A 69,363-nucleotide genomic window follows, 5' to 3' on the forward strand; every position below is an offset into this window, starting at 1 on the left:
GATCAGGCTTCAGTTAAGAATAATTTTTCATCGTTGTTACCTTCAGGTTTATTTACTTTCCTTTTTAAAACTTTAAGCGAAAGTCCACTTGTTTTAATTTGACTGGAACTAAGCGTAAAGCCTGCTGCTGATCTCTTGAAATGCATGGCATAATCCGTCTATTTAGGGTGATTTCAGTATTTAAATGACATGCGTTATTTTTAAAGATCATGCTATTTTAGTCCCTTCATTATTAATTATCAATCAAATAAATAATTATATGCTTGCAATGCTTCTTGAAGAAGAAATGGTCTGCTCAAGGGCTGATAGTGTCTATAAGCAAGATGAGATTAACAGCTCCATAGAATTGGACTTTACACTAGAACATGATAATACTGTGACTGAATTGGAGCAGCATATTATAAGAGCATACACAACAATAGGGAGTGAGGTCGTAATGTTCACGAGGATCATAACTACGTGGTATTTGAATTAGTTTTTAAAACGTAATTTTATGATATACGAAGAAGTAATTTGATAATATACAAGATAAGTCAGAGTTACCAAGCTCTCATTACATCTCTCAACTCACCTTTGCCTATTAACAGGTGGAGGGGGTAAAAAAAAAAAGGTAATAACCCCTGCTTTGATTGAAGCTAGATTCAGGATTTTTCTAGACCACGATAAGGGGTTGGATTTAGTAAGAGAGGTTAGTCTATAATAATATGACAAAACAAAGTCTCGCATATAGTGTCCGACAATATCTTAAATAGGTTTACCTCAAATAATAAGATACTTTTGCTTTAAAAAAAAAAAACCACTCTGTATACAAAGATTTTTTTTTTTGGTGATATTATCTGTTGAAGTGGATCTATAATTTTAAGTTGATCATTGCCTCTGAATTTAAACTTACACTATTCATTTTGCTCGTGGTCACCCAGGCATGGCAGGGTCTATTATAATAACATAAAATATAATAAACATTTATATTATCATCCTGGATTTTGTTGCTACTGGTTTTACAGGGTTCATTGTCGGAAATGTTAGCGAAATCTTGCAAATCATTTTAGGGCCTGTCTGGATCAATGTTGCAAAAGTGTTTATAAGCACTTTCATATAAACTGAGACAAAACTCCTCCACATATTTATCTCGTATTCTGTAAATTATGTTTAAAAGCTATTTATAAGTCATTCCAAACAAATCCTTAATTGTTATTAGGTGATGCTTTGTATAGTATATAGGAAGCAGCAGGAAAATGAAAATCGGTTGGCGTCTCTCCCATCTCCTTTCCATTCTCTTCCTCTTCTAATCATAAAATTAGATTTGAAGAGCCCAAATTTAATTTTATATAAAATATATTTTTATTTTTTATTATAATATTGCATTATTCATATCAAAATTTAGCCATTTAAATTTAATTATTTATTTTTTAAATTTATATTCTAACATTTTGATAACAATTTTATAAAAGATTAAATTTAAGCCATTCAAATATTGATGTTATGGTTATAAAAAAAGCAGAGGATGAAAAAAATGGGAAGGGAATACAAGAGGTTCCGATGAGGTTCCGATTCGGTGGTAAAATAATACTCCTCCGGTCCTTATTATAAGACCCAATTTGACTTTTTATTTGGTCCTAATTATAAGACCCAATCCATTTTGTTTCTTATATTTATGCATTTTTTTCCAAGATAATCCTTTTAATAATGATAGTTTTAACCAATATACTTAATTAGCAAGGATATTTTAGGAATGACAACACTTATTTATTATAAATAACCAACTTAACTTACTTCCTTAATCTCCTCAAATAAGTCAATTGGGTCTTATAATTAGGACCGGAGGAGTATGAAAACAAAGGATAAGCACAAAAATAGGTGTTGATAAAGCTACATTTTTTTTTTTGGGTAGTGGTTAGCAGGTGACAATAAACTACACCCATAAGAAAAATAATTTTATAGCTGATCATCTTTTCAAGTTATCACATAAGATAAAAGGAAATTATTGCATTTTTGATCAAATCTGTTTTCTTCGTAACTTTGATTTTGTCATCTTGTGATAAATGGATATTCAGTTTCCATTTAAAAACAAAATCATCCCCCAAAAAAACCAAAAAGGTAGTCACCGCCATTTGTTGATACTACCATATAAGGTTTTCACGGTCTTCCAGTATCTTCGAGAATGTTTGGCTGTACTTTTGCTTTTATTTGTGCTTAAAAACTCACCTAATTTTAGATTATATGTAGAAAATTTTCGCAGTGCTTAAGATTTATGCGCAAGTCCTTTCCGACTTCTAAATGTATGCAAATAAGCTCTCCTAATAAATGTTCTTAACGTACACAAATTAGTTTATTGAAGTTCATAAAAAGAAATCTAAAAGGTAATTCGATGCTTTATTGACAAAGCACAGTTAATCATGGCATACCATCTAAATAACACTTTATTTCGTGCAAGCATCCATTAAATTACTTTTTAACTAGCTACAAACACCTTTTTTTTTTTACTTAGGAGGTGTTTAGATAAATGAAAAAGTACTTTTAAAAATATTTTTATATAAATTGAGATAAATTTATTTTACATATTTATTTCCTATGTCATAAAATTATTTTTAGAATTATAATGCGAATTACATCCAAACACTTATAAGTACTATAAACCCCTCATCTCCTAAGAAAGAGGACCTACGCACCTACTCAATTTAGAGGATGTTTAGTATTTAAGAAAAATACTTTTAAAAATTATTTTTTAGTAAATTGAAATAAATTTCTTTACATATTTGCTTCGTATATCGTAAAATCACGTTTTGGATTTCATTTTTAGATAGAAACTAAATTATAGTTTTAAAAACATTTTTACGGTATACAAAATAACTATATGGAGAAGTTTTTCTCGTTTTATAAAAACATATTTTTCAAAAATACTTTTTTGTGTTACCAAATACCTCTTTAGTCTTTGTAACTTATCGACATGAAACTCAAGTGCCTCCTCTATAAAAGAAGGTGTGAGCACCATTGAACCGAAATGTTTTTAGCTCAAGTAACTCCTTTGAATTAATGCCTCATTTGATACAATGGAAGAGTTTTTGACATAAGTGGAAGTGGAAATAACAGTAGAGGTAAAAGTGGAACTGGGAATGGAAGTGGGTTGTAAAACATGTTTGGTATGACGGTGGAAGTGGGGTATAATTTTTAGTTAAAATATATATATTGTAAAAATACTAAAATACCCTCAATAGGGAAAAAAAATCCACTACGCATGACCCCCGGCGTTCACTGGAAAGAAATCGTCCACTGCTGGTGATAGTTCATCAACCATTAAACAATTAATCCAAACTCAATCATCAATCCAAGCAATATATAAATCAAATCCAAATACAGATATTAGCCATCAACACAAAAGGGGAAAAAAAGCAAAGAAAGAGAGTGAGAGAAGAGATATTGCAGGGTCTATGAATCAAGAAAATCAAAAGTTGTGAGGGAAAGGAAGGGAGATGAGGACGATGGCACCGATGCTTCTCAGACATGACGCCGCCACCCCTGTCTGACAGTCTATGAATCACGATGTCTCCCCTCCCGCTCTTAGATCTGAAGTTGACAGAGAAAAAGATGGAGATTAAAGAGGGAGAAAGCTGCAGAGGAAGAAGATGGGACCTGCTACTCTCAGATTTGAAGTCGACGAAGAAGAAGATAATGGAGATTGAGGGAGGGTGCAACAGAGCAAGATGAGGAGTTTGGGCTACGAAGTTGAGTGAGATGGACGTTGGGATCATAGAGAAAGGCGATGAAGATTGCAGATCGCGTCCTCACCGCCCGTCGTCTTCCTCTATCATTGCCGTCGTCACCGCAGTGGAGCTGAATGGGAGTGCTGTCACTGGAGGTTGCTGAAAGGGAAGGAAAGAGGGTCATGATATGAGGGGCAAACTTGTCAATAGGTAAAAAAAAACTGAGGGTATAACCATGAGAAATTCTCACTTCCTGGGAACTCAAACCGGTTCCTTGGGGTAGGCCATGGAACCCGATTCCATCAATTTGATGGAAGTGAGTTCCATGTAGAAGTGGATTCCATTGCACCAAACATGTCAATTTTATGATTCCACTTCCACTTTCACTTCTCCACCCTCAATTCCAATGCACCAAACAGGGCATAAAGGTAACGTGTGGATTCTCACCGGCGTATCACATTATTTTGGTAAAAAAAAAAAACGTATCATATTGTTTATAATATTTAATCAAATCTAATTATCATCTGGTAAAAAAAAAATGTTTTTAATCATATCCTATGCTTTGTATTTAGCAGGCACTTTTAATTTTATTTGATTTTTAATCGAGTCTTTGTAATTTTAGGTAACAGATAAAAATAGAAAACTATACAAATGGCAAAATCATAAAGATTTGATAAAACAATTTACTAAAAAAAAAAAATTGAGACAGGTAAAACTGTACTCAACTGATAATAAACTATAAAAATCTGATCATAGGTTAAGTGAATTATAAGGGCTTACCTAGTAATGATATAATGCTTGTTTGGAGTCCCGTTTGAGCTTTAAAGAGCTTTTAAGGGTTAAAACTACTTTTGACATGTTTGATGGTGTTTGGAATAGTTTAAAAAAGTAAGAGCTTATATCAAAATGGTAAGATTAAGTTAAAATTGGAGAGGGAAGAAAAAAATGTGATTCTACTTTAAAAAATTTACTAGTATAGAGAGAGAAGTTAAACAGAACGATTAAATTAATTGCTACTCGTTAGATTCTATTTACAAGACAGAAAAAGACAAAATTTTTTTGTCTTATTTATAAGACGGAAAGAGAATTTTTTTCTCTAAATGTATAATTTTACATTTCATTTATTATTTGTTAACTTTGTTTTCCTAATATGTAATTTACATTAAATAATAATAAATTTAAAAACTTATTGAATTTTAAATAAAAATTAATAAAGTTTAAAATTTTTCTTAATTTGTTTGAAATATATTAGAAGTGACTTATAAGTCAAACAATAGGAGTAGTCCTTCTAATGCATAATATAAGATGTTACTTAAACTTTTTTACAAAACAGGGACTATTAATTAAATTATTAAATATGTTTTAATTTTTTAGTTGCATGATTTAGTTATTTGATGCTCATATTTTGAACTAAAAAGAGTATTATTTAATAAAATTTATATATTTTTTTAAATTTTACGACTAAAGTTGCATTTTTAATAATTATTCAAACAACTTTATTTTTACAAACTGACTTATTTATGAAGCTAATCTAAATAACTTTTATACTTTTACAGGCAAATTTTCATAAAATCTAATTCAAATATAATTATATTACCTAATCTATTTTTTATTTAATTTAATTTTTTTAAAAAATCAAATTAAAAATAAATTACTTATTCTCTCCTCAATTCAAACGGGCTCAGAGAGGCCGAACATTTCCGTTGCCTGTGTCTTCACAACAGCACGTTTGGCATCCGATTTCACACACATTCCGGCGACAGGCGCCTATTTTACCCGCTACTTCTTGTTAGTCTGGAATTGCAATAGGAGTTTTTAATATGGAATTTAAAAGATAAGCATGTAGTAAGAGGAATCTTGAGACTTGCATAAAAGTATTTATAAATATTTAAGATAAAAAATAATTAAAAAAATACTTATTAAATTTTAAAATAACAAATAAATAATAATAACTATTATTGTAAATGCGTTAGTTATCATTATACTCCTCCGGTCCTTAATATAGGACCCAATTCTTGAGTTGGTTTTGGTCCTAAATGTAAGACCCATTTCTCATATTTATCAATTTTCTCTAAATTACCCCTATGGATACTCCCTCAACTATAATCAAATAGAAGAGGGAGAGGGGGTATTAAGAAAGATGATCATGGTATTTTAGAAAAAATATATCACTTTTCTTATAATTAACTAACTTACCTAACTTCTTTAATCTAATCAAATTAGTTAAATGGGTCTTATATTAAAGACCGGAGGAGTAAATATCTTGACATGTCAAAATTCACTTTTTATCATTTTAAGATTTGACAGGCATTTTTTGTTGTTGTGTATTAATGGCTTCCAACATACTCCTCCAATCCTTAATGTAGGATCCAATTCTTGAATTGGTTTTGGTTCTAAATATAAGACCCATTTCTCATATTTATCAATTTTCTCTAAATTACCCCTATAGATACTCTCTCACCCATAATCAAGTTGAAGTGGGAGAAGGGGTATTAAGAAAGATGATTATGGTATTTTGAGAAAAATGTGTGACTTTTCTTATAATTAACTAACTTACCTAACTTCCTTAATCTAATCAAATTAGTTAAATGGGTCTTATATTAAGGACCGGAAGAGTATTACCAGTATTATCCTGGCGGGTGATGAGCTCAGTTTTACACGCCTGGCGGCAATGTATGAGAGCATGAACATTTAAATCACTTATACTCCTCTTGTCCTTAATATAATACCCAACTGTTGAGTTGATTCTGGTCCTAAATATAATATCTATTTCTCATATTTATTAATTTTCTCTAAATTACCCCTACGTATACTCCCTCAGCCATAATCAAGTAGGAGAGGAAAATGAGGCATTAAAAAAGATGATTGTGGTATTTTAGAAAAAATGTGTCATATTTTGTATAATTAACTAACTTATCTAACCTTTTTAATCTAATCAAATTAGTTAAATGGGTTTCGTATTAAGAAACGGAGGAGTATCTCATTTTGACACACGAATGAATGCATTAAATGGACAAAAATTTTAATTTTATTCTTATTAAAGCTTGCTATTTCTTTTTATATTTACAAATAATTCGCATACAAATGATAATTAAATTAAATAAGAATAAAATTAGAAAACAATCATTAAATATATTACCTTTGATCCTTGATATAAGACATTGTTTGACTTTTATTTTTGTCCTAGATATAAGATCTTAATCCATTTTATCTCTCCTATTTATTTATTTTTTTTAAAATGGTCCTTATAATAATAGTAGTTAACTCTTACCAATAAACTTGATTAACAATGATATTTTAGAAAAGACAATGCATATTTATTACAAAAAACTAACTTAACTTATTTTTTTTAATATACTCAAATTAATCAATTAGTTTTTATATTTAAAACTAGAAATAGTGTACCGTAATGACTTGTATTTAGGACCAATAATTCTCTCTTAAGTGATAAGGAGAGCACATGATTAAATATCAAATACTGATACGTGGACGCCGGATCTGTGCATTGGAATTAAAAAGAAAAGATCTTATCCATGTTATTAACATATTTGGCAAACTTTTTCCGTATGGGGCTTTAAAAAGACTGCAATGAGTGGACGAATTGGCCATTGCTTGCATTTAAAAACACCACAGTTTGCAGCAGCTCCCATATATTAATGCCACCCATCTTCACAGCATATGTGATCAGACTCCCCCAACCAACTGTTAATTATTAGCCTCTAACTACCTTCCTTTAGGTATCCTTCCCCCATCACACACGTCCCCCGACCACCCACTTCACTCCCAATTAAAACAGCCAATTTGCCAATTACTCCTATTGTCCCACGCAGTTGTTGAGTAGTTTACTGCATAGAATTACCACTACTCGTTAATTTTATTGAATCAAGAGAAAATAATTTTGGTAGGCTAGGAATTTTTTTTATTTAGATGCATAAGTCTCGTAAGTTCATAAGTTTTTTTAAATCTGATCATATGGTGCCTGGTATTATTGGGAGCCAGCCCGGTAGACTAATAATTTTCCGGCAAAAGAATATTTTGATTTGGAAGTTTTCTGAAGTTGGCAGATATCGATGATCGTGTTCGCATCTGAAAATTCATGATGAACCTCTCCTTCCTCCTCCCGATTTTTTTTTTAAAATAAAATCTTAATTAACTGTTTTCCTAAAATTAACTAAACTAAAGTTATTATTCAAGTCAGGAAAAAAATAAAGAAAATGTAATTAATATTTCATTAAATTTTGTAGAAACTCTTAAATCAGAGGCCACTAACAAGTAGTGAGATTTTTGGCCAGAGAATAACAAATAAGACTAGGAGAATATTTTTTTTTTTGGCCGATAAGATTGGGAGAATATATTAAATTTTAATTTGATACCAAAGAAGAAATCACCACTCATTGAATTCACATAAAACAAATCATACTACGTATGATCTTAATTGTAAGAGCTAGTTGATTAATTTGATGAGATTAAAAAAAGAAGTTAAGTTAGTTATTTGTAATAAATAGGCGGTTTCTTTCCTAAAATATCCTTACTAATCAAGTGTATTGATTAAAATTACTATTGTTAGAAAGATTACTTTAAAAAAAATACATAAATATAAAAGATAAAGTGAATTGAGATATTATATTTAGAATTAAAATAAAAATATCGGACGGAGATAGTATTTATTCGTAACTTAATCATGTGTCGAAATCTACTGCACCCAATAATTTTCTAGCATGCGTCCATAACAAACGAAGCAACCCAACCAGAAGTCTTCCGGGCTACCAAGACTTCCTGTTTCTGGAATAATCATTCGCTCATGGATCCAAAATGACGCGCTAACAAATCAAATCGTATGATCAGGAGATACGGATTCTATTCTTCTACTGTTCTGCCATCTTTTTGCCTGCTTAAAGAACAAGGTTATAGAAAGTGAGTGGTTTCATTGAAGTTTAGTCACAGGCAAATTACTTATTCCCCTGCTTCGCATCACACGCAACCGGAAAAGAACTTGTCACTTTTACGCCTGCGAACTGGAATATGTGAGGGAGGCAGAGGCAGCATCACTTTCTAATTGAAACTAAAGCTTCCACGCTGCACTCTGCTGATGAATCAAGCGCACTCTTTCTCTCTCTTCCTCTCCATTTTCTAATGTTCTAGAGTCTCGCTTCTTCACTTCTTTATTTCGCTGAGTCACATTCCTTCACATAGTGTGACAATTCACGAGAATCTTGAAACATATTGTTCCTAGCATCGCATCCCAGCATCCTCACAGGCAGCCTGCTTTTTCATCGGGGGTTTTGGATGGCTATTTGGGCGGTAAATTTTCCCGGGAATTTGTTCAAGTGGTGAGGGGAGTTCTCAAGTCTTTAGAGTGAACTACGTTGTTTTTTATTTTTGGATCCCATGGATCTGGGTCCGTATTTGATTCTCACGAGATTCAAGTGAAGTCAAATATTTCATTTCTTACGGTGACTGAACAGCTACTACTGAATTGGTTAGAAATGGGAGAGCAATAGGACTGAAAGGGTTGAACAAGATGAAGCGGAAGGTTTCTCAGCAGAAATCTCAACCCAAATGGAAGAGGAAGCTCTTCGTTCTGTTACTACTAGGAATTTGCTTCGTAAGCTTGTTTTTATGCAGACGCAGTACTCTCGAATTACGGGGCTGACTTCCTTGCAACACCGATTCGTTGATAGGCCGAAGATTGCGTTTCTCTTCATAGCACGGAACCGGCTTCCTTTAGAGATGGTTTGGGATGCATTTTTTCGGGTATGTTATTCAACTAATTTGTCTTTTGTGTGTGTGATCTGTAGGGAGATAAAGCAGGGTGATTAATTAGCTATTTAGCTCTTTTTCCTTTTTTGGAATATCTAACGCTTTTAACTACTTTCGTATGTCTCAAGATTTTATGGATTCGAGTAAATCTTTAGCAAATATCAATTAATGCGCGGGCAATCGCTTTTAGACGGGCAACGGTTTCAAATTTTTAACATTGCGCTAGTATCTGGGGACTTTATGCTTAAATATGTTGCGAACACACAACAGTTCTGAAGCAGTATTCTTACATAGGGCTTAAATGCAGATGTATTCATAGTGCTTTTTTCTTGCGAAGAACGTTTCACGAGCTTTCCGCATTCCATTTTGAGTGTTGGGAAAAGCACGAGTGATATTTTCTAGTTCACATACTTTTCCTTTTTTTCTTTTCCTTGAGAGAGTTTAAAGATATGCATGTGCATCTTTCTCCAGAAACGTGGATCTACTGGAGTCCTCAAAAATAAAATCTGATAAAATAGCTCAATCTACATTGCTATATCGAATCTCTTCTCGGAACATTGACCTAAGCAAGGTCAATTGTTTATCTCAGTTGTCGTAACTACTTTTCACGGAAATGATGTGAATTGCCTCATCTTCTGGAACTAAATTCATCTGGTGCAGTTTGCACACACGCTTTGGTGGTTCTGGCTAAATTGACTGTTGCGTCTCTTTTGATCTTTCTCTTCTCCCTCCATTGCCAAATTGAAAAATATATGATCATTCACAGTTGTTCCCAATGTAAAGTTGTAGAAACTTACCGTATGTGCGTTGAAAAGTTACGAGCAATACAAATATTAGTTAATAATTTGTAATCGTATAGAATTCTTCTAGTTTGCCTATTGAGGTGCCATGCTTAAAAAATTATTTGTGCTGTTTTATCAGGGAGGAGACGGCAAATTTTCGATTTTTGTCCACTCAAGGCCTGGGTTTCTACTCAACAGAGTAACAACTAAATCAGTTTATTTTTTGGATCGTCAAGTTAATGACAGTATACAGGTTTCTTTCACTGGAAGTTAACAGAATTTGTTTTTGCATACATTTTTCATGTCTTACTAGGGCTTTACGCTTTATTCACATTGATTTAGTTGCTACACATGACTTTATGTGCTCATTAATGCTTCCAGCTTCACTGCATTCGATTTTCGTACCCCTCTTCCTGGGGGAAAAAAAGTCTTACAACGTTTTCTCATTAGTTGATAGTTCACCTTTTCTTCTCTGACTGAACTTTGACTTGTTCAATTTTATCATGTTGGCCCAAATTTTTCAGAAATTAATTGTGATCTAAAGCTGTAATTCCACCCTGTCATGTCTGCTGGTCTCTTGATACTCAGTGCATGTTATCTATGTTCAGGTAGATTGGGGAGAAGCAACCATGATAGAAGCAGAACGCATTTTGCTCAGAAATGCACTTACTGATCCTTTAAATGACCGTTTTGTATTTCTCTCAGATAGGTGAGGATTTACAGCTATTAACTTGAATCTTTTCGCAGATGCTTTGCCGGACTCTACTCTGATTGCTTGTTCCTTGCATATACTGTCAATTCATGATTTCCTTCTATTTGTCTTATGGTTATTTTCTGTTTATTTGATGCCAGAAATGACATTGATATCACTAGATTCTGTATGATCTGGGAACCTTACTGTATTTCAGTTGCTTAATCTCTTTTCAGCTGTATACCTTTGTACAACTTCAGCTACATATATGACTACATCATGTGGACATCAACTAGTTTTGTTGACAGGTGAGCATTGTCTTGACTTTTCCGAGCATTAGCTCTGTCATCTCTTTCCCCCTCTCTGTTTTATCACCTATTATATTGAGACCTTAAGTTGTGAGATGTGTAACCCTAGTTCTACTAAGCTATAATGGTCATACGAAAAACTATTTAAGGTCAGGTTAACTGGAAAAGGTAAATTTCTACTTAAATATTGACTTTGTTAGGTTTAGAAAGTCAGCAGCCTCATGACCAGACTGGGAAGAAAAATAGACTATATCCAATGATTGAGTATAAGTTGAATTCGTTGATGATGAATAGCCTGTGGAATGGAGGTGGCATCGAAACTCTATCTTTACTTCCCTTTTTAGATCCTCTCATACCTCCTGACTAAAATGATGCTGACAGACACATCATAGCATGCTAAAACTAGACCAATATGTGTCGCATGGCTGGGAACGCCATGGGGTTGATTATTTACCATGGAGCCTTGACACTAGCATGGGGGTCAATGACCTCCTTGCCTGGGATGCATAGTGTTTTAGTGAATAGTAGGAAACAAACCACTCAATTAGATACAACACATAGGACTCATCTAAAATTTCGCAGTAATGAATTTTGAAGAGCTTTAAGCCTTCAAAAAGACAAAAATAAAATAATAGGATCACTTATTATGGTATCATCAATTATCTGAATTACTTGTTATTAATCATTTATATAATTTAGTTCATTTGTTGATGATCGAATTGTTATGATTTTGGCTACCAAATGTGAGAGTAGCTTTGCTGACACGAAAGAAGGTCGTTACAATCCAAAAATGGCTTCTGTTATTCCTGTTCACAACTGGAGGAAAGGATCCCAGGTAAAGGCTCAAGTCACTCTTAAGTCCTTCTGAAACTTGAAAGCAAAATTCATGAGATATTTTATGATCCACGGCCAAAGACCATCATCTTAATCCTGTCTATTTGTCCTCCTCCAGTGGGCTGTTCTAACCAGAAAGCATGCTGAGGTTGTAGTAAATGATGAAACTGTCTTTCCTATGTTTCAGCGGTATTGCAAGGTAATTGGGGACTGCATTTATTCCAGGCCCCTATTTTTACAAGTGGGATTGCTACTCAATAAATTTTTTCTTGTCTGTATGATTCTAAATTTTCCTATTCTTTTAAATTTATAAAGGCTATGACTTATGACCTTGAAAGATATGCCAACATTTATTCATATTGAAAAGTATAGAGGGTTTTTTCTTTTTTTGTCTCTTGCTTCGGACAACCTCTTTTCTTTATAAGTTTATATCTCCGTTTCTCTGACATGTGGATTTAATTATGCAGAAAAAACCACTACCAGAATTTTGGAGGGATCATCCCATTGTGAGTGCTATCTATGCATGTAAAACTGATGAGGATTCTTTTTTTCTAACCATACTGGTTCCAATCGAGCTTTTTAACTGCACTTCATCTCCTTTTTTTGACCTTTTCACAAATAAATCATGGCGTTATTAAATAATTTTATTTCGAGCTGATGCTGTCATTTTGGTTATTGCAAATGGTAGGAAAGATGAGTACTGATTCAGTTTATTGTTTCATGCAGCCTGCTGATACGTCTAAGGAGCATAACTGCATACCAGATGAGCACTATGTTCAGACCTTACTGGCTGTAAGATTCCTGCTTTTCCTGTGTGTGAAAGACTAGAGGTGGTTAACCTGCTAGCTGAATAGATAGTAACGAAGGGAAGTGTTGCTGGACAGTTACGCTTGAAGTTTTCATTTTTTTCTGGGAATTAACATAAGATGACAAGGCCCTTTTTTATTTCAGGATAACTCCTAATTTTTTCGGCATGCTAGAATGTAGTTTTTTTTTATTCTAAGCAATAAATGGTGAATCTCATCTATGTCAAAAACTTTTACATATGGATCAGTGTATATAAATTGCAAGTAAAGAGGTAGATGCAGCGTTACTTTGGCCCTTACTTTTCCAGCTACCTGTGATAATCCCTATACTCACAAAAAGGCTGCTTATCCAGTTACTTGGAATAGTGACTGATGATGACTAATCAAAATAGTTGCTTTTGGGTTTGTCAGAAGCAGTGGTATGTAAAGGTAATTATGTCCCAGGTCTGCATTCCTTACCTGCTGGTGGGTTTTGACTTAGTATACTGCTCAACACATTTAGTGTTTGGTTCCCTTTTAATGTAATTTACTATGCCACAAAGTTAGGTCATGAGGACTGAAAACTAAGTCCATAATTTCTTTCCAACTCTACTCTATGTTAGCATCGTTAGACATAAACAACTTTGCTGTGAAAAATGTTTTCCATTGCTATTTGATATTTCGATTATGAAGAGAAGTTAAACAAAAGTTGCCCCAAGGCATCATGTTAAAATAGACAGCAGCAGAAACTTTATGCAATGAATTTGTACCAACTATTGTGATGGTGTTGATCCTGATGAATTTCAATTATCAGTTTTGCTCAACATTTTTGGTGCTTGCCTTCTGAAATCTAGTTAAAAGGCCTTGAAGGAGAAATCACACGGAGATCAGTGACACATACCTCCTGGGATCTCTCCTCCTCCAAAGATCGTGAACGTCGAGGATGGCATCCTGTGACATACAAGCTCTCAGATGCTACTCCAATGCTTATAAAGTTTATAAAGGTGCGACCTTTGCTGCTACTGCTAACATTATTTCTGTTGAAGCAACTGTGCTCCCATAATTAACCCACTCCTCTTGCCCTCCTCTCAGAGATGCATATAGATGTAGGAATATATATGTAGTAGTTAGTGACTTCAAACTTGTGCTCTTCATCTTTTATAGTGGTTTTTGTTAAAAAGAAATTGAATTGGGGTGAAACACATGAAGATAGCGCTCAACCCTCAGGAGTCTAAAAATGAAGTCACAGAACTCGGTGAATCACCTGGTACATCTCAACATGTACATGACCTTCAGAAAGAATAAGTGAAATTATGATTTATACGATTTAGCATAACTTACAGAACATTCCCCCATATTTGATCATTGCCCTGATAAAGATGAAACTCTCTTAATTTATGATGAGTATTTACCAACTAATGAACCCAGCATCTTGAGTAATCAGTATAGCATGCGTAAGCCATAATAAGTTCATATATGCAAGTGATAAAGATGTGATAAAGCTCACACGACTGATTGATCTGGCAATCTTCATAAGCATACATAGCACATTAATTCTACTTTGGTTGAATCACATATTTAAAAACTTGACAACGTTTCAGGAAATAGATAATATTTATTACGAGACTGAATACCGGAGAGAATGGTGCAGCAGCAAGGGTAAACCATCCACGTGCTTCCTTTTTGCGAGAAAATTTACTCGACCTGCAGCGCGACGGCTTCTTAACATGGTGAGTTTGTTTATCATGGTAAAAGTGATACAACAAGCTTCGGCTCGTTTACACTAGAACCGTCCTACTCCAAAGTTGAGAGTTCCGAGTTTGAACCCCAGTTGAAGCCAAGATAAACTCCAAATTTATAAAAAAGGATACAATGGGCTTTCAGATATAGACTTAATATAGTTTGCGGAGTAGCTGGACTTGGCTGACTTTTATTGTTTTTATCATTAAGTATTAACAAGTGCAACTTGCTCATTGTTTCCTGCTGCTTTGTTCGCAGTCTGTGCTTGGAGTTAGCGGTTAAATGACAGCAAAATGCTCGTGATAATGCCAATTGAGAGGCTGAATATACAAGCTCAGAAAAAGGACATTTAATATTAAGACTAGATGAATATTATTGACGAGTATGTTGGTATGTACATTGAGATTTAGATTTAGAAAGCTATAAAAGAGTTCATGCGTTGTATATGTGTACAATATTTTGATACCAAACTCACAGAGAGAGTGAAATAAAATTGGAGGTGTTGGTTCCTCAGCTTTAGTCTGGGGTGAGTTTTAGACTCAATTTGTAGTGGAACAAAAGCTCGTGTCTGATTCCAGTTCAACATATTATGTACACAGTCATCAGCATTCAATACATGATTTAAAATTTATAGAAAATCGTATGATTCTTACTTGTGTTATTTCTCTCAGGGATCCAAGCAATTTTCCCCCCGAATTTTTACCCATTAATTTCAACAGGATTTGAATGTTAAAAAAGTGAAGTATAAATTTTAATAATCATTCTATTGCAGAACACTGCCATAATTTTTTGTCTCACTCTTTTCTATTTTTATTATCTCCGGTCTTAATTATAAAATTTTCATTTGTATCTCTGGGGTCTTATAATTAGGATGGAGGTAGTATTTAACAATCTTTTGCTCTGGAGGAAAGAATAGTAAAGGAAATCTGCTGCCTGTCTGTTATTACTTTGTCGCCACATCTAACTTTTTCTTCTTCTTTTTTGCTTGATCGTCACATCTAAGGTTTGTAACATGTAACATAAACAAATCTTTATCCAATATCCATTGACCATTGTGGCCCTGGAAAAAAAAAGAAAGTCGTCAACAACCATGTTTGCTCATTTTCTATTTTGTACAAGTTTCAAATGCATTTAAACAATTCCAAACCATGCCCAGCCGACACAGCTTCTTCCACGAATGAAATAAGAGGATATTTGAGTCAAATGTAAAGGAAGGAGAATTTGAAGACCCTATCCCAGTGATACAAGTGTGGCGTAGTGATTGGTCCACCCCGCAAGTAGTGGAAGCTTCCAAGCAAGGGTTAATTAAAAATTAACAACGGTGTTTACGCGTTAACGCCCCTTGATCTCAGGCAAGGATACTATAATATTGCTAACACTAACACTGCCCTTCGGTTGACAGTTGCACCCATCCATCTATCGCCCCTTATCCGCTCCGCGCTTTACCCACCTAGGCACCGACCATTTCCTTTATTATTTTTAATTTTATTATTATGAGTGTTAATTAATAATATCTCCCCCATCTTTACTTCTTTTCCCTTCTCTCTCGCTTTGCCTTGCCACGTGCTCCCCCCTCGTTTCTTCTTTGACTTTGACTCTTCCTAACTGTTTCCAACTAACTTACTGCTCCTAACCGTTCTCAGTTCCCCGAATCCCACTCACCTTTCTGGGCTCTTTAGCTGCTGCTCATGCTATCATCCTAATGAAGATAAAAATATATTAACTCGTTTCTAATTATAAAATCTTATTTATAGATTATAAATAACGTTTATAGACTGGTGGTAGTATGTATGTATTTCACTCATTAATTAAAAATTAAAGCCCTTCAAATTTTGGTTATATACCACGAGCTTTCACTACAGATAAGCCTCTGAAATAAAAAATATAGATCAGCCGAAGGGGAAAAAATTAAGACCAGCAGGTTTCTTATAAATCTGCGATAAATCAATTAATGTTTGTCCTGAATAGGTCGGCCCCTACACATTTGAAAATTAGACAGACAGATTGTTTACCTTTCTCTCTCTCTTCTCTGTCTATATATATATATAATAAGTGGAAGTGGAATGCATGTGTACTAGTGCGTGATCAAACATGCAAGGTGATAAAATATTACTTCTGATCTTGAATATGAAAGTTAGTTTATTAAGTTGAATAGATTAAAAAAATAAGTTAAATAAGTTATTTTAATAAATAGGTATTATTTTTTATAATATATACTTACTAGTCAAATTGATTGGCCGAACTAACTTTATTAGAAGAATTATCTTTAAAAAAAATTAAATATAAAAAACGAAATAGATCTAAGTTTCATATTTAGAATTAAAATAAAAATCAAACAATATTAATATTAAAAAAACAGTGCTAGTAATATACATCTTGTTTGCTTCTACCAGGAATATAAAGTGTCAGTTCACAATGCTAGTAGCCGTGATCTTCAAACATCATATTGCCATGTAATAAATTTCCATGTTTAGATGAGCGGGCACATATATTATTTATATATATTAGTTCAAACAACATTTGAGAGTGCTGGTAAAAAAGAAAAAAGAAAAGAAAAACAACATTTGGAAGACTCAAGCTCACCCAGCACGAGTCAAGATATTGATTTTACTTGTGCTAATTTTCATATTGTACTTTTTCATTATGGCCATATTTTATCAAAACAGAATAATACTACCTCTGATACTTAATACCAAAACTAATTGATTAATTTGAGTAGATAAAAAATTAATTAATTAAAATAAATAAATATTTTTTAAAAACATTCTTATGTATTGGTCAAAATTATCATTATTATAAGGATTATTTTAGGACAAATAGATGATCATAAGAAATAAAATAAATTATGATCTTATATTTAAAATTAATATAAAAATCAAACAAACTGTTATATTAAATAATAAAGGTAGTACTTAATATATATTTCGGTGATCGCATAAATTCGTTGGCAAAAAAAGAAAGATCATAGAAACTGGGGCGCAGTATAGTGAGAAAAAAAAATCGTAATCTTCGATAAAACCTCAGTAATCATGTTTGGCCCCTCCACGTTCATTGCTTCGGTACACGTATTATACTAATATGTCTCCACGTGTCAGGGACCTCGGGTACAGCAGTGACAACGCCGGATTTGAAGGGTCGGTGAACAGTGGGCCACAGCATCACCCGTAGTAGTTGTCGGTGCATTCATCCCCCGAAACTTAGGACGCTGAACAGCTACCAGAAAAATCTTTTATGGTGTGGGGAAAAAAGAGAAAAGGAAAAAGTAGTCTAGTAAGGGGCCCACGTTGAATAGAGGCTGTTCTCAATGGGAACCGTAAAAAGAGGGCCCCACTGAGCCCACTCCTTTTTTTTAATGACCACAGAAAAATCTCAATTGGGGGCCCACAAGAGAAGCGGGTAACGGGTCAGGTTGGGAGACATAAACATTAAGATGTACTCCGTCGCTTTAAAATTTTTTAAAATATTAGATGTTTTAATTTTTTTTAGGAGTAATTAATGTGATTCTTTCAATTCCTAAACGAATGCAGTACATAGACATAACAGGTGATTTTAAGGAGCGTATTTTACAAGTAAAAGCATAAAGATTACTCTAGAAATTATTTAGACGTACATGATGAAACGATGCAATTACTAGCCCCTTAAAGATTTAAAATTGAGTTTTGTGAGTGAAAAAAAAAATTAAAAATTCGAAGAGTGCCATTCGTCTCAGCTCTCAAGCCTGATTCCACCAACAAATAAAAGGAAAACTTCTCAATTAGTAGTCATCAATTCATTTATGCGAAACAGGATCTCACTAATTTGATTTTATTCGATCTGGTCACTTTGATCGATATAGTCACTTTATTTTTTCTGTTTATTACGATGCGAAAACAATCTCACAGTGAATCTAATTATTTCTGAACAAAGCCAATCAATCTAATTCAATTTTGATTGATTTAAATATAATCGGAGAATCTTTAAATTATGCCTTCTTAGCGGGCATCGGTTTGAAAAATAAACAAGTCTTTAAATTACCAGCATATCGTATGCTGCGTCCTGAAGGATATGGAGAGAAATGTATGGTCATCTATATTTTCTCATGTCACTTTCTCATTAGTTATGAAATTATCAGGTGGAGCAGTGATTAAACGGTGAGATGGATGCTTATTGATATTGATTTATATGACATAATAAGGGTAGTTTAGGATTCAAGTCTTAAGGGAGAATTGTTATGAAGGCTTAAATAAAAAATATAATTACTGAAAAGTCTCAAAACAATAAAGTAGTCAGTAATAATAAATTTTAGAGCAAAACTTATTGATTTTTTTTTTAAGGGACCCGTTATGTATGGTCATCCCTTAGCCCCCCGCGTCAAGGTTGTTTACTTCGTACCAATTACCAAACACACCCGGTTTACCGACGACTTATTCTGACGGGCCCACTTCGAGAGACTTCAATATAATATCACCTTGCCTTCCCCGACCGGATAATAGATATATTGACATTTTTCAAGGAATTTCACATTTTCATAGCAAAGTAAGAAGAGACCAGACATGATTTTTTATAATAAAAAGTAATATAAAATAGGAAACAACATCTTCAAACCACCCTCCTTCGCCTCAGCTTCCCAGTGGTAACTGTGTGGCCTCCCTCTATAAATACTACCCCACTCAACCTCTTGAAGCAGCATCACAAAACAGGCAACTTTTGATTCACTTCAACATCCAACAATCACTCTCATACCAATCTTCTCAAAATCTCTGATTTGTATATAATCACTCATCTTCTCTGATTCTCTCCTCCAAAAATATCCCACTAATTGATTTCAGCTTTCAGTCTCTACTCAATCCTTCTGTCTTCTTTCTTCATCTGTATATTTAACTAAACCCTCCAAAATAACCAAACCCTGCGTTGTTCATTCTATATATCTCAGAAGTCCTCTGTTTTCTGACATCGTTACAGGACTATATAATGGCTCCTCCAAGTTTGAGCAAATCCTCCTCCAATTTTACCAAGTACGTTGATGGCTTCAACCCTTCACCGTTTCGCATACACGGGTCAAACCTACTGGTCAAAGACCACGTTGTTCTCTCCGACGTGCCTGAAAACATCACGGCCATTCCCTGTTCCTACACATCCACCACCCCATCCCTCTCCACCTCCGGCTGCTTCATCGGCTTCGACGCTGCTGACGCGAGCAGCCGCCATGTGGTCCCCATAGGAAAACTCAAGAACATAAGGTTCATGAGTATTTTCAGGTTCAAAGTCTGGTGGACCACCCACTGGATCGGCTCCAACGGGCGAGACCTTGAGACCGAGACCCAGATGATCATGCTCGACAAGTCGGACTCGGGTCGGCCATACGTCCTCATACTCCCCATCATAGAGGGTCCGTTCCGGGCTTCAATCCAACCGGGTGAAGACGACAACATCGACGTCTGCGTCGAGAGCGGGTCCTCTCAGGTATCCGGTGCCTCATACCGCAGCGTCGTTTACCTGCATGCCGGCGAAGACCCGTTCAGTTTAATGAAGGAGGCGATGAAGGTCGTGAGAGCCCATCTCGGCACGTTCAATCTCTTGGAGGAAAAAAACCCTCCTGGCATCGTCGACAAGTTTGGCTGGTGCACGTGGGACGCATTCTATCTTACGGTGCACCCGCAGGGCATATGGGACGGCGTTAAGGGTCTCGTCGACGGCGGGTGTCCTCCGGGACTCGTCCTCATCGACGATGGGTGGCAGTCCATCTGTCACGACCGGGACCCGATAGCCAAAGAAGGCATGAACCACACCGTCGCCGGCGAGCAAATGCCATGCAGGCTCATCAAGTACGAAGAGAATTACAAGTTCAGAGAATACGTGAGTCCCAAAAGGTCAGGTTGTTCAGGAGAAAAAGGTTTGGGTGCGTTCGTGAAGGATTTGAAAGAGGAGTTTAAGACCGTTGATTACGTTTACGTGTGGCACGCGCTTTGTGGGTACTGGGGTGGGCTCAGGCCCAACGTCCCAGGGCTGCCGGAATGTGTGGTGGAGAAGCCCAAATTGTCGCCGGGACTGGAGACGACGATGGAGGATTTGGCCGTCGACAAGATCGTGAATAATGGTGTGGGCCTGGCCCCCCCGCATATGGTCGATCAGATGTACGAAGGGCTTCACTCCCACTTGGAGGCCTCCGGCATAGATGGGGTGAAGGTCGATGTCATCCATGTAAGTTACTAATTACAATTCCATTTTCATTTGTCAACTTATTGTTTAATTCTAAACCTACCTTTCTAATGGCCCAAAAAAAATCGACCGCTCTTGTGAGGTGGAGAGGTGTCACTTTTAAGTAATTGTGTGCCCCTACGTGTCAAATCTTAAAGCTTTCTTGAGGCTTAAATTGAAGCGGCAAGCTGTAGGCCGTCTCTCATCTCATCTCCGTGCATGTGTCTGCTTTTTAATGTACAGCTCACAATACGATGCGAGAGAATTCTAGTTCTAGTTCATTTTAACTTCAATTACTTGTTTTTTTTCCTTTCTTTCTTTTAAATCCCTTGGTTTTGGTTTTACTTTTACTTTGACCCTTTTTGGTCGGCACGAAATCTCATTGATGTGGTTCCCCCCCCCCCTTTTTAAATAAACGGGACATTGATTCTAATGAATATGGAAAACAGTTGTTGGAGTTGGTGTGTGAGAAATACGGTGGACGTGTTGATTTGGCGAAAGCATACTACAAGGCGCTCACAGCTTCAGTGAGAAAACATTTCGGAGGCAACGGTGTGATTGCCAGCATGGAGCATTGTAACGATTTCATGTTACTTGGAACTGAAGCCATATCTCTCGGTCGTGTCGGTACGTCCCTTTCCCACCTCACACTTTTAATTCATTTTGGATTGTTATGATCGGTGTGTCATCGTTGATTTGTGTGGAGCAGGGGATGATTTCTGGTGCACTGACCCTTACGGTGATCCAAACGGTACGTTTTGGCTGCAAGGATGCCATATGGTGCACTGTGCTTACAACAGCTTGTGGATGGGCAACTTCATCCACCCGGACTGGGACATGTTTCAGTCCACTCACCCCTGCGCCGCCTTCCACGCCGCCTCTCGAGCCATCTCCGGCGGACCCATCTACGTCAGCGACTCCGTCGGCAAGCACAACTTCGACCTCCTCAAGACCCTCGTCCTCCCTGATGGCTCCATCCTCAGGTGCCAGCACTACGCCCTTCCCACTCGAGACTGTCTCTTCTCCGATCCCCTCCATGATGGCAAAACCATGCTCAAGATATGGAACCTCAATAAGGTCTGTCTCACTCCCATGTTGCTCTTGTTAATCTAACCAAAACACGTCCCTTCTAGAATCTCACGGTTCTCTTGCTGAAACAGTTCACTGGGGTGATCGGGGTTTTTAACTGCCAGGGAGGAGGGTGGTTTCCTGAAACCAGAACCACCAAATGTGCTGCTGAATGTTCGCATTTGGTGTCAACCAAGACAAAGCCTCAGGATATAGAGTGGAAGAATGGCGACAACCTCGGCATTTCCATCGAAGGAGTGCAGGTTTTTGCCATGTATTTCCATCAGACCAAGAAGGTCATCTTGTCAAAACCATCCGATGCTGTTGAAATTTCCTTGGAGCCCTTCAATTTCGAGCTCATTACTGTCTCTCCGGTGACCGTCTTGTCCGGGAAATCTGTCCATTTTGCTCCGATTGGTTTGGTGAACATGCTGAACACCGGAGGGGCTATTCAGTCGCTGGCTTTTAATGAAGACCAGAGCGTGGCTGAAGTGGGAGTGAAAGGTAGTGGAGAGATGAGGGTTTTTGCTTCAGAGAGGCCAAAAGCTTGCAGGATTGATGGGAAAGAAGTTGAGTTTCAATATGAAGAGGGCATGGTCGTAATTCGAGTACCATGGCCTGGTTCTTCCGGACTCTCCCTGGTTCAGTACACATTCTGAATATGGGGTGTCAAGAAATACTGATTATTATTATTATTTTGTTTTCAATCATGATTGTTAATAGACAGTGATTTTGATTAGGGGGGCCTTTTTTATCCCTTGCCTAAAGTGGTGTTCTTTTATATCTCGTGAACAAGTGATTTGAATATTGTTTGTAATTCGTGGTGTTATTTACTATTTGGCCCGAAATCTTATAGATTTGTTTAACCGAAATGGCAGACTTGGAGTTCGAAGTTATGAATATCTCTTCAATCAGCCTCGTATTTGATCCAGTAATGTTATAGTTCCTGCACCTTATATTGCAGGAATGGTCATCGTTTTTATTTCATTGGTTTAGTAAGACGTGGAGCTGTGTAATTTAGGCATATTCTCAAGACATTTGGAAAATCGACTGCTCTCGGATAAGAGTTCGACTTTTTAATATTAGGCTACATTAAACCCTGCGGCTTGCTAGGGAGTGTTTGGATATCCTGAAAAGTGTTTCTCAGAAGTACTTTTCTGTAAATTAAGATAAATTCATTCACATATTTACCTCATAGACCTCATAGACCATAAAATCACTTTTGAAACCATGATTTGAGTGTTTTCGAAAGAAAAAGAAATGGAAAATACAACACATACACACACATATGGGCTGCTAATGGTCGGCCCTTAACCTTTAGAGCTAAGTTAGTGGGCTCTTTCTGGGCCAATTAAGTTGTTGGGCTTACCATAAACAGACAGCGGCGACAAAAATTCCATTAGTGCCACTCAAGGTCCAAAGTCTCTTTCGTCAAGTTACAGTTATCTAAGAAAGGTGCTCTTACATATTTTTTCGAATAAGAAGATACCTATATTCTAAGGAAAAAAAAATTACAGTTATCTCTGACCCAAAAAATGTACAGTTATCTATCTAATCCATTTTCTTTCTATGTATTTTTTCTTTCCAAACCCAACTCCTGATGGTTAAACTTAAACTAATGAGGTCAATTTCTGTTGTCTTACTCAATGCACATTTAATTCACGCTAAAATTGATTTAAAATTAAATCAAGATAAATCAGGTAGAAAGTGTCTTAAAATTTGATTCATCAAGTGAAGGACTTCTTAGTTCAATGACACTTCACACCTCCTCTGTTGTGGGTTCTATACTCACAAGAACTAAAATGCATGGGTGTGTGAGCCTCCTTTTCTGCAGGGGAGGGGGTTAATTGTGTAAGTAAAAAATCCAAATAATAAAATTTAAAATCAATAATAATATTTTTTTGACTAGGGGAATCAACAAAGATGATTACCTACATTTTTACTCGAAAAAAAATGATAAAATGATTGTATATTAGACATGCTTTTTAAATTCATCCAGCTTTTTTGTTGTTGATAATTACCTTTGTTAAATATTTCGTAATTTCGTAAATAATTAAAGGGATAATTAATCCACAGCTCCTTATAGTTTCAACTAATTTTGAATCAGGTCCTTATAGTTTTTTTTCTTTTTATCAGGTCCTTATACTTTCACCTGTTTTTAATTAGGTTATTGTATTTATTTTTCTTTTTATCAAGTCCTTATAAGTTCACTTTATTTTTAATTAAGTCCCTGAATTTTTTATTCTTTATTTTATAAATTCTAATAGTACTATTATATAAAAATAAAATAGTATATATTATTTAATATTAGTTTATAGACAATAATATTCTAAAGATATTGAATTATTATAATGATTTTAATTTTTTCAGAAAAAAATTAACTGTTCTAAAAAATTTCCTGAATTAATTAATTCTATTACTTTTTATTACATAATTATTAATTTAATTTAATTATTAATATTTAATATTTCAGTATTAATCTATTTAATTAAGCTTATATTTAATTAATAAATAAAAATTAAAACTACATGGACTTGATTAAAAATTTAGTGAAATTATAAGGACTTAATTAAAAAAAGAAATACAAAGACCTAATTAAAAAAAAATAAAAGTATAAAGACCTGATAAAAAAAAATTATAAAAACCTGATTCAAAATTTATTAAAATTATAAGGAGTTGTGGATTAATTAACTCATAATTAAATAACAGAGCAAACGAAGTGAAAAAGCCTTGCGAGCCTTTGGAAAAAAAAAAACAGAAGGGAAAAACCTTGGGCGAGTCCGCGGAACTATTGTTCTGGCCTGAAAGAGTACATTGAAGGTTTGGTTCTTTCACGTCGGCATCATCACTGAGCCGTGGTTGTCGGGTTCTTCCGTTTATCTCACACGAACAGCAACACTAGCTTCTCCCCGAAGAAAAGCCCAGAAAATTTCAAAATTAAATAGCCTAGCATCTCTGTTTTACTGGTTTTGCGTGTGAAGAGCGGTCTGGGAATCCATGAATACGACACCGTTCATGGATAAGCAGATTATGGATCTAACCCAAGGATCGTCTTCGAGCAAGGATTTCATCGACCTGATGAGCCGTCCTAAGGAGGAAGAAAAGGCAGACGCAGAAGGTGAAGCTCGCCGTGGCAGCCACCACCAAATCGGTGGTAATGGGATTAAGGAGGATATCATTCCCAGTTACGATTTCCAGCCGATTCGCCCACTCGGAGCTTCGACCCAGTCTTCCAATCACGATTCCAGCCCTAATATGGGAGGGATTTCGAGGTCTTGGAATTCTGACTCCAAGTCTAACTTTTCCACCCCAATCCTTAGAGTAAGAACCCCCTTCTCCTGCCCTAATTTACTCATATTCTATGAATAAAGGCTTGCATCGTTTGGTAATTTGTTTTGGGTGCTTGTCTCTGATAGCTGATACTCTGAACTGAATGTGGTTACTTTCATGTTGGTGTTTTTACTAACTTCTTAAAATAAGAGTTAACGTCTGGATCGAATTGTTGATGGCTTCGTGCTACTTTTTTAATTTTGATCTTGAAATAGGTTTCATATGCGGGCCACTTATTGAGCATGAATTTGCTTTGTGCCTATCTAGTTCTATTGCACGCATTTTGTATTGCCAAAAAAATTTTCTCAGCGTTCCAGGGTTTCGTGTACTTGGATAATATGTTGATTATATGTTTTTATGATCGTGATTTAATGTCTTCTCTTAATGTTAAGCTGTTTTCCTTCCGTTGTGCAGAATTATAATTCTCTGGACTCTCTTGAACCTGCAAAAGTCACAGTGGAAAAGGATCAAAATGCCTTTGATGCTGCAATACTGTCTGAGATAGATCAAACCATGAAGAAGCATATGGACAATTTGCTTCATGTGCTGGAAGGCATCGGTGCAAGATTAACACAACTAGAAAGCAGAACCAACCATCTTGAAGATTCTGTGGATGAGTTGAAGGTGTCTGTTGGAAACAACCATGGTAGCACTGATGGGAAAATGAGACAGCTTGAGAATATCCTTAGAGAGGTATTTTTTGTAATCATATTATTCCCTTTCACTCTTCTTAGTTATAGCTTTGATTTAGCGGCATTTGATGATAATGAATGCCTATGGTGGATGGAAAGGACATGATATTTGCGAGTTCTGGAAAAATCACGCTAGTAAGAATTATGGATGTTAACAATTTTGACTACCATGATCTCTCAAAATATTTCCTGGTTCAACTGCTTAATAGGTATTGACTAGCATTTTTTCCCAACCCAAATCAGCACTGGAAAGTAATGGTAATTTGGGTATAATTATATAATATCATCCTCGTCCTGAATAATTTTTTTTCCTGGGCCTCTAAATTTTCCCGAACAACTTTCTCGTTGAATAAAAAAATCCAAAAATTTTCTATTGCCCTTTCTGATTCAGGGGGTGTTTTGGACGGAATCAAAACTATGGTTTTAAAAGTGCTTTTACAGTATACGAAGTAAATATGTGGAGGAGTTTATTTCGATTTGCAGAAAAGTGCTTCTAAGAAGCATTTTTTATGGTGCCCAAACACCCCCTCAATGTATTTTTGCCTAAGCAAGTAATGGTATGTTGTTGTACGAGAAGCTTAGCAACTATGCAAATATGAATTTTGCCTGTCCCCTGACTTTCTTTTTCTTGATCTTAGTATATAGTATTCTGGCTGACAAACGGATGGTGGGTGATTTCTTTCCGGATTGTAATTGTATTCTTTGATTTCGCTCATGTTTGATAATTTATTTCTGGCCATGGGTTGGTTCTCTTATCTTCTTCTTCTTCTTTTTTCCTCCCTCTAATTCCTCCCTGAGAAATTCTAAGTTTCAGCCATGAGAATGACTTTGCTTTGAGCTAGGCTCATGGCTTTCTTCAAGGGAATCTGCATTTCTGATATGCAAAGAGATTGGGCAACTCTTTTATGTAGTCATCTTCCTGGGCCTTTTGTCTCATTGTTCTGTTCGCTGTGTTTATTTTCTGATTTTAGAATTTCTTATCCTCAATTTGTTCTTCCTCCCGTTTCTAATGCATATAAGTTCATGGGAAAAAACTTGTAAAGTAACTACCGGGTTACTTTCCTTTTTCATTACCTTGTTTGACGAAAAGTTTTACAAAATGTACAGGTGCAAATGGGTGTACAAGTTTTAAAGGATAAGCAAGATGTGATGGGAGCTCAACTGCAGCTGGCAAAGCTACAAGTGTCCAAGGTGGACCAACATTCAGAAACTCAGGCTAGTGTAACTACAGATCCTGTACAGCAAACTGCATCGGCTTCTCAGCAATTGCAACAACAGCTTCCTTCCCCTGTTAATCTTCCACAATCAGTTGCTGCGGTCCCTCACCCTAATGCTCCTCCTCAACCTCTGTCCCAACAGGGTGTGCCACCTCCAGTTCAACTTCCTAATCAATTTCCTCAGGCCCAAATTCCTTCTGTTCCTCAGCGAGAACCTTACTTCCAACCACCACCTCAATCTCACGAGACCCCAAATCAGCAATACCAATTGCCTTTATCTCAACAGCCTCTTCCTCCTCCTGGGGCACCTCCACAGCAGCAATATCAACAAAACCCTCAACCTCAGTACCCTCAGCCTGTACCTCATCCACCTCAACAGCAGCCATCACCTTCTCCTGTCAGTCCCCCGCCTCAACTCCCATCTTCAATGGGTCACCATGTGGAGGATGCGTCTTATATTCCTCCTCAGAATTATCCACCCAATGTCCGCCAACCACCATCCCAGCCACCACCCAGTGGGCCACCTCCTGCCCAGCAATTCTATGGACCGCCATCCCATGCCTTTGAACCGCTCTCTAGTAGATCTGGTTCAGGTTTTTCTTCTGGGTATAGTGCACCATCTCTACCTGCTGAGCCATATCATTACGGTGGATCGCCTCAGTATGGTGGCACTTCAGGGCTAAAACCACAGCTGCCTCCCTCAGCTGTGGCTCCTCCAAGTGGAGGAAGTGGTTACCCTCAGCTTCCTACTGCTCGTGTGCTGCCCCATGCATTGCCTACAGCGTCAGCGGCAAGTAGCAGTTCTGGATCTGGTGGAAGTGGAAATCGGGTCCCCATAGATGATGTGGTTGACAAAGTGGCAAGTATGGGATTCCCTAGAGACCATGTGAGGGCAACAGTTCGAAAGCTAACAGAGAATGGTCAAGCAGTTGACCTCAATGTAGTGCTGGATAAGCTTATGAACGAAAGTGATATCCAGCCAAGAGGGTGGTATGGTCGGTAGCAAGAGGGAAATTGACGTATATCTACATGTATAGAAGCACCACTTGTTCCTGGGTAAAAATTTAGGGGAAAGGAAGGAGGCTTGCTTCATGATTGGATTGTGCCACATTGGATGCTTTGACTTTTATTTCTTTCTCGATTTGTTTTGTTGGAGACTTGAAACTGGTCTTTTGCCTTGCATATCTGAGACTCATCTGTTTACTTTTTTTTTGGCACTATGTATATTCAAATAAGTGATAGTGGATTTTTTTAAAACGACTTGGGCCGTTTTAGTTATGCCGTTTAAATATAGTTAGTATGCTGCCTACAGGATATCCCAAATCGCTGTATGGGGTACTTTGATTCGGGGCAAGGTCAGGTGGCCCAGTGACCTGTGATGTTTTGTATTGGGTAGGTAACTACCTTCTGTAGCACTGAAGCTTCGGCTTGCCTTCTTAATATTAGTTAGTTAGTTAGTTAGTTAGTTAGTTATCCTCATCCATTGCGCGGGGGAAGATGAAGAAATCGGTGCCGTAAATTATGGAAGAAATGTTGGTACTGAGATTTGATAACCAGTGTCTTCTCCTGGAACGAGTTCTCACTTCATCACATGGGGATTGGAATCCAATTCGTACAGTTAATATGTAATTCTCTACAATTCTCATTATAAGCTATTTAATAAATTTGGTTGGATAAATTAAGAAAGTTAGATGTTAATTAATTATTTATAACAAATGTGACTTGCAAGTCAGGTATAATAGTTTGTGAAAAAATATGATAATGATGCTGTTTAAGGGTGTAAAAGCTGAGAGGTATTCTCTTTAAATAATTTAATTTGAATCTAAATTCATAGTAAATCAGTATAGAAAGATGGTGAAAAAAAGTCTTTAGTGATAATTTACATTTTTTTTTGGTTATTTCTGTTTAACAATATTTACTTTTATTTGTTTATTACTTTTTTTGGTTTAGTGATAATTTACATTTTTTGATTTGTCTTTGGTAATAATATTTATTTGTTTATTACTGAGCAGTGCTTGGGATACGTAGCCTTTGTCCTTTGACATGCTATGGAAGTAGTCACCGGTTGTACCCGTAAGCTACTGGGCTTTGGCTTCTTTTTTCTTTTCAACGAAAAATCCTAGCTCTGGTTCTTAATATAAAAACTAATTAATTAATTTAAATATATTAAAAAAATTATTTAAATTAGTTATTTATAATAAATATGTATTGTTTTTTTTAAAATATTCTTAATAATCAAATATATTAGTTAGAATTATTATTATTACAGGAATTATTTTTAAAAAAATAGATAAATATAAGAGATAAAATAGATTGACATTTTATATTTATTAAGAAGCAGAGAGAGGTAGTAGAAACATTTATAGCCGGGGGAGGTACTCGGCCGACAAAGATGCGTGAACATGACATGGTCTTTCCCTTCAGATTATTGTATCCTTCGTTACGGTATTAAAATTTGGAACGTTTCTTCAACAACCTCAAGACTTGACAAGCGGCACAATTTATACTCTTGAGAAGAAATTAAGGCAACGAGAAAAACTCCAACTAGTTTCAGGTATTTGGTAAAGATACTTCACTAATAAAATATTTATCGTCGTTGAAAAATTAAAACGGACTAGGTCTTGTTCGTCTTCGTGCAAGTAAAATATCGACCAGATCAACGCCTCCTCCTGCAGCTTATAAATACACCTCGCTGCCATGCAACGATCTCATCCCTCACAATCAGCAAATTACACACAAAAAACCAAGATTTGCTATATCAGATCAAAGAGAAAACATGAAAGCTTGTTGCCTGATCCTTATTGCCTTCTTGGCTCTCTCATCTTCTGCTGTCTTTGCTTTTGATCCTAGCCCACTTCAAGACTTCTGCGTTGCCATCAACGAAACCAAAACTGGTGGTGGTACGTATTAATTATCAGCTTTCCTAACTCCTTTTCCATTATGACATATGACACATCATCTTTCCTTTATTTTTACATGCAGTTTTTGTGAATGGGAAGTTCTGCAAAGATCCCAAGCTTGTCTCTGCCAATGATTTCTTCTACGGCGGACTGAAACAAGGAGACACATCTGGTCCACTCGGATCAGCAGTGAGTCCAGTTGCTGTAAACGAAATCCCAGGGCTCAATACTTTGGGCATATCGTTGGCTCGTATAGACTTTGCCCCTAAAGGCTTAAACCCTCCACACACTCATCCTCGAGGCACTGAGATTCTTGTAGTTTTGGAGGGAAAACTTCTAGTGGGTTTTGTTACGTCCAACCCAGAGAATCGCTTATTTACCAAAGTATTGCACAAGGGAGACGTGTTTGTGTTCCCAATTGGTTTGATTCACTTCCAACTCAACGTGGGTCATGAAAATGCAGTGGCCATTGCTGGTTTGAGCAGTCAGAATGCGGGAGTCATCACCATTGCGAATGCTGTGTTCAAATCAGACCCTCCAATTTCTGCTCAAGTTCTCACCAAGGCTTTTCAAGTGGATAAGAACATAATTGCTGCTATTCAGAAACAGTTATGAATAGAAAATATATAGTTGAAGAAAGAAAAACTAGCTATTCATTCACATTTCATGTATTGATTGGATTATTGTTTGTAATAATTTGTTTCTCTTTGCCATTGTAATAGTGTATGGATCCTTGCATCTTATTTTTCACGTTTGAATAAAATAAGCGATATATATGCTCATTAAGTTATGCCTTTACTTGTATTTTGAAAGCCAAACGGCAATTTTATATTGAGGGCCAAAGTTCTATTGGTCTCTCTCAGCAAATTAAGCGTATGCATTTAGCAGTAAGATACTAGCATTTTTCTACTTCTACCAAGTAACCCTATCAACGGAAATTTAGTTCTGATTTATGAAAACCGAAAGAGAAGAAATAACTTGTGATCAAAGATATATGTCAGTTCTGATTTTGATTGCTACTACTTCCGGTCACAAATATAAAAGCTAGTTGACTAATTTGAGTAAGTTAAGAAAATAAGTTAAATTAGTTATTTATAATAAATAGGTGCTATCTTTCCTAAAATATCTTTATTAATCAAATTTATTAACTAGAACTATCATTATTATAATGACTGTTTTGAAAAAAAATAGATAAATATAAGAGACAAAATAGACGAGGGTCTTATATTTAGAATTAAAATAAAAATCAAATAATATTTTATATTAAGGAATAGAGATAGTATATATGTATTGTCTATTGGATCTCACAATGCTTAATTATTTTGTGATTATTTATTGCAACCCCCTTGGATCTCTGTAAATCAGAAAACATGCCTAGGAACTCGCAAAGCACATGGACATCAATTTTTGAAGTTTCTGAGTTGTTTGGATGGGCTTTTTATACAACAAACTTTTAACGAAAAAGTTGAGTGCAGTGAAACTCAACTAATTATAGTTTCGTCACCGTAACCTGCATATGTCAAAAAGAAAAGGAAAAATTAAAAAATGATATTTTTTCATGTCATCATTTCTTGTTAATTTCTTTGGATATATTATTGTTGATGCAACTCGCCTTTAAAATAACAACACATTGTCACATTGATGTTGAATAATGTTGGCATTAGATTATATATATACTAGTAGTTCTTAATTATCAAATATTTTAAATTATGTGACGATACATAAATAAAAGTAGAACTAATTTCCAGTTTCTGTGGTGTATCAAAAAAAAAAAAATCTACTTTCTGTATACTATCGACGTTGTGGTTTCATGGTTAATTAATATTCACATACCTTGCCAGCTTGCCATATGCATCATCTCACGAGGTGGATGAAGAAATTTTTACTGTAAAACATAATAAGATGTGAGTGATGTGACGATAAAGCCTCTCTCGATCTTTACTTGGAACGAGGTTTCATTTCATCACATGGGGTGATGGGGGTAAGTTTAGTCAATTTTTGCACAAATATAATCTGGGTGTGGGAATGCGAGAGACAAGTCCAAAATAAGTGCGACTAACTACTACTTATTTTATTATTACATATCGTTCTCATTCGTTCTTCATGGGTACCTAAGAAAATAGAAGAAAATGATGCTTTTTAATTAATAATTTAAGTGTATGAACATTAAAACTTGATGCTGAGAGGGAATTTTTTCAACGGATTTATTTTGAATCTAAATTGATAGTAATTAAATAGTACGGAAACTTGATAGTTCAAAAAAAGTCTAAATTGATAGATTTTTTTAAATTATTGTTGTTTTTAATAATTATTATTTTTATTCGTTTCTTAAATAAAATTGGAAGGATAATTTTTATATAACAGCAATTATAAGGATAATTTTATTCATATCTTTATTTATTACTTTCATATTTAATAGTTTTGTGTACCAATTACCAAACAACTCGTTAGAACAACTTCTAATTCATTTGCATCAAGTATATATTGAGTTACTTAGCTAACAAAGATGTGAAAATGAAATAGTCTTTCCGAATATTGGTTACGATAATTGGCATCTGGAACTCTTCTTATTCTTATTAATTATATTAACCAAACCAATTCATACTTTTCTTCAACAACCCCGGCATATGAATTATCCGGCCGGATTCATAATATAGTATAGCCGCGTTCACATTTTATAATATTAATAATAAATATATGGGCATTTTGGCACATTAATTGATTAAATAAATAATTAAAAAAGAGAGAGAGACATATTCAAATTCAATCGGCAGCCAAATCTTACCTAGGTAATTAATTAAGACCTTGTTACCAGCCATTCAGTGTTTAACTATTCATGGTTCGACAAGTGGCGCAATTTGTTCTCGAGAAGGAATTAAGCCGCCAACGAGAAAAATTCCAACTATTTTCAGGTGTTTCGTAAAGTTATTTCATTAATAAAATATTCATAGTCCGTTAAAAAATTAAAACAAAAACTCAGTCTTGCTCGATCTTCGTGTAAATTTTAAAAAATAGACCAAATCAACGCCTCCTTCTGCAGCTTATAAATACACCTGATTGCCATGCAACGATCTCATCCCTTACAAACAGCAAATTATTTATACAGCAGAAACAAACCAAGAGTTGCTCTATCAGCAGAGAAAAGATGAAGACTCTGATCCTTATTGCCTTCTTGGCTCTCTCGTCTTCTGCTGTCTTTGCCTTTGATCCTAGCCCGCTTCAAGACTTCTGTGTTGCCATTAACGAAACCAAGACCGGTGGTGGTACGTATAGTGTTCTCAGCTTTCTCTTCCCCGCCCATTTCTAATTCCATTTCCATTGTGAAAAGCACGCATCTCAACGTCTTTCCTTTATTATTTTGCAGTTTTTGTGAATGGGAAGTTCTGCAAAGATCCCAAGCTTGTCTCTGCCAATGATTTCTTCTACGGCGGACTGAAACAAGGAGACACATCTGGTCCACTCGGCTCAGCAGTGAGTCCTGTTGCTGTAAACGAAATCCAAGGGCTCAATACTTTGGGCATATCGTTGGCTCGTATAGACTTTGCCCCTAAAGGCTTAAACCCTCCACACACCCATCCTCGAGGCACTGAGATTCTTGTGGTTTTGGAGGGAAAACTTCTGGTGGGTTTTGTTACGTCCAACCCAGAGAATCGCTTATTCACCAAAGTACTGCACAAGGGAGATGTCTTTGTGTTCCCAATTGGTCTGATTCACTTCCAACTCAATGTGGGTTATGAAAATGCAGTCGCCATTGCTGGTTTGAGCAGTCAGAATGCAGGAGTCATCACCATTGCCAATGCTGTGTTCAAATCAGACCCTCCAATTTCCGCTGAAGTCCTCACCAAGGCTTTTCAAGTGGATAAGAACATAATTGCTGCTATTCAGAAACAGTTATAGATAGAAAATTAATATCATTCATTTGAGTTATAGATAGTAATGTTTGTTGTAATGGTTCTTTGTATCTTTTTTTTCATGATTGAATAAAATAAGCGATATATGCGCACATTAAGTTAATTATGCCTTTATATATGCATATATGTTGAAATTAAAAATATATATCAATGAATGCAACCAAGCCATCAGCAATATTATTATTGAGGGCTAAAGTTTATTCTTTTGATCTCTACAAATCACATCCATACATTTCTGAAGAAGATCTAGCATTTTTCTGCCCAATTCTACGTACTAAAGTAACTCTACCACAACAGAAAATTAGTTCTGATTTAGAAAACAGAAAGGAGAACAAATAATCTGTTGTCAGATGTTATCCCTCAGTTTGGTGAATATAGAGTGTAATTTAGTGTTAAACTTTATTTGTGTGCTACAAATTAAACAAAGCGAAGGTGATTATTTATCCATCTTTGCTTTGATCATACTTCTCTACCTTCACAATATTGATCGAACTTCTACACATGCAGGATGTTCTCACAACTGTTATTTATTTTTGTGAATTTTAGTATATGTAGTGTTAAAAAGTGAAGGAACAGATGAGAAAAAATATATCATTTCTTGTTTTTTTGTTCAGAAGTATTGTTTGAAACAACAGCCACATATATATTATTTTATGCATATATTCTTCTGAAACAAATGCATTAATTAAATTATGCTCCGGAGACTGGATTAATGATAAGTGACTCTGAGATTACTTGGGTTATGATGCATCATGCATTTTAATTAATTCAGTAGCATCCATCAGTCTGGACTACTTGTCGTTACGTGGAAATGCTTCCAATTTACAAAACCAAGTCATAGATTTCTTCGATTTTCAACCGGTTTCGGTCGATGGAGACAAGCATGAACCGTTCCAGAGATAATAACTTATCAAACTTGAGTGGGAAACACGTTTAAAAAATAATAGAAAAATACAACAAAGTCCCACCTAAGAGAATTAAATACCAAAAAGTCTTTTGAAATTATTAAATTATTCTGAAGTCTCAGGAGACTTTTTAGCAAGAGAATTCATTTGTTTAATTATCAAATTACCTTTTTTTGTTTTTTAAGTTTGCATTGACAACTGAAAAAGCGGTTGTTGATAACTTAAGATATGATGATTAACAACTATCACGGCAGGTATTGACAAATACATTACATTTTGTGATGTGCTGAGAAAATATATTGTCAATACCTGCCGTGACAGTTGGTAATCGTTACATCTTAAGTTGTCAATGCAAACTTAAAAAAAAAAAAGTAATTTGGCAATTAAGCAAATAGAATTTTTGGTAATGAGGTCCCCTAAAACTTCAAAATAATTTAATGATTTTAAGAGATTTTTTTGCATTTAATTCTTTTGGATGGGACCTTATTGTAATTTTCCCTTCAAATAATCTATAGACAAACGCACGTAATTCATTCAACTGAACAGCAAACTAAGTCGTAAAAGTACTTAGGCCGTATTGTTTGCTGTAAATTATTGCTCAGAATTGACTATATCAGCCGTTTGTTACGTGTGTTTTGACAATATATATTTTGTGATGTTGAGGAAAGGCAGAAAACACAAGACAATAAAAGTTCCTTGCTTGAAGCTGTAGCCGTTGAAGAATATAATTCATTCAATAAAAAAACTATATTAATTCTAACTTCAACGTTTCATATATATATATATATATAGACACACACACACACACCCAACAACTCAGTTTAAGATAGTTAAAAAAAGTATCTAGTGATAACTTTTTCTTTTTTGGTTATTTCTGTTTAATAATATTTACTTTTATTTGTTTATTATAATTTACATTTTTTATTTGTCTTTAGTAATATTTATTTGTTTATTATTGAGAGGGTGTCAAAAGTACTTTTTAAAAATATTTTTTTTTATAAATTGAAATAAATTCTTTTATATATTTATTTTGTATACTATAAAATTATACGAGTAGCCTTTGATATGCAATGCAAATAGTCACCAGTTTGTGCCCTTGAGCTAGTAGGCTTTGGCTTCTTTTTTCTTTTCAATGATAAAAAGAAAGATTTATAGCGATTGAGGTACTTGGCCGACAAATATGTGTGAATATGAAATGGTCTTCCCTTCAGAACATCCTACGTTACGGTATTAACATTTGGAACGTTTCTTCAACAACCTTAGCACTTGACAAGCGGCACAATTTATACTCTGAGAGGAAATTAAGGCAGAGAGAAAAATTCCAACTATTTTCAGGCGTTTGGTAAAGATACTTCACTAATAAAATATTCACCGTCGTTAAAAATTAAAACGGACTTGGTCTTGTTCGTCTTCGTGCAAGTAAAATATCGACCAGATCAACGCCTCCACCTGCAGCTTATAAATACAGCTCTCTGCCATGCAGCGATCTCATCCCTCACAATCAGCAAATTGCACACAAAAAACCAAGATTTGCTATATCAGATCAAAGAGAAAACATGAAAGCTTGTTGCCTGATCCTTATTGCCTTCTTGGCTCTCTCATCTTCTGCTGTCTTTGCTTTTGATCCTAGCCCACTTCAAGACTTCTGCGTTGCCATCAACGAAACCAAAGCTGGTGGTGGTACGTATTAATGATCAGCTTTCCTAACTCCATTTCCATTATGACATATGACACATCATCTTTCCTTTATTTTTACATGCAGTTTTTGTGAATGGGAAGTTCTGCAAAGATCCCAAGCTTGTCTCTGCCAATGATTTCTTCTACGGCGGACTGAAACAAGGAGACACATCCGGTCCACTCGGATCAGCAGTGAGTCCAGTTGCTGTAAACGAAATCCCAGGGCTCAATACTTTGGGCATATCGTTGGCTCGCATAGACTTTGCTCCAAAAGGCTTAAACCCTCCACACACCCATCCTCGAGGCACTGAGATTCTTGTGGTTTTGGAGGGTACTCTTCTGGTGGGTTTTGTTACGTCCAACCCAGAGAATCGCTTATTTACCAAAGTACTGCACAAGGGAGACGTGTTTGTGTTCCCAATTGGTCTGATTCACTTCCAACTCAATGTGGGTTATGAAAATGCAGTGGCCATTGCTGGTTTGAGCAGTCAGAATGCAGGAGTCATCACCATTGCCAATGCTGTGTTCAAATCAGACCCTCCAATTTCCGCTGAAGTCCTCACAAAGGCTTTTCAAGTGGATAAGAACATAATTGCTGCTATTCAGAAACAGTTATAAACAGAAATATATATATAGTTGAGACAAAAAAAAAAGGCTATTCATTCACATTTCATGTGTTGATTGGATTATTGTCTCTGTAACAATTTGTTTCTGTTTGCCTATTGTAATAGTGTATGGATCCTTGTATCTTATTTTTCACGTTTGAATAAAATAAGCGATATACACGCTCATTAAGTTGTGCCTTTACATGCATTTTGAAAGCCAAACGGCAGTATTATATTAAGGGCCTAAGTTCTACTGGTCTCTCTCAGCAAATTAACCACATGCATTTAGTAGGAAGATACTAGCATTTTTCTACTTCTACCTAGTAATCCTACTTTGACGGAAATTTAGTTCTGATTTATGAAAACCGAAGGAGAAGAAATAACCTGTGATCAAACATCTCAGTTCTGATTTTGATTGCTATATATGTATTGTCTATTGTACGTGTAGGCTGAAATTTGGCGTTGGGATTTGTGAGCTACAAGCAAATATAATATAATGCCGGTGAATGTGTACCCATATCTTGTTTCCTTTTTTTTAAATCATACTTCCACCTTTGTTCAAACTTCTACGGGCACAGCATCATCCCAATGCTTATATTATTTTGTGATTCTTCATTGCACCTGTTTTAAATCAGCAAACATTCATAGGAATTTACAGAACGGACGTTTGTACATTATTTGGTCTTTATGATGGGTTGTTTGAGTAAGCTTTTTGTCCAACCAACTTTTGAAGAAAAAGTTAAGTGCGATGAAACACAACTAACTAGAGTTTCACCAACGTAACTAAGCATGTGTCAAAAAGAAAAGGGAAAATTAAAATGATCATATATTTTCATGTCATCATTTCTATTTAATTTCTTTAGATATATCATTGTTGATGCAACTCGCCTTCAAAATAACAACACATGGTCACATTGATGTTAAGTAGTGTTGGCATTAGATTATATACATAGTTCTTATCAAATATTTTAAATTATGTGACGATATGTAAATAAAAGTAGAACTAATATGCATACTCTCCACGTTGTGTTTTCATGGTTAATTAATAATCTCCCACCTTGTCTGCTTGCCATATATGCATCATCTCACAAGGTAGATGGAGAGTTTTTTACTGTAAAACATAACAAGATGTGAGTGATGTGACGATATAGCCTCTCTCGATCTTTACTTAGTACGATGTTTCATTTCATCATATGGGGGTAAGTTTAGTCAATTTTTTCACAAATATAATCTGAGTGTGGGAATGCGAGAGAGGAGTCCAAAATATATATAGCTGTGACTAACTACTACTTATTTTATTATTATATATCGTTCTCATTCCTTCTTCATGGCTACCTAAGAAAATAGAAGAGAATGATGCTTTTTAATTAATAATTTAAGGGCATGAAACATTAACACTTGACGCTGAGAGGGAATTTTTTAACTGATTTAGTTTGAATCTAAATTGATAATAATTAAATCAGTATGGAAACTTGATAGTTCAAAAAAAGTCAGTCTACATTTTTTTATTATTGCTGCGTTTAATAATTATTATTTTTATTCGTTTATTCTTGAATCAAATTGCGAGGATAATTTTTATATAACAACAATTATAAGGATCCTTTTATTCATATCTTTATTTATTACTTTCTCATTTAATAATTTTGTATACGAAATAACTCGTTAGAACAACTTCAAATTCATTTGCATCAAGTATATATATATATTGAGGTCCTTAGCCGACAAAGATGTGAATATGAAATAGTCTTTCCGAATATTGGTTACGATATATTGGCATTTGGAACTCTTCTTATTAATTATATTAACCAAACCAATTCATACTTTTCTTCAACAACCCCGGCATATGAATTATCCGGCCGGATTTATAATACTACTTACTGTTTTTAATATAAAAGTTGATTAACTAATTTGAGTAGATTAAAAAAATTAGTTAAGTTAGTTATTTATAGTAAATATGTGTTATCTTTCCTAAAATATCCTTACTAATCAAGTGTTTTGGTTAGAACTACTATTATTATAAAAACTATCTTGAAAAAAAAGGATAAATATGATATACAAAGTAGATTGAGGTCTTATATTTAGGACCAAAATAAAAGTCAAACGAGGTCTTATATTAAGAACCGGAAGTAGTATAATATAGCCGCATTCACATTTTATAAAATTAATATAATAAATATATGGGCATTTTGGCACCTTGATTGATTAAATAAATAATTAAAAGAGAGAGAGAGACACATTCAAATTCAATCGATAGCCAAATCTTACCTAGGTAATTAATTAAGACCTTGTGAGTTGTTATCAGCCATCGGTGTTTAACTATTCATGCTTTGACAAGTGGCGCAATTTGTTCTCGAGAAGGAATTAAGCCGCCAATGAGGAAAATTCCAACTATTTTCAGGTGTTTCGTATAGATATTTCATTAATAAAAAAATTAAAACAAAAACTCAGTCTTGTTCGATCTTCGCGTAAATAAAAAAAAGGACCAGATCAACCCCTTCTCCTGCAGCTTATAAATACATCCCATTGCCATGCACCGATCTCATCCCTCACAAACAGCAAATTATAAGAGTTGCTATATCAGAAGAGAAAACATGAAGACTCTGATCCTTATTGCCTTCTTGGCTCTCTCATCTTCTGCTGTCTTTGCCTTTGATCCTAGCCCGCTTCAAGACTTCTGTGTTGCCATTAACGAAACCAAGACTGGTGGTGGTACGTATAGTATTCTCAGCTTTCTCTTCCCCGCCCATTTCTAATTCCATTTCCATTATGAAAAGCACGCATCTCAACGTCTTTCCTTTATTATTTTGCAGTTTTTGTGAATGGGAAGTTCTGCAAAGATCCCAAGCTTGTCTCTGCCAATGATTTCTTCTACGGCGGACTGAAACAAGGAGACACATCTGGTCCACTCGGCTCAGCAGTGAGTCCTGTTGCTGTAAACGAAATCCAAGGGCTCAATACTTTGGGCATATCGTTGGCTCGTATAGACTTTGCCCCTAAAGGCTTAAACCCTCCACACACCCATCCTCGAGGCACTGAGATTCTTGTGGTTTTGGAGGGAAAACTTCTGGTGGGTTTTGTTACGTCCAACCCAGAGAATCGCTTATTCACCAAAGTACTGCACAAGGGAGATGTCTTTGTGTTCCCAATTGGTCTGATTCACTTCCAACTCAATGTGGGTTATGAAAATGCAGTCGCCATTGCTGGTTTGAGCAGTCAGAATGCAGGAGTCATCACCATTGCCAATGCTGTGTTCAAATCAGACCCTCCAATTTCCGCTGAAGTCCTCACCAAGGCTTTTCAAGTGGATAAGAACATAATTGCTGCTATTCAGAAACAGTTATAGATAGAAAATTAATATCATTCATTTGAGTTTGAAATGATTTAATTTGTTTCTGGGTTTGCCTATCATTGTAATGTTTGTTGTAATGGTTCTTTGTATCTTATTTTTCATGATTGAATAAAATAAGCGATATGTGCGCACATTAAGTTAATTATGCCTTTATATACGCATATATGTTGAAATTAAAAATAGATATCAACGAATGCAACCAAGCTATTATTGCAACATTGAGGGCTAAAGTTCTTTTGATCTCTACAGACCATATACATAAATTTCTGAAGAAGATCTGGCATTTTTCTGCCCAATTCTACGTACCAAAGTAAATCTACTGCAAGAAAATTAGTTCTGATTTATGAAAATCAAAGGAGAACAAATAATCTGTTATCAAATATTATCCCTCAGTTCTGATTTTGGTGAATATAGAGTGTAATTTAGCGTTTAAACTTTATTTGGGCGCTACAAATTAAACAAAGCGGATGTGATTGTTTATCCATCTTTGTTCTGATCATGCTTCTCTACCTTCACGATATTGATCGAACTTCTACGCACACAGTATGTTCTCACAAGTATTAATTATTTTGTGAATTTTAGTTTACACAGTTTCGCCAACCTATCCAACACGTGTTAGAAAGTGAAATAAAAAAGAGATAAAATATAAAGGTAGTTTGACTTTTAATGTGATCTTAAATATGAGATATCAATATACTTTTATCTCATATTCATTCATTTTTTCAAAGTAATTCTTGTAGTAATTGTATGTGTAAAAAGTTTCATCAAATGATAATTATAGCTAATATACATAATTATTAAAGGTAATTTAAGGAAAACAACACCTATTTATTATGAATAACTAACTTAACAAAAAATTTTAATATATTTAAATTAGTGTACTAGTTTTTATAATATAAAGAACCAAAGGTAGTATCATGTTTTTCCAAACTATCATTTCTTGCCCCTTTCCTCGGAAGTATTGTTTGAAACAACACACACACATAGTATTTTATGCATATATTCTTCTGAAACAAAGACATTAATTAGATTATGCTTTGGAGACTGGATGGATGAGAAGTGATTCTGAGATTACTTGGGTTATGACGTACTCTTCTAGTCCTATTTATAAGTTACTTTCAGCATGTTTTACATAAGATCAAGACAAATCTTAAATTTCATTAACTCTCATTTAAAATCCAACAACTTTCTAATTTTATCCTTATTTAATATATATTATACTTCATATAAATAAAATCAACATAATAATAAATGAAGGGTAAAATTGTACTTCTATACAAAAATTTTTTCTCAGTGCCCTATAAATAGGATCCAAAAAAAACTTCTCTCTCTGTCTTATAAGTAGGATGAGAGTAGTATCATGCATTTTAATTAATTCAATAGCAGCCGTCAGTCTGCAATACTTGTCGTTACATGGAAATGCTTCCAATCTACAAAACCAAGTCATACATTTCTTTGCTTTTCACCCAGTTAATTCGGTCGACGGAGACAAGCATGAACTGCTCCAGGGATAATAACTTATCAAACTTGGAATAGGAGACACATTCACACAATCTATAGATGAACGTACGTAATTCATTCAACTAAACAGCGTACTAAGTCGTAAAAGTACTTGGACCTTATTGTTTGCTGTAAATTATTGCTCAGAATTGACTATGTCAGCCGTTTGTTATGTGTGTTTTGACAATATATATTTTGTGATGTTGAGGAAAGGCAGAAAACACAAGATAATAAAAGTTCCTAAATTGAAGTAGTTGTTGAAGAATATATATATATATATATATATAATTCATTCAATAAATAAACCATATTAATTCTAACTTTAACGTTTAATTCCATGCATACACCCAACAACTCTCGATGGACTTGCGGTAACCAGCCGTTTCAGATATCTTTAAGTGAGACAGAGATTCAAATTAATTCAATAATTTAAAAACAAACTTTTTCAATCAGTAGTCAAACCTCATTAATTTAACTTATTGCGATCGAACTAATCATAATGCACGCTGTTGACCAGGTCATCATCAGCCGGTTTGTTATCTGCAGAGTTCGATAATAGGATGTGATATCAAGGAAATATCGAGAAAACAGAAAGAAGGAAGGATAAGAGAGAAGTTCCAATTTCCAAGCGATGGTTAAAGAATAATTCCACTCAATAAATGAAATATCAGTTGCGGCTCTAATTAACTTACCAGGTCTTCACCAACTGCTTCGTGCGCAAATGTAATAACACTACAGAGCTTGAAAACATGAAAGCAGCTTACTTATCCCTTGTTGTCCTCTTGGCTCTCTCATCCTCTGGTGCCTTTGCTTATGATCCCAGCCCTCTTCAAGACTTCTGTGTTGCTATCAATGACACCAAAACTACTAGCAGTGCCATATATGTTGTCTTTTATTTTTTCTCTCTTAAATGTTAAACTACAATCTGACTAATCAAGCACATGTTAATATTCATAATATAATTTTTATTTTCTTTTCTTCTTCACAGTGTTTGTTTGTGAATGATAATTATAGCCAATACACTTAGTTAGTAAAGATATTTTAAGAAAGAAAATAAGTATTTATTACGAATAAATTAATAACTAACTTAACTTATTTTCTTAATCTTTTCAAATTAGTCAACTAGCTCTTATAATTAGTACCGGGAGTAGTATTTCAAATTATGGGACGATATGTAAATAAAAGTAGAACTAATTTCCACTTTCTGCATACTCTCCACGCGTACGTTGTGTTTTCATGGTTAATTAATATTCACGTACCTTGCCTGCTTGCCATATATGCATCATCTCACAAGGTAGATGAAGAATTTTTAACTGCAAAACATAATAAGATGTGAGTGATATGACGATAAAGCCTCTCTCCATCTTTAGCTGGTACGAGTTTCATTTCATCACATGGGGGTTATAAGTTTAGTCAATTTTTGCACAAATATAATCTGGGTGTGGGAATGCGAGAGACAAGTCCAAAATAACTGTGACTAGCTACTACTTCATATTATTATTATATATCGTTCTCATTCGTTCTTCGTGGGTACCTAAGAAAATAGAAGAAAATGATGCTTTTTAATTAATAATTTAAGGGTATGAAACATTAAAATTTGATGCTGAGAGGGAATTTTTTAACTGATTTAGTTTGAATCTAAATTGATAGTAATTAATCAGTACGGAAACTTGATAGTTCAAAAAAAGTCAATCTACATTTTTAAAAAAATTATTGCTGCGTTTAATAATTATTTTTTTATTCGTTTCTTAAATAAAATTGCAAGGATAATTTTTATATAACAACAATTATAAGGATCATTCTATTCATTTGTTTATTTATTCTTTTTATATCTAATAATTTTGTGTACCAAACAACTCATTAGAACAATTCCAATTCATTTGCATCAAGTATATATTGAGGTGCTTAGCCGACAAAGATGTGAATATGAAATAGTCTTTCCGAATACTGGTTACGATATATTGGCATTTGGAACTCTTCTTATTAATTATGTTAACCAAAACCAGTTCATACTTTTCTTCAACAACCCCGGCATATGAATGATCTTGCCGATTCATAATACTACCTAAAACCAGTTAAGTTAGTTATTTGTAATAAATAAATGTTGTTTTTTTTAAAATATCCTTACTAATCAAGTGTATTGACCAGAACTATTATTATTACAAGGATTACCTTAAAAAAAAAGAGGCAAAATAAATTGATATTTTATATTTATGACCAAAATATAGCTGCGTGCACATTTTATAAAATTAATATAATAAATATATGGGCATTTTGACACCTTAATTGATTAAATAAATAATTAAAAGAGAGAGAGACACATTCAAATTCAATCGGTAGCCAAATCGGGCAATTAATTAAGACCTTGTTACCAGCCATTCGGTGTTTTAACTATTCATGCTTTGACAAGTGGCGCAATTTTTTCTCGAGAAGGAATTAATCGCCAATGAGAAAAATTCCAACTATTTTCAGGTGTTTGGTAAAGATATTTCATTAATAAAAAAATTAAAACAAAAACTCAGTCTTGTTCGATCTTCGTGCAAATAAAAAAAAAGACCAGATCAACCCCTTCTCCTGCAGCTTATAAATACACCTGATTGCCATGCACCGATCTCATCCCTCACAAACAGCAAATTATAAGAGTTGCTATATATCAGAAGAGAAAACATGAAGACTCTGATCCTTATTGCCTTCTTGGCTCTCTCATCTTCTGCTGTCTTTGCCTTTGATCCTAGCCCGCTTCAAGACTTCTGTGTTGCCATTAACGAAACCAAGACCGGTGGTGGTACGTATTAGTTACATATCAGCTTTCTCTTTCCTCACTTCCAATCCATTTCCATTATGAAAAGCACGCATCTCAACGTCTTTCCTTTATTATTTGTGCAGTTTTTGTGAATGGGAAGTTCTGCAAAGATCCCAAGCTTGTTTCTGCCAATGATTTCTTCTACGGCGGACTGAAACAAGGAGACACATCTGGTCCACTCGGATCATCAGTGAGCCCGGTTGCTGTAAACGAAATCCCAGGGCTCAATACTTTGGGCATATCGTTGGCTCGTATAGACTTTGCCCCCAAAGGCTTAAACCCTCCACACACCCATCCTCGAGGCACTGAGATTCTTGTAGTTTTGGAGGGAAAACTTCTAGTGGGTTTTGTTACATCCAACCCAGAGAATCGCCTATTTACCAAAGTACTGCACAAGGGAGACGTTTTTGTGTTCCCAATTGGTTTGATTCACTTCCAACTCAATGTGGGTCATGAAAATGCAGTGGCCATTGCTGGTTTGAGCAGTCAGAATGCGGGAGTCATCACCATTGCGAATGCTGTGTTCAAATCAGACCCTCCAATTTCTGCTGAAGTTCTTACCAAGGCTTTTCAAGTGGATAAGAACATAATTGCTGCTATTCAGAAACAGTTATAGATAGAAAATTAATACCATTCATTTGAGTTTGAAATGATTTAATCTGTTTCTGGGTTTGCCTATCATAGTAATGTTTGTTGTAATGGTTCTTTGTATCTTATCTTTCATGATTGAATAAAATAAGCGATATATGCGCACATTAAGTTAATTATGCCTTTATATATGCATATATGTTGAAATTAAAAATATATATCAACGAATGCAACCAAGCTATCATTGCAACATTGAGGGCTAAAGTTTATTCTTTTGATCTCTACAAATCACATCCATACATTTCTGAAGAAGATCTAGCATTTTTCTGCCCAATTCTACGTACCAAAGTAACTCTACCACAACAGAAAATTAGTTCTGATTTAGAAAACAGAAAGGAGAACAAATAATCTGTTGTCAGATGTTATCCCTCAGTTCTGATTCTGGTGAATATAGAGTGTAATTTAGCGTTTAAACTTTATTTGTGCGCTACAAATTAAACAAAGCGGTTGTGATTATTATCCATCTTTGTTTTGATCATGCTTCTCTACCTTCACGATATTGATCGAACTTCTACACACACAGTATGTCCTCACAAGTATTAATTATTTTGTGAATTTTAGTCCATATAGTTTCCCCAACTTATCCATCACGTGTTAAAAAGTGAAGGAACAAACGAGACAAAATATATCATTTCTTGTCTTTTTGTTCAGAAGTATTGTTTGAAACAACAGCCACATATATATTATTTTATGCATATATTCTTCTGAAACAAATGCATTAATTAAATTATGCTCCGGAGACTGCATGAATGATAAGTGACTCTGAGATTACGTGGGTTATGATGCATCATGCATTTTAATTAATTCAATAGCATCCATCAGTCTGGACTACTTGTCGTTACGTGGAAATGCTTCCAATTTACAAAACCAAGTCATAGATTTCTTCGATTTTCAACCGGTTTCGGTCGATGGAGACAAGCATGAACCGTTCCAGAGATAATAACTTATCAAACTTGAGTGGGAGACACGTTTAAAAAATAATGGAAAAATACAACAAAGTCCCACCTAAGAGAATTAAATACCAAAAAGTCTTTTGAAATTATTAAATTATTCTGAAATCTCAAAAGACATTTTTGCAAGAGAATTCATTTGTTTAATTATCAAATTATTTTTTTTTTTAAGTTTGCATTGACAACTAAAAAAACAGTTGGTGACAACTTAAGATATGAGAATTAACAACTATCACGGCAGGTATTGGCAAATACATTACATTTTGTGATGTGATGAGAAAATATGTTGCCAATACCTGCCGTGACAGTCGATAATCCTTACATCGTAAATTGTCAATACAAACTTTAAAAAAAAAAAGAAGTAATTTGGCAATTAAACAAATAGAATTTTTTGTAATGAGGTCCCTTAGAACTTCAGAATAATTTAATAATTTTAAGAGATTTTTTTGCATTTAATTCCTTTAGATGGGACCTTATTGTAATTTTCCCTTCAAATAATCTATAGACAAACGCACGTAATTCATTCAACTGAACAGCAAACTAAGTCGTAAAAGTACTTAGGCCTTATTGTTTGCTGTAAATTATTGCTCAGAATTGACTATATCAGCCGTTTGTTACGTGTGTTTTGACAATATATATTTTGTGATGTTGAGGAAAGGCAGAAAACACAAGACAATAAAAGTTCCTTGCTTGAAGCTGTAGCCGTTGAAGAATATAATTCATTCAATAAAAAAACTATATTAATTCTAACTTCAACGTTTCATATATATACACCCAACAACTCAGTTTAAGATAGTTAAAAAAAGTATCTAGTAATAACTTTTTCTTTTTTGGTTATTTCTGTTTAATAATATTTACTTTTATTTGTTTATTATAATTTACATTTTTTATTTGTCTTTAGTAATATTTATTTGTTTATTATTGAGAGGGTGTCAAAAGTACTTTTTAAAAATATTTTCTTTTATAAATTGAAATAAATTCTTTTATATATTTATTTTGTATACTATAAAATTATACGAGTAGCCTTTGATATGCAATGCAAATAGTCACCAGTTTGTGCCCTTGAGCTAGTAGGCTTTGGCTTCTTTTTTCTTTTCAATGATAAAAAGAAAGATTTATAGCGATTGAGGTACTTGGCCGACAAATATGTGTGAATATGAAATGGTCTTCCCTTCAGAACATCCTACGTTACGGTATTAACATTTGGAACGTTTCTTCAACAACCTTAGCACTTGACAAGCGGCACAATTTATACTCTGAGAGGAAATTAAGGCAGAGAGAAAAATTCCAACTATTTTCAGGCGTTTGGTAAAGATACTTCACTAATAAAATATTCACCGTCGTTAAAAATTAAAACGGACTTGGTCTTGTTCGTCTTCGTGCAAATAAAATATCGACTAGATCAACGCCTCCTCCTGCAGCTTTATAAATACAGCTCTCTGCCATGCAACGATCTCATCCCTCACAATCAGCAAATTACACACAAAAAACCAAGATTTGCTATATCAGATCAAAGAGAAAACATGAAAGCTTGTTGCCTGATCCTTATTGCCTTCTTGGCTCTCTCATCTTCTGCTGTCTTTGCTTTCGATCCAAGCCCACTTCAAGACTTCTGCGTTGCCATCAACGAAACCAAAACTGGTGGTGGTACGTACGTATTAATTATCAGCTTTCCTAACTCCTTTTCCATCATGACATATGACACATCATCTTTCCTTTATTTTTACATGCAGTTTTTGTGAATGGGAAGTTCTGCAAAGATCCCAAGCTTGTCTCTGCCAATGATTTCTTCTACGGCGGACTGAAACAAGGAGACACATCTGGTCCACTCGGATCAGCAGTGAGCCCGGTTGCTGTAAACGAAATCCCAGGGCTCAATACTTTGGGCATATCGTTGGCTCGTATAGACTTTGCCCCTAAAGGCTTAAACCCTCCACACACTCATCCTCGAGGCACTGAGATTCTTGTAGTTTTGGAGGGAAAACTTCTGGTGGGTTTTGTAACGTCCAACCCAGAGAATCGCTTATTTACCAAAGTACTGCACAAGGGAGATGTGTTTGTGTTCCCAATTGGTTTGATTCACTTCCAACTCAATGTGGGTCGTGAAAATGCAGTGGCCATTGCTGGTTTGAGCAGTCAGAATGCGGGAGTCATCACCATTGCGAATGCTGTGTTCAAATCAGACCCTCCAATTTCTGCTCAAGTTCTCACCAAGGCCTTTCAAGTGGATAAGAACATAATTGCTGCTATTCAGAAACAGTTGTGAATAGAAAATATGTAGTTGAAGAAAGAAAAACTAGCTATTCATTCACATTTCATGTATTGATTGGATTATTGTTTGTAATAATTTGTTTCTGTTTGCCATTGTAATAGTGTATGGATCCTTGCATCTTATTTTTCACGTTTGAATAAAATAAGCATATATATGCCCATTAAGTTATGCCTTTACATGTATTTTGAAAGCCAAACGGCAATTTTATATTGAGGGCCAAAGTTCTATTGGTCTCTCTCAGCAAATTAAGCGTATGCATTAGCAGTAAGATACTAGCATTTTTCTACTTCTACCAAGTAACCCTACTTCAACGGAAATTTAGTTCTGATTTATGAAAACCGAAAGAGAAGAAATAACTTGTGATCAAAGATATATGTCAGTTCTGATTTTGATTGCTACTACTTCCGGTCCTAAATATAAAAGCTAGTTGACTAATTTGAGTAGATTAAAAAAATAAGTTAAATTAGTTATTTATAATAAATAGATGCTATCTTTTCTAAAATATCTTTATTAATCAAATTTATTAACTAGAACTATCATTATTATAATGACTGTTTTGAAAAAAATAGATAAATATGAGAGATAAAATAGACGAGCGTCTTATATTTAGGATTAAAATAAAAATCAAATAATATTTTATATTAAGAAATAGAGATAGTATATATGTATTGTCTATTGGATCTCACAATGCTTAATTATTTTGTGATTATGTATTGCACCCGCTTGGATCTTTGTAAATCAGAAAACATGCCTGGGAACTCGCAAAGCACATGGACATCATTTTTTGAAGTTTCTGAGTTGTTTGGATGGGCTTTTTATCCAACAAACTTTTAACGAAAAAGTTGAGTGCAGTGAAACGCAACGAATTATAGTTTCGTCACCGTAACCTGCATATGTCAAAAAGAAAAATGATATTTTTTTCATGTCATCATTTCTTGTTAATTTCTTTGGATATATTATTGTTGATGCAATAGTAAGGGTATTTTAAGGAAAACAACACCTATTTATTATGAATAACTAACTTAACAAATTTTTTTAATATATTTAAATTAGTGTACTAGCTTTTATGATATAAAGAACCGAAGGTAGTATCATGTTTTTCCAAACTATCATTTCTTGCCCCTTTCCTCGGAAGTGTTGTTTGAAACAACACACACACATAGCATTTTATGCATATATTCTTCTGAAACAAAGACATTAATTAGATTATGCTTTGGAGACTGGATGGATGAGAAGTGATTCTGAGATTACTTGGGTTATGATGTACTCTTCTAGTCCTATTTATAAGTTACTTTCAGCATGTTTTACATAAGATCAAGAAAAATCTTAAATTTCATTAACTCTCATTTAAAATCCAACAACTTTCTAATTTTAGCCTTATTTAATATATATTATACTTCATATAAATAAAATCAACACAATAATAAATGAAGGGTAAAATTGTACTTCAATACAAAAAATTTCTCTCAGTGCCCTATAAATAGGGTCCAAAAAAATCTTCTCTCTTTGCCTTATAAATAGGATAAGAGTAGTATCATGCATTTTAATTAATTCAATAGCAGCCGTCAGTCTGCAATACTTTTCTTTACATGGAAATGCTTCCAATTTACAAAACCAAGTCATACATTTCTTTGCTTTTCACCCAGTTAATTCGGTCGACGGAGACAAGCATGAACTGCTCCAGGGATAATAACTTATCAAACTTGGAATAGGAGACACATTCACATAATGCTGTGTTCAAATCAGACCCTCCAATTTCTGCTGAAGTTCTCACCAAGGCTTTTCAAGTGGATAAGAACATAATTGCTGCTATTCAGAAACAGTTATAAACAGAAAATATATAGTTGAGACAAAAGGAAAAAAAAGCTATTCATTCACATTTCATGTGTTGATTGGATTATTGTCTCTGTAACAATTTGTTTCTGTTTGCCTATTGTAATAGTGTATGGATCCTTGTATCTTATTTTTCACGTTTGAATAAAATAAGCGGTATACACGCTCATTAAGTTGTGCCTTTACATGCATTTTGAAAGCCAAACGGCAATATTGTATTGAGGGCCTAAGTTCTACTGGTCTCTCTCAGTAAATTAACCATATGCATTTAGCAGGAAGATACTAGCGTTTTTCTGCTTCTACCTAGTAATCCTACTTCGACGGAAATTTAGTTCTGATTTATGAAAACCGAAGGAGAAGAAATAACTTGTGATCAAACATCTCAGTTCTGATTTTGATTGCTATATATGTATTGTCTATTGTACGTGTAGGCTGAAATTTGACGTTGGGATGTGTGAGCTACAAGCAAATATAATATAATGTCGGTGAATATGTATCCATATCTTGTTTCCTTTTTTTTTTTTTTTAAAGCATACTTCTACCTTTGTTCAAACTTCTACGGGCACAGCATCAACCCAATGCTTATATTATTCTGTGATTCTTCATCGCACCTGTTTTATATCAGCAAACATTCATAGGAATTTACAGAACGGACGTTTGTACATTATTTGGTCTTTATGATGGGTTGTTTGAGTAAGCTTTTTGTCCAACCAACTTTTGAAGAAAAAGTTAAGTGCGATGAAACACAACTAATTAGAGTTTCACCAACGTAACTAAGCATGTGTCAAAAAGAAAAGGGAAAATTAAAATGATCATATATTTTCATGTCATCATTTCTATTTAATTTCTTTAGATATATCATTGTTGATGCAACTCGCCTTCAAAATAACAACACATGGTCACATTGATGTTAAGTAGTGTTGGCATTAGATTATATATATAGTTCTTATCAAATATTTTAAATTATGTGACGATATGTAAATAAAAGTAGAACTAATTTCCACTTTCTGCATACTCTCCACGTTGTGTTTTCATGGTTAATTAATATTCTCCCACCTTGTCTGCTTGCCATATATGCATCATCTCACAAGGTAGATGGAGAGTTTTTTACTGTAAAACATAACAAGATGTGAGTGATATGACGATAAAGCCTCTCTCGATCTTTACTTAGTACGAGGTTTCATTTCATCATATGGGGGTAAGTTTTAGTCAATTTTTTCACAAATATAATCTGAGTGTGGGAATGCGAGAGACGAGTCCAAAATATATATAGCTGTGACTAACTACTACTTATTTTATTATTATATATCGTTCTCATTCCTTCTTCATGGCTACCTAAGAAAATAGAAGAAAATGATGCTTTTTAATTAATAATTTAAGGGCATGAAACATTAACACTTGACGCTGAGAGGGAATTTTTTAACTGATTTAGTTTGAATCTAATTGATAGTAATTAAATCAGTATGGAAACTTGATCGTTCAAAAAAAGTCAGTCTACATTTTTTTATTATTGCTGCGTTTAATAATTATTATTTTTATTCGTTTCTTGAATAAAATTGCGAGGATAATTTTTATATAACAACAATTATAAGGATCCTTTTATTCATATCTTTATTTATTACTTTCTCATTTAATAATTTTGTATACGAAATAACTCGTTAGAACAACTTCAAATTCATTTGCATCAAGTATGTATATATTGAGATCCTTAGCCGACAAAGATGTGAATATGAAATAGTCTTTCCGAATATTGGTTACGATATATTGGCATTTGGAACTCTTCTTATTAATTATATTAACCAAACCAATTCATACTTTTCTTCCACAACCCCGGCATATGAATTATCCGGCCGGATTTATAATACTACTTACGGTTTTTAATATAAGAGTTGGTTAACTAATTTGAGTAGATTAAAAAAATTAGTTAAGGTAGTTATTTATAGTAAATATATGTTATCTTTCCTAAAATATCTTTACTAATTAAGTGTATTGGCTATAACTACCATTATTACAAGAACTATCTTGAAAAAAAAGGGATAAACATAAGAGACAAAGTAGATTGAGGTCTTATATTTAGGATCAAAATAAAAATCAAACGAGGTCTTATATTAAGAACCGGAGGTAGTAGAATATAACCGCATTCACATTTTATAAAATTAATATAATAAATATATGGGCATTTTGGCACCTTGATTGATTAAATAAATAATTAAGAGAGAGAGAGAGACACATTCAAATTCAATCGATACCCAAATCTTACCTAGGTAATTGATTAAGACCTTGTGAGTTGTTATCAGCCATCGGTGTTTAACTATTCATGCTTTGACAAGTGGCGCAATTTGTTCTCGAGAAGGAATTAAGCCGCCAATGAGGAAAATTCCAACTATTTTCAGGTGTTTCGTATAGATATTTCATTAATAAAAAAATTAAAACAAAAACTCAGTCTTCTTCGATCTTCGCGTAAATAAAAAAAAAAAGACCAGATCAACCCCTTCTCCTGCAGCTTATAAATACACCTGATTGCCATGCACCGATCTCATCCCTCACAAACAGCAAATTATAAGAGTTGCTATATATATCAGAAGAGAAAACATGAAGACTCTGATCCTTATTGCCTTCTTGGCTCTCTCATCTTCTGCTGTCTTTGCCTTTGATCCTAGCCCGCTTCAAGACTTCTGTGTTGCCATTAACGAAACCAAGACCGGTGGTGGTAAGTATTAGTTACATATCAGCTTTCTCTTTCCTCACTTCCAATCCATTTCCATTATGAAAAGCACGCATCTCAAAGTCTTTCCTTTATTATTTGTGCAGTTTTTGTGAATGGGAAGTTCTGCAAAGATCCCAAGCTTGTCTCTGCCAATGATTTCTTCTACGACAGACTGAAACAAGGAGACACATCTGGTCCACTCGGCTCAGCAGTGAGTCCAGTTGCTGTAAACGAAATCCCAGGGCTCAATACTTTGGGCATATCATTGGCTCGTATAGACTTTGCCCCAAAAGGCTTAAACCCTCCACACACTCATCCTCGAGGCACTGAGATTCTTGTGGTTTTGGAGGGTACTCTTCTGGTGGGTTTTGTTACGTCCAACCCAGAGAATCGCTTATTCACCAAAGTACTGCACAAGGGAGACGTGTTTGTGTTCCCAATTGGTTTGATTCACTTCCAACTCAACGTGGGTTATGAAAATGCAGTGGCCATTGCTGGTTTGAGCAGTCAGAATGCAGGAGTCATCACCATTGCCAATGCTGTGTTCAAATCAGACCCTCCAATTTCTGCTGAAGTTCTCACCAAGGCTTTTCAAGTGGATAAGAACATAATTGCTGCTATTCAGAAACAGTTATAGATAGAAAATTAATATCATTCATCTGAGTTTGAAATGATTTAATTTGTTTCTGGGTTTGCCTATCATTGTAATGTTCGTTGTATGGTTCTTTGTATCTTATTTTTCATGATTGAATAAAATAAGCGATATATGCGCACATTAAGTTAATTATGCCTTTATACACGCATATATGTTGAAAATAAAAATATATATCAACGAATGCAACCAAGCTACTATTGCAACATTGAGGGATAAAGTTCTTTTGATCTCTACAGACCATATACATAAATTTTTGAAGAAGATCTGGCATTTTTCTGCCCAATTCTACGTACCAAAGTAACTCCACTACAATAGACAGTTGGTTCTTATTTATGAAAATCAAAGGAGAACAAATAATCTGTTATCAAATATTATCCCTCAGTTTTGATTTTTGGTAAACTTTATCTGTGTGGTACAAATTAAACAAAGCGGAGGTGATTATTTATCCATCTTTGCTTTGATCATACTTCTCTACCTTCACGATATTGATCGAACTTCTACACTCGCAGTATGTTCTCACAAGTGTTAATTATTTTGTGAATTTTAGTCTATAGTTTCCCTGACTTATCCAACACGTGTTAAAAAGTGAAAGAACAAAAGAGATAAAATATACTCCCTCCACTCTTTAATATAAAAACTAGTTTAACTTTTAATTTGATCTTAAATATAAAGTTTCAATCCACTTTATGTCTCATATTTATATATATTTTTTTCAAAATAATTCTTATAGTAATTGTACATATAAAAGGTTCTATCAAATAGTAGTTCTTGCTAACACACATGTTTAGTAAGGGTATTCTAGTAAAGATAACATCTATTTATTATAAATAACTAATTTAACAAACTTTCTTAATATATTTAAATTAGTATACTAGCTTTTATATTATAAAGACGGAATTTAGCATCATCTATTTCCAGACTATAATTTCTCGTCCCCTTCTTCAGAAGTATTGTTTGAAACAACACACACATATGTGTAGTATTTTATGCACATATTCTTCTGAAACAAAGGCATTAATTAAATTATGCTTTGGAGACTGGATGAATAAGAAGTGATTTTGAGATTACTTGGGTTATGATGTATCATGCACTTTAATTAATTCAATAGCATCCATTGGTCTGGAATACTTGTTGCATGGAAATGCTTCCAATCTACAAAACCAAGTCATACATTTCTTCGGTTTTCACCCAGTTTCGGTCGACGGAGACAAGCATGAACTGTTCCAGAGATAATAACTTATCAAACTTGGAATGGGAGACACATTCAAATACTCTATATATAGACAAACGTACGTAATTCATTCAACTAAACAGCGTACTAAGTCGTAAAAGTACTTAGAACTTATTGTTTGCTGTAAATTATTGCTCAGAATTGACTACATCAGCAGTTTGTTATGTGTGTTCTGACAATATATATATATATATATATATATATATATATTGTGATGTTGAGGAAAGGCAGAAAACACGAGATAATAAAAGTTCCTAACTTGACGTAGTAGTTGTTGAAGAATATATAATTTATTCAATAAATAAACTATATTAATTCTAACTTCAACGTTTCATAAATACACCCAACAACTCTCCATGGACTTGCAGTAACCAGCCGTTTCAGAGATCTTTAAGAGAGACAGGGATTCAAATTAATTCAATAATTTAAAAACAAACTTTTTCAATCAGTAGTCAAACCTCATTAATTTAGCTTATTGTGATCGAACTAATAATAATGCACGCAGTTGACCAGGTCATCATCAGCCAGTTTGTTATCTGCAGAGTTCGATAATAGGATGTGGTATCAAGGAAATATAGAGAAAACAAAAATTGCTTTTCAAGTTCTTTGATTATTTGGAGAAATAATAATTTATGACTAACGGGAGTTAAGTCTAACAGAAAAGGCCAATCCCTCATAACATGATGAATTAAGGTTCGAATCCCTACTGAGAGAGGTGCCCACATTTAGTGCCCGACAGTGTCTCGAATAGGATTGTTTTCAATAACATGATACCTATGTTTTAATAAAATAATAATAATTTATGAAATATTGTGTGGCTAAAAAATATATGAAATTGCCAAAAGCAATTGAATTACCATTTTTATAATATACTAACTAAATTAAAATAAAAATCATCTATAAATATGGGAAATAAGTAAGAAGTCATTTGAATTCACGGAAACAAAAATTGTGTGAGAAACCAGGTGGGTCATCATTACCAACTTATGTTTGTAATGATTATTTGGATCTTCGATAATGCCCAGCTGTATGGGTTAGAGAAACCAGATGGTTATGAACAATGCAACGAATAAACTACATAGAATCATTATCGAAGATCCAAATAATCATTACAAAAATAAGTTGTTATTTTGGGCTACTCCAATTCAATTCTGAAGGCCCAAAATCAATTTTTTGGATTAGCTTTCCAAGACACTCACTTTCCCCTAACGGGCGTTACGTAGAAACTGCCCAAGGGCAAGACGGGGGCAGGAGCCGCTTTTAGCTTTCTTGTTTCTTCTTTTCTTTCCTCCATCTCTCTCCTGGATATAACTTGCCTGAGGCTTGGAGGATGACACTCGAGCTTCTGTGCCTTCCTTCCCCCACAGTCCCGAGGTACTTCTTACTTGTTCCTTCAAATTTACTGACCTTCTCGTTATTCTCGTTATCTCCATCTGAAATTTTCGCTATCAACACTTTGACCTTCTCGTTGGCAATGAATCATCTCATTTTCCATTGGTCTTCGTCATTAAAGGTTTTCCCCTAACGGGCGTTACGTAGAAACTGCCCAAGGGCAAGACGGGGGCAGGAGCCGCTTTTAGCTTTCTTGTTTCTTCTTTTCTTTCCTCCATCTCTCTCCTGGATATAACTTGCCTGAGGCTTGGAGGATGACACTCGAGCTTCTGTGCCTTCCTTCCCCCACAGTCCCGAGGTACTTCTTACTTGTTCCTTCAAATTTACTGACCTTCTCGTTATTCTCGTTATCTCCATCTGAAATTTTCGCTATCAACACTTTGACCTTCTCGTTGGCAATGAATCATCTCATTTTCCATTGGTCTTCGTCATTAAAGGTTTTCTCCTGTGGAAAGCGGAAGAACAGCTAAATGGGCACCGTTCAAAATCCCAAATTCGCCCACTTGTTCCTCAAAGACTCGAAATATGGGCAGATTTTTGTGCTTGAGCGCTCAAAACAGAGGCTTTGGGGAAGCATCTGGAAGAGTTGGTGATGGGGACGGAGTGATTATTGTGGATCACGGGTCGCGTCGCAAAGAATCCAATTTGATGCTTCGTAAGACTAAACCCATAGGCGTATATTATGGTCTCTAAATTTCTGTGCTGTTTACTGCCCCTGTTATTCTACCGCTGACATTTAAATCCGAGGTTTTAACTTTACGTGTTGCGAAATTGGCTGTTATGTTCTTGGAAACGCTTTAATGTGATGCCTAAATCTCGTCATAATTTGAATGTCAGATGAATTTGTGGAGATGTTTAAACATAAAAGTGGATACGAGATTGTGGAGCCTGCTCATATGGTAGTTTTCTGTCATTTATTATTATTGTTTTCTTATGTTAATTCGAGAAAGACGGTAAAAAAAAAAAAAAAAAAAAGAAGGAAGGATCGAGAATGTTGAATAGCAGTTGATGTTTTAATTTCAGCTCGAGCTTTGGGAATCTCTTCTTCATATTGTGGAGAACCCATTATATCATTTCTTAATCTTAGAAAGAGCAAGAGTTGGTCTAAGTTTATCTTTATAGGTGTCCTGTCATGAAACTCCTTGCACCTATCAAGGAATGGGATGCTTCAAGAATAGGTTACAGTTGCTATATGCAATAACTTTGATAGAAAATTCTTACTTTCTTAGTGCCCTGACCCACACTTGGCGTCTTATGCATTTTATGAAGCACTTGTAACCATGAAACTTATGTTGATCCTTCTAATACATTATCAGGAATTGGCAGAACCATCAATAGCAGATGCCTTTGAATCTTGCATTCAGCAAGGCGCATGCCGTATCATTGTCAGTCCTTTTTTCCTCTTCCCTGGTCGGCATTGGCACCAGGTTGGTCTGCGTTAACCCTGTCCTGCTTTTATCGTGTTATCAATAGATAGGAGGTCCCCCCAGAACACCAAAAAGGAGAAGGAGAAGAAAGGAAGTAACAAGATTGATATACTTTGCCTTATTTCACAGGATATTCCTTCCTTAACAGCAGAAGCAGCGAAGGATCACCCAGGTGTGTCATATATTATAACAGCGCCCCTTGGACTTCATCAGTTACTTGTGGTAAGCATTCTTTGATTTATCCCCACCTGTTTTCTTTCGGAGATAAATTAAAATGATTAACCTGAGAGAAACACTCCTAGATGGATGTAACCGCCAACTTTTGTTGACCCTGAAATTCTTAATGTTATGTGTCAAGGTAACTTTGTATGCATTGTTCATGAACGTAATATGGCAGGTTCTTTCTATTTCTAGTTAGTAATAACCTCTTCAGAAAACACTGGGGCTCTCCCATTTCCGGTTCTCATCACAGGGCTACTTGAATTAAGATCCCTTGTGCGTTAGACTGCAGCTTCAACGAAATTTAGGCACACGCTGAAGCCACTTGAACCCTTGGTACTCGGATTTCAAAGTGCAGAGGGTATATCCCTTAAAAACGGATCTGTGTTGCATTGTATCTGTAACTTTAAACTTGATGTCCTGTGCAGGATGTTGTAGATGATAGGATCAAGCATTGCTTAAGGCATGTAGCTGGAGATGCAGACGAGTGTTCAATATGTGCTGGGACTGGCAAATGCAGGCTATATTAATTTAGAAAACTTACTCGTATGGGATGCTCTTGACGTGAAGGCAGATGAATCAGAAAGTCGAGGGAACAAATTATTGCACTGAACAATTGCAATTTTGTGTAGTCTTGATTTTGAGGGAGGCCGTGTTAGTGTTGGCATATTCTTCTATCATTAGCTGCTGCTGTTGGAGCTGAGGTTTAATGTGTCCAGTCCGGCCAGTGTCACAAATTTTTAGTAAAATTAATAGGTTGAATAATCATAATTTACTTTCGCATGTTTAATTGATGGTTTACAAAGGCTCAAATCTAGCCTCCTCGTGTGCACATCCATTGCTTTTGAAATGGAGCTGGGAATTCTGTGTAAAGAGGAGTTGGGTCCTTATGTGGTTGAGATTGTATAATAACCAACATCGCCACCAGATTTCCTTTTATGTTATTTACATCCATTTTCTGTTCGAGACTTTTCACATTTCTCTCATGAGACTCAAAGGTAATTCATCTCTATGGATCATTTATGCTAAATGTTTCCTTCAACCACGTCCATAGTTTAAAGAAAACCCCCATATTTATCTCCATACTTGCTTGGGCTCGAGCTTGAGCTTGTGCCGGGCTTTCCTCTACAGTCGTTTCACCTGCATTGAGGCAACAAAAATCTTCATCAGCACATGAATAAATACCACGTGAAAAAAGTTTCATTACAGGTGCAACGAGAGAAAGGGTTATCTGCCTGAGCTATGACCATAGCCAGCTGCTTCCTTTCTCGTTAGCTGTTTATTGAAAGCCTTAGCTGCACTGAAGACATTTGCAGGCCTTTCCCAACCTCCTCCAAATACACCATACCCTTTCTTCGGTTGCGGCTGAATCAGGAACTCTAGCACTGGCAACTCTTCTGTGTCCACCCAGTGGATGCAGTTGACTGGGCATGACTCAACCGACACCTAAAATTTATTGTCATTGCAGACTCGTAAAATAAATCAACGTATACATGTATTTACTTCACACGAAGCAATATTACTCATAAGCAATTAACACTAAATCTTATCCCAGCTTTGGTGTAACACGTTGATACCGTATTTAGGTCAGTATTTTGCATAATTGACCTTCATAAACTGAGTCTACTTAAAAAATTGTCCAATATCACACGAAATATGCAATTGTTGATGGTAGTTTTTGTGAGAGTTGGTATACCTCAATACTTTGGTCATCATCTCCGTATTGGACTTTTACCCGCGCAGATCCAAGAGCTTCGTCCATAATGAATGTGTTGCTTGCAAAATGCGCACACTCTCCACATCCTGGGGACAAACAGTTAAACCTTAACTTTCTCATGACTGATGCAACAAACAGCTTTATAAATATTTCAGCAGTGGATGGAACTCTGAAAAGCTATTCAAGTATTCACAATATAGTGATAAGTGATGACCTATACATGCATTCTCGTCTACAAATAAGGCATGTGGCCTCAAAGGCCCTTTCCATGTACTGTAACCCAAGGGAGAGTTGTTTTCCGCAAATCTCAGTCTCATCTGACCGATGGATTCATCATACTTCCTTCTTTGATCCTCTGACATCAACACTTCATAAGCCTTATTCAGCAACAATGTGTACTGATGACCCTGAAAATTGAACTTGTCTCAAGTTCAATCTGCCTCTAACGAATTGCAGTAACAAATTCCAACCAAGGACAACGTCTTGCTGTAATAAACTATGGAAAATGAGTAAAACGTTATTGGAGATTAAGGGGACGGACCTGTTGGCCAGTGATATCTGGATGATATTTCTTTTGCAGCTTCCGATACGCTTCTTTGATCTCCTGGGCATTTGACTCAACAGAAACTCCAAGTAACTCGTAGTAATTCTGTTGAGCTCCTGGCTTTTCCGATGCCCTTTTTGTACAACATTTGATTACAGTCCCGTTCTGCCTCCATCTTCAAAAGGGTTTTACGTCAAAACAGCATCGGAAAGAGGTTAAGATGTCGTATATTTTGAACATGCCAGTAACTATTCTTAAAGAGATTTAGGTCAAAGATCAATTCTTTACAGTGGGTCGTTGTTCTTTAGGGAACCGGGTAGATGTTGGCTACTACAAAACCTGTTAAAAAAAGAGTACCTTGACGTGGAGTTATGGAAATTCACATAGCCATGAACTTGAGAAGAAGGCTTTGAACAAGACAGGAGGCAGCAAGTCGAGACCACCCCAGCTGACATAACTCCCTGTTCTAGTCAATCGGCGCCGGCGATGAAGGATTCTTAGGGATATCCTTTAAAGAAAATATCTCTCATTAGATCCAAAATAGATAAAAGCGCAAGTGAAGATATTTTGCTTCCCATTTTTATCTAATATCACCATAATAGTCTCGTTCTTATTGCTTCTGGCGATTAGATGCGTTTTTAAATGAATACAGGATAAGCTTTACTCCCTAAGCAAGGTTGTTATAATATTTTATTTTAATGTAAAAGTTACAATTTAAAATTTCTATTTATACAATTTATAATAAAAATATATATATTTGACTTTTATTTATCTTAGGTTATTTATTTCACTTCAGATTATTTACTAGTGTTATGATTTATTATATTAATATACATACTTTTTTTGGCCAACAATATATTAATATACATACCTACATGTACTGATACACACACATACAAGATACCTTTCTATTAAGAATAAATACTTTATTCACAAAAAAAAAAAAAAAAAAATCAGATGGGCGCAATCTTCCGACCTTTGCTTCTCTATTTTAGCCCCCATTTTCTGTCAGAAATTGATGCTATACTCAGTTACTCAACTTGCCATCACATCTCCAACAAGGTTACTAGTTCTATTATTCCGCAAAGGGCCTGGATTTGTCTGTTACATATGCTTGACATGAAAATTTGCCCAACGCCAACAGTCAGAATCCATAAGAAGCTTATATCTATGGAAAAGTTCTTACCAAACAGAGCACGAACAGCCAATGCAGTGTTATCAGCACATCTAGGAATAACTTCATGTGCTACGGATGTCATTCTCTGCAAGCGCATAAATAAAACCAGCCGAATCAGATATGACACACAATCATGCAGTACATGCAGAGAACTAAACAATAACAGATAAATAATACTTTAAAATTACAAACCAAAATGTCAAACCTTTAGGAATGTGAGTTCTCATCCAATGTCGCATGAAGCATTTCCATGATTGTAGTGCCATAAGTGCAACCAAAAAATTTCTTGAGAGCTAAAGTGAACCAGCCATTCCCACAGGTACATTTACATACTCAGAATGGGGATCTCTTCCCCGAATGCCAGCAATATCAGATTAAGGTGATGTTTCGTGTAAAGATTTTTTAATAAGCTACAAGGAATTACTTGCCCAAGCAATTCAATCCCAGACTGAAATACACCAGCAATCACTAAAAGGGGAGTTTGGAATATACATTAGAAGCTAAAATGGGAAAACTGAAATTCCATGGGTGTGCCTGTGATTGAGGTGCCCATGTTTTGCGGAAAACCAAATGGCAAGGGAATAATAGAGATTCGTGTGAAACTATACTAGAGACATAGTTTCCTTCGTTCTTGAACAAATTTTTTTTTTTTTGAACGAGTTCTTGAACAATTTTAAGACATCCGCATATCATGTGTACTTAAAACTATACTTATAACCAAGAGAATAGATCAATTTTTTTTAAGATCTTCCTTTCTGTCACCCTGTTCATTCACTTTTTCAGGAGTGAAAGCCAGACATAATAATACAGCACCAAGCACTCCCTAGTTTCACTTATCTTCCCTGCGAATAGAAAGCTTATAGTTATATCTCAAAAGATTATAAAATTAATAAATTGATGTATTAAGCCAAGTCGGTTATAATTAAAACGATTGCTGATACGATTGGCAACAACAGCGCTGATTAAGGAAGCGCAGACATTGACAATAACATCCATCCCTGACATTTTTAACATGTTAAGCCAAAAATTATTCCCCTTATCTTAATAATACATCGGTCAAAAATACTTCCTGAGAACGACGGAGGGTGGTAAACAGAACCTTCTTACTTGAGAAACCCAATTTTGTTTACCATACATTATCATGCCTTCATTACTTGAGAAACCCAAAGTCATGAGCAGAAGGAAAATTCCCGATAAATATACTCTGTCCCGAAACAGCAAAAAGATTTCTAAACTATATAAATCCATGGGTGCAAACAGCTGTGATTTTCACCATTTTGACGACCATTTTCCAGTAACACATCACTGAGTTAGCAAACTGTAAGTATTTGAGAATAAAGCAGTTTGATACATCCAATTAAAGATAATGAAACACCATACTTCCCAATTCACCAGATAAGAAAGGTTAATATCACATTGGAAACAGAGGAAATATATTTTACATAGCAGACACGTAACCTGATACACAGATGCTGTAAAAGTCTTGAAATTATAATTCCTGGAATTGAACCGCCACGAGGCATTGTTCTTCTGAAAACCAAGGCGGAAAAGAAAGCCCAATCGTTTACGAAAGCCGCGACGAACTTCGGGTCGGTTCCTTCAAGGGCGGATTGAAGTTCGAGCAACACGCGAGAAATACCCACTACGGAGTCTGTCACAACAGCTCACGAATGGATTGATCTAAAGCGGCAGGGGAGGAGCAGTTGAGGCACTGAGCAATGGCATCTCTTCCGAGTTCCGATTGAAGGTCCAGATACTTTGGTGCTGATCGCAGCTTCGAAAATGTTGAAATCACGGCGTACTTTTGCAGTGATGATTGTGGGACTCTGGTCCTTTCAAGTAAAGGAGCAATCGACTCCACCGAAGACAAATTCAGTGACTTCGGCGGTCGACCAGAGCCGAAAGGGAGTGCATGCTCTTACAGCTCCTTGGGGTTCTTATATATACTGTTTTTTTTTTTTTCGCTCGAAAATTTAACCCGTTAACGTTAATTAAATCAGTCACAATGAAAAAAAAAGAAGTAAGGAGCAAATTATTAACTTTAAAGTTTCCTTTTTTTAATTGTGACCGGTCTAATTTAAATTTTTCTGATTACAATCAATTTATATTTTTTAAAAAAATTACATTGAAAAAGACAGCTGTTATTTTTCTACAGAACGTAAATTGATTGTTTGAGGTTAACCGCTGTAATTTTTTTAAAACATATAAATTGATTGTAATCAGAAAATTTTAAATTAGACCAGTCACAATTAAGAAAAAAAAAAGAGAAACTTTTAAGTTTTTTTTTTTCCATAAGGAACCTTTAAAGTTAATAATTTGCAACAGCTGTCTTTTTTTAAAACTGACAGCTGTCCATTTCAGTAATTTGATTTTTTGCCAAGTAATGTAATTGTAATTTGATTAATGTACAGTTGTAATTTATAATGGCTGTTGCTATTTAGAAAATGCAATAAATTGACGATTGATTGAGGCACCGGCTATAATTTTCTCTAAAACTAATAATTTACAGCTGTCGATTGAGTAATTTCGGGGTAACTTGTAACAGAACGGCAGTTAATTTTTAAATAAAAATTTAAATTAGACAGGTCACAATTTTTTTTTAAAAAAGGAAACTTTAAAGTTCATAATTTTGCAATAGCTGTCTTTTTTTTAACCTACGAGCTGTCCCTTTCAATGTAATATAATTTGTTTTTTTGACCAGCAGTAATATACTAGAGCTGTCCCTTTCAATGTAATATAATTTGTTTTTTTACCAGCAGTAATATACTATCTCCGGTCTTAATTATAAAAACTAGTTGACTAATTTAATGAGATTAAAAAAAATTTAAATTAATCATTTGTAACAAATATGTGTTATCTTTTCTAAAATATCCTTACTAATCAAGTATATTGGCTAGAAGTACCATTGTTAGAATGATTACTTTGGGAAAAAATACATAAATATAAGAAATAAAGTGAATTGAGGTTTTATATTTATGACCAAAATAAAAGTCAAACAAGGTCTTATATTAACAACAGGAAGTAGTAGTTTTTTTGCCAACTAATTTAATTATAATTTGATTAATGTGCAGTCGTAATTTATAACAGCTGTTTTTTTTTTTTTGCCAACAATTTATAACAGCTGTTACTTTTTAAAAAATGTAATAAATTTATGATTGATTGAGGCAACGGCTCTAATTTTTTGGAAAATATAAATTAATTGTAATCCGAAAAATCAGAAAAAATTTAAATTAAACCAGTCACAATAAACAAGAAAACTTTAAAACTAATAATTTACAGGTTACAGCTGTCCACTTCAGTAATTTTGGTGTTACTTGTGACAGAACAGTTGTTAATGTCTGAAAAATGTAACGGCCTAACGGCTACAATTCTTTGGGAAACACTAATCGAATGTAATCATAAAAATTTAAATGCTTAGTATCAATTTAAACACAATATTGATATTTTCTTATTTAGCCATCAATCAATTTTATCAGGAAAAATCATAAGAAAAAACCGCTGAAATAGAAAAATAGCAAATAAGGACATATGACACCATTAGTATGCGTTTTGACAATTATAGTATAGATTTTGATAACAATTTTATAAATGAGTCCCTGTAAGTAATTTTTAAAATAATTATATAAAAATTAGGAAAAATCTCATAAAAATTTAGAAATTACTAAATTCTAAATTAATAATAATTCTTATAAAAATGTGTTATTATTTGTAAGTAAAGTAAAGTCAATTTATTAAAATGTATGAAACAATCTTGAGGAATTTAATAATTTTTATTTTCAGATTCTTTTTGTGAGGGTTTTTCAAAAAATTATTCTAAGAATGAAAATTAAAATTGGATGAAATAATCAGGATAAATTATAAAAGATACTATTTGAATTTCAAAGTCCTAAATTTTGTTTCTTACACTTCAATAGCAGTTAATTACTCTAACAAAATTGATAATAATATGACTATATTTGAAAAGCAAATGACAACACATTTTCGTAAAATTTTCAGAATTTAAATTTTGAAATTCAAGTGATATCTTCTTAAATTTTTTTCTCAAATAATTATAAACTAAGATTAAAATTAAAATTATATTTTAATTCCATTTTAAAATATTTTAATTATATTTATGAAAAATGTGTTAGTGATAAAATATGGTATAATAATAATTTTCATTAAAATTATTATTATTATTCATGCAAAATTAATTATTTTTCTCATTCCCAACCTTATTTTTATTTTTGTTCCTCTCTTTTCAACCCTAAGGTCAGTCTAGAAAATTATGGCTATCACTTAATTTAATTTCAAGAGTAAAACAATATGAATATTCATCATCTTCTTTCTGTATATAAATAAAAAAAATTCTATCAATAATAAAAAAGGCAATAAATATTATAATGAAGATTTAAAAGAAAACTTCGGTTACCCATATGCGTGGGGAATATAGATTGAAAAATTCAGAATTATAATATATATTAAACACTAAAAATAAAAGAAAATAATTTAAAACCGAATAACGATAAACGATAAATAAAAGTAAAAAAGAAAACTTCATTTATTTACCCATATGCGTGGGGAATATCTATTTAAAAATTCATAATTCACAATTATAATATATACTCCCTCCGCTACTATACATAAGCTTTACTTTTGAAAAGATTTGAATATTTATTACCTTTTTTTTTTCCATTTTGTCCACAGTATTTATTATTCCTTCCTTTTCATTGATATTATTTCCATATATTCTTGTTCTTCATTTTTTTTTATTGTCTCTCTCATTTACTTTTTAATAAACAAGGACAGATTTTAAAAAAAAATATTTCTGACCTATTTATTATTTTTAACTAATTTAGTTGTTAGTTTGTTAAACATAATTCGGTTATTTGAAACTTATATATAGGATTGGAGAAAGTATTAAACATTAAAAATAAAAGAAAGTAATTTAAAACCGAATACAAATACCCTTGTCCATGTATTATCAACAACCCCCCAAAAAACCAAAAAAAAAAAAAAAACAACAAACAAAAGAAAAATTCCATTATGTTCCGTTAAATTTTTTTCTGATGAACCATATAGACCAGTACTCTGAACCATGAATAACACTTCCATATAAAAATTGTCAATAATTTTATTTTAAATAATTATCCTTCTACTTTGAAAATAAAAAATATAGTTAACTTTTCATTTAAACAAAATACCATGATTTTTTATCTCGTTAATTTAAGTTTAATTCAAACAAGACTCCCCTCTAATATTATCAAAACATCTCTGAAACATGAAAATATTGGAGAGAATGTAAAACAAGACAAAAACTATTTTTCAGTTTAATAATATCGTGAGAGGAAAAAAAAAAGAAGAGGGAAAATAACATAACAAGAAAACTGAAAATCTTATATGCTAAAATAGGAAGCTAAGCAAATGTAATGACAAATTAGGAAGTGTTACCTGGGGGTGGAAATGTTGTTCAATTACAAAAAAGCCCTTCTGATAGAATTTGAAAGCAAAGAGAAAGAGAGAGGCACGAATTGACCCAGTCGTGCTTCCTGGTTTCTCCCTTCCACCATCCCTATTATTGCTCTAAAAACACTGGCAAGTTAGAGAGTTGATGATGCCAAAAATAGTGTGGTGTAAGAGAAGAGAGGAGTTTGAAATGGAAGGCTATTCTATTTGAAGGGCGAATGTTCCCAGTTCTGGTTGATTGGGCAGAAGGACAAAGGTTGGCAATCAGTGATTCGCCATTATAGTTAGCAAGCATCAGTGGTATTTGACTAAGGTAAGTTTAGGGATTTAAGTTTCGTCCTGTGATCAACACTTTTAGGTGAGTGGGGGAAGCAGTGGTTAGTCAATATTTAGAAATGACATGATTAAGTTTGTGAATGACTGAAATGATGATTCAGGATTTATTCTCAGTCTTTGTGCATGGTAGTGTTTTTTATAACAAAGTTGAGCACTGTGACATTAGTGAAAAATCGATTTTCAAATGACTAGGAAAATATTGGTAATGACTATGAAGAAACTGGAAATAACCATATCTATAGTAATGATCATATTCTCTGTCTGTAATGACCATATTCATAATGACAATGAAGGAACTGAAAATGACCATATTCATTGTAATGACCATATTCGATAATACAATTTGTAGAAATTTTTTATTTAGGATTTAGTAATTTCAAATTTTTTTTAGAATAAAACATAAATTTAAAATAATTTAAATTAAAAAACCAAATTAAGTAAATAAACAACACGAAATAAACAAGAAAAAACACAATATATAAATAAACATAAAAAGTAAACATATATTAATTTAAGGATAATATTTGAATCAAGTTTTTTATATTTATTATGTCAAGTTATTCAATCATATATAGCCATATGGTCTATTTTTAAAATATTAGCATATAATAATATTTAATTATAAACTCATATTGAAAAAAAAAACATATGATCACATATAATTGAAAAACTTGATATAGTGAATATACGAAAATTAACTAAGAAAAGACGAATTTTGTCCCAAAAAAAAACTAGGAAAACATAAATAAAAAACAAACTAAACAACACATAACAAATAAATAAAGGGAAAACCATATTAGAGGTACTTATACTTTTTTTCAATTTTCAATTTGGTACCTATGTGTTTTTTGTTCTTAACTAAATCTTTAATTTTGCTTTATTAACATCATTAATCCTTATGTAGAGACTAAAAATATCAATAGAACAAAGTTATAAGAGCTAATGTTGCTAAAAAGATAAAATTAAATGTTTAATTAAAAGGAAAAAAACACATAGGTACCAAATTAAAAATTGAGAGAAAGTATAGGTACCTTCAATATGGTTTTCCCATAAATAAAAATAAACAAAAAATTGCAGTAAAAAATAAAATATTAAACAAGCATTAATATAAAATAAATAATTAATTAAACTTTTATACTTACATGGACTGCCGAACTACTTTTAAATTGGAGCAGGAGCTGGAAGAGGAGCTGCATGCTATGTAAACGAGTAGGAGAACTTCTTCGGAATTTTGCCGTTAAATTTTGCTTTTGTTTTTTTGGGGGAGGGCTATATATAAATGTCAAATTAGTGGTACTGTTCGAAGTTAGAACCGTTATTAAACGGCAATAACAAGCCAAAACACCACTTTATTTGTAGCGGTTTTAGATAAAAGAACCGTCAAAACCATTACGCTTCTACATCACGCCCTATTCTCCGTGACGTGTTATGTAAGGTCGGGTGCTCACCCTTAGCTACAGTACTATAGGAAGCAGTCCAAAAGTATTATCCTGGCAAAGAAAATTTTGCTACTATTTTTCAGATTAAAGGATCCACTCGTGAGACAAGGCAGGGTAATCTGGATATGACTAGTACTATAGCCACCTTGTCATGTATTGGCAGTGACTTGATCTCTATAACAATGATCAATGGGGCTGCAGTGAGGATGCTGAAGCATATCACAAGATTGTTGAAAAGGGTATAGGTGTTAATCCTGCCAATGATAAATAAGGGGGAGAATTATGTCTGCTCGCCCCATTCCTTTCTTAGATGAAGTTTTTGCGAAGTGGGAGGAAAACAGAAAACGGTTTGTCTCAAAGTATATTTGTCATCCTCAGCCTTTATCTGAGGCTTCGGTCGTAGCAACAAAGGGTCATAACAATTCTGATTCTAGTGTAAAAAGGGGATTAGACGCTTAGAGCATTGGTACATGGGATGTGTGAAGGTATTTATTGAGGTTACTTAAAGAACTCAAGAAAGAAGTGATCCTGCCAAAAAGATGTTCTGGCTAAGAATCCTATTCAAACTGAAACATGTAGAGATTGATATGCACTCTAATCAAAGATATTTGAAGTGTCTTATGTCAACTCATGTTC

At 34.4% G+C, this 69,363-nt stretch overlaps 10 protein-coding genes and 2 pseudogenes across 13 annotated transcripts; 11 read left to right on the plus strand and 1 right to left on the minus strand.

Annotated features, from left to right (window-relative positions):
* The first annotated feature begins 8,545 nt into the window (after positions 1-8,545).
* Positions 8,546-15,262, plus strand: LOC114742190 (glycosyltransferase BC10-like; annotated as a pseudogene).
* Positions 15,263-19,551: 4,289 nt separating this feature from the next.
* LOC114742183 (probable galactinol--sucrose galactosyltransferase 5) lies at positions 19,552-22,562 on the plus strand. The gene is made up of 4 exons (XM_028930461.1): positions 19,552-20,781; positions 21,228-21,405; positions 21,488-21,855; positions 21,939-22,562. Exons 1-4 carry the CDS (start codon positions 19,552-19,554, stop codon positions 22,503-22,505), a joined length of 2,343 nt encoding a protein of 780 aa, XP_028786294.1. The 3' UTR covers positions 22,506-22,562.
* Positions 22,563-24,646: 2,084 nt separating this feature from the next.
* On the plus strand, positions 24,647-28,525 carry LOC114742193 (ribonucleoprotein RB97D). Its single transcript, XM_028930469.1, has 4 exons — positions 24,647-25,167; positions 25,591-25,869; positions 26,976-27,750; positions 27,790-28,525. The coding sequence occupies exons 1-4, from the start codon at positions 24,844-24,846 to the stop codon at positions 28,086-28,088; spliced, it is 1,677 nt and encodes a 558-aa protein (XP_028786302.1). The 5' UTR covers positions 24,647-24,843; the 3' UTR covers positions 28,089-28,525.
* Positions 28,526-29,852: 1,327 nt separating this feature from the next.
* On the plus strand, positions 29,853-30,669 carry LOC114742191 (germin-like protein subfamily 1 member 16). The gene is made up of 2 exons (XM_028930467.1): positions 29,853-29,985; positions 30,068-30,669. The coding sequence occupies exons 1-2, from the start codon at positions 29,862-29,864 to the stop codon at positions 30,598-30,600; spliced, it is 657 nt and encodes a 218-aa protein (XP_028786300.1). The 5' UTR covers positions 29,853-29,861; the 3' UTR covers positions 30,601-30,669.
* Positions 30,670-33,130: 2,461 nt separating this feature from the next.
* On the plus strand, positions 33,131-33,882 carry LOC114742192 (germin-like protein subfamily 1 member 16). Its single transcript, XM_028930468.1, has 2 exons — positions 33,131-33,245; positions 33,350-33,882. The coding sequence occupies exons 1-2, from the start codon at positions 33,131-33,133 to the stop codon at positions 33,880-33,882; spliced, it is 648 nt and encodes a 215-aa protein (XP_028786301.1).
* A 2,454-nt stretch (positions 33,883-36,336) lies between these two features.
* LOC114742184 (germin-like protein subfamily 1 member 16) lies at positions 36,337-37,096 on the plus strand. Its single transcript, XM_028930462.1, has 2 exons — positions 36,337-36,481; positions 36,564-37,096. Exons 1-2 carry the CDS (start codon positions 36,358-36,360, stop codon positions 37,094-37,096), a joined length of 657 nt encoding a protein of 218 aa, XP_028786295.1. The 5' UTR covers positions 36,337-36,357.
* Positions 37,097-39,641: 2,545 nt separating this feature from the next.
* On the plus strand, positions 39,642-40,556 carry LOC114742201 (germin-like protein subfamily 1 member 16). 2 transcript variants are annotated; one of them, XM_028930478.1, is made up of 2 exons: positions 39,642-39,789; positions 39,894-40,556. In XM_028930478.1, exons 1-2 carry the CDS (start codon positions 39,675-39,677, stop codon positions 40,424-40,426), a joined length of 648 nt encoding a protein of 215 aa, XP_028786311.1. In that variant the 5' UTR covers positions 39,642-39,674; the 3' UTR covers positions 40,427-40,556. The 2 variants fall into 2 exon arrangements, with proteins under 2 accessions (XP_028786311.1, XP_028786312.1); XM_028930479.1 differs by having other exon boundaries at positions 39,642-39,786.
* Positions 40,557-42,681: 2,125 nt separating this feature from the next.
* LOC114742195 (germin-like protein subfamily 1 member 16) lies at positions 42,682-45,481 on the plus strand. 2 transcript variants are annotated; one of them, XM_028930471.1, is made up of 2 exons: positions 42,682-42,805; positions 44,819-45,481. In XM_028930471.1, exons 1-2 carry the CDS (start codon positions 42,682-42,684, stop codon positions 45,349-45,351), a joined length of 657 nt encoding a protein of 218 aa, XP_028786304.1. In that variant the 3' UTR covers positions 45,352-45,481. The 2 variants fall into 2 exon arrangements, with proteins under 2 accessions (XP_028786304.1, XP_028786303.1); XM_028930470.1 differs by lacking the exon at positions 42,682-42,805 and adding an exon at positions 44,595-44,717.
* A 2,354-nt stretch (positions 45,482-47,835) lies between these two features.
* On the plus strand, positions 47,836-48,614 carry LOC114742185 (germin-like protein subfamily 1 member 16; annotated as a pseudogene).
* Positions 48,615-53,020: 4,406 nt separating this feature from the next.
* On the plus strand, positions 53,021-53,841 carry LOC114742199 (germin-like protein subfamily 1 member 16). Its single transcript, XM_028930476.1, has 2 exons — positions 53,021-53,148; positions 53,250-53,841. The coding sequence occupies exons 1-2, from the start codon at positions 53,031-53,033 to the stop codon at positions 53,780-53,782; spliced, it is 651 nt and encodes a 216-aa protein (XP_028786309.1). The 5' UTR covers positions 53,021-53,030; the 3' UTR covers positions 53,783-53,841.
* A 2,811-nt stretch (positions 53,842-56,652) lies between these two features.
* Positions 56,653-58,656, plus strand: LOC114742200 (sirohydrochlorin ferrochelatase, chloroplastic). The gene is made up of 6 exons (XM_028930477.1): positions 56,653-56,721; positions 56,861-57,078; positions 57,261-57,322; positions 57,740-57,850; positions 57,980-58,072; positions 58,498-58,656. The coding sequence occupies exons 1-6, from the start codon at positions 56,678-56,680 to the stop codon at positions 58,597-58,599; spliced, it is 630 nt and encodes a 209-aa protein (XP_028786310.1). The 5' UTR covers positions 56,653-56,677; the 3' UTR covers positions 58,600-58,656.
* A 305-nt stretch (positions 58,657-58,961) lies between these two features.
* LOC114742198 (chaperone protein dnaJ C76, chloroplastic) lies at positions 58,962-61,561 on the minus strand. 2 transcript variants are annotated; one of them, XM_028930474.1, is made up of 7 exons: positions 61,517-61,561; positions 60,688-60,839; positions 60,328-60,505; positions 60,001-60,193; positions 59,766-59,872; positions 59,305-59,515; positions 58,962-59,209 (listed from the first exon to the last, which is right to left on the minus strand). In XM_028930474.1, the coding sequence occupies exons 2-7, from the start codon at positions 60,783-60,785 to the stop codon at positions 59,079-59,081; spliced, it is 918 nt and encodes a 305-aa protein (XP_028786307.1). In that variant the 5' UTR covers positions 60,786-60,839; positions 61,517-61,561; the 3' UTR covers positions 58,962-59,078. The 2 variants fall into 2 exon arrangements, with proteins under 2 accessions (XP_028786307.1, XP_028786308.1); XM_028930475.1 differs by lacking the exon at positions 61,517-61,561 and having other exon boundaries at positions 60,688-60,849.
* Between the last annotated feature and the right edge of the window lie 7,802 nt (positions 61,562-69,363).

This window comes from Neltuma alba, unplaced genomic scaffold (genome assembly GCF_004799145.2).
Source record: "Neltuma alba isolate B1F8T4 unplaced genomic scaffold, ASM479914v2 tig00003680_pilon, whole genome shotgun sequence".
Classification (NCBI taxonomy): Eukaryota; Viridiplantae; Streptophyta; class Magnoliopsida; order Fabales; family Fabaceae; genus Neltuma; species Neltuma alba.

Excerpts from the sequence above, each read along its gene's own strand:
- LOC114742183 (XM_028930461.1), top strand. The coding sequence starts at position 19,552 with ATGGCTCCTCCAAGTTTGAGCAAATCCTCCTCCAATTTTACCAAGTAC. Across the intron at positions 20,782-21,227 it reads TGAAGGTCGATGTCATCCAT|TTGTTGGAGTTGGTGTGTGA; the intron begins GTAAGTTACTAA and ends TATGGAAAACAG. Across the intron at positions 21,856-21,938 it reads AGATATGGAACCTCAATAAG|TTCACTGGGGTGATCGGGGT; the intron begins GTCTGTCTCACT and ends TTGCTGAAACAG.
- LOC114742193 (XM_028930469.1), top strand. The coding sequence starts at position 24,844 with ATGAATACGACACCGTTCATGGATAAGCAGATTATGGATCTAACCCAA. Across the intron at positions 25,168-25,590 it reads TTTCCACCCCAATCCTTAGA|AATTATAATTCTCTGGACTC; the intron begins GTAAGAACCCCC and ends TCCGTTGTGCAG. Across the intron at positions 25,870-26,975 it reads TTGAGAATATCCTTAGAGAG|GTGCAAATGGGTGTACAAGT; the intron begins GTATTTTTTGTA and ends CAAAATGTACAG.
- LOC114742191 (XM_028930467.1), top strand. The coding sequence starts at position 29,862 with ATGAAAGCTTGTTGCCTGATCCTTATTGCCTTCTTGGCTCTCTCATCT. Across the intron at positions 29,986-30,067 it reads CGAAACCAAAACTGGTGGTG|TTTTTGTGAATGGGAAGTTC; the intron begins GTACGTATTAAT and ends TTTTACATGCAG.
- LOC114742192 (XM_028930468.1), top strand. The coding sequence starts at position 33,131 with ATGAAGACTCTGATCCTTATTGCCTTCTTGGCTCTCTCGTCTTCTGCT. Across the intron at positions 33,246-33,349 it reads TAACGAAACCAAGACCGGTG|TTTTTGTGAATGGGAAGTTC; the intron begins GTGGTACGTATA and ends ATTATTTTGCAG.
- LOC114742184 (XM_028930462.1), top strand. The coding sequence starts at position 36,358 with ATGAAAGCTTGTTGCCTGATCCTTATTGCCTTCTTGGCTCTCTCATCT. Across the intron at positions 36,482-36,563 it reads CGAAACCAAAGCTGGTGGTG|TTTTTGTGAATGGGAAGTTC; the intron begins GTACGTATTAAT and ends TTTTACATGCAG.
- LOC114742201 (XM_028930478.1), top strand. The coding sequence starts at position 39,675 with ATGAAGACTCTGATCCTTATTGCCTTCTTGGCTCTCTCATCTTCTGCT. Across the intron at positions 39,790-39,893 it reads TAACGAAACCAAGACTGGTG|TTTTTGTGAATGGGAAGTTC; the intron begins GTGGTACGTATA and ends ATTATTTTGCAG.
- LOC114742195 (XM_028930471.1), top strand. The coding sequence starts at position 42,682 with ATGAAAGCAGCTTACTTATCCCTTGTTGTCCTCTTGGCTCTCTCATCC. Across the intron at positions 42,806-44,818 it reads TGACACCAAAACTACTAGCA|TTTTTGTGAATGGGAAGTTC; the intron begins GTGCCATATATG and ends TTATTTGTGCAG.
- LOC114742199 (XM_028930476.1), top strand. The coding sequence starts at position 53,031 with ATGAAGACTCTGATCCTTATTGCCTTCTTGGCTCTCTCATCTTCTGCT. Across the intron at positions 53,149-53,249 it reads CGAAACCAAGACCGGTGGTG|TTTTTGTGAATGGGAAGTTC; the intron begins GTAAGTATTAGT and ends TTATTTGTGCAG.
- LOC114742200 (XM_028930477.1), top strand. The coding sequence starts at position 56,678 with ATGACACTCGAGCTTCTGTGCCTTCCTTCCCCCACAGTCCCGAG. Across the intron at positions 57,323-57,739 it reads TTGTGGAGCCTGCTCATATG|GAATTGGCAGAACCATCAAT; the intron begins GTAGTTTTCTGT and ends ATACATTATCAG. Across the intron at positions 58,073-58,497 it reads GACTTCATCAGTTACTTGTG|GATGTTGTAGATGATAGGAT; the intron begins GTAAGCATTCTT and ends TGTCCTGTGCAG.
- LOC114742198 (XM_028930474.1), bottom strand. The coding sequence starts at position 60,785 with ATGTCAGCTGGGGTGGTCTCGACTTGCTGCCTCCTGTCTTGTTCAAAG. Across the intron at positions 59,873-60,000 it reads AGACGAGAATGCATGTATAG|GATGTGGAGAGTGTGCGCAT; the intron begins GTCATCACTTAT and ends GTTTGTCCCCAG. Across the intron at positions 59,516-59,765 it reads ATGATGACCAAAGTATTGAG|GTGTCGGTTGAGTCATGCCC; the intron begins GTATACCAACTC and ends AATAAATTTTAG.